At 37.6% G+C, this 60,948-nt stretch overlaps 3 protein-coding genes and 1 pseudogene across 6 annotated transcripts; 1 reads left to right on the top strand and 3 right to left on the bottom strand.

The window, feature by feature from the left end:
* Positions 1-2,838: 2,838 nt before the first annotated feature.
* LOC127797752 (protein DOUBLE-STRAND BREAK FORMATION) lies at positions 2,839-5,749 on the bottom strand. Its single transcript, XM_052330890.1, has 2 exons — positions 4,610-5,749; positions 2,839-3,096 (listed from the first exon to the last, which is right to left on the bottom strand). Exons 1-2 carry the CDS (start codon positions 4,706-4,708, stop codon positions 2,893-2,895), a joined length of 303 nt encoding a protein of 100 aa, XP_052186850.1. The 5' UTR covers positions 4,709-5,749; the 3' UTR covers positions 2,839-2,892.
* A 6,225-nt stretch (positions 5,750-11,974) lies between these two features.
* LOC127796350 (protein FLX-like 1) lies at positions 11,975-44,022 on the top strand. 2 transcript variants are annotated; one of them, XM_052328441.1, is made up of 4 exons: positions 11,975-12,651; positions 25,008-25,177; positions 25,305-25,363; positions 40,615-43,633. In XM_052328441.1, exons 1-4 carry the CDS (start codon positions 12,074-12,076, stop codon positions 40,660-40,662), a joined length of 855 nt encoding a protein of 284 aa, XP_052184401.1. In that variant the 5' UTR covers positions 11,975-12,073; the 3' UTR covers positions 40,663-43,633. The 2 variants fall into 2 exon arrangements, with proteins under 2 accessions (XP_052184401.1, XP_052184400.1); XM_052328440.1 differs by lacking the exon at positions 40,615-43,633 and adding an exon at positions 43,647-44,022 and having other exon boundaries at positions 11,976-12,651.
* Positions 44,023-45,982: 1,960 nt separating this feature from the next.
* Positions 45,983-52,805, bottom strand: LOC127796349 (transcription initiation factor TFIID subunit 15b). 3 transcript variants are annotated; one of them, XR_008021983.1, is made up of 7 exons: positions 52,412-52,805; positions 52,166-52,286; positions 51,109-51,745; positions 50,467-50,617; positions 50,306-50,387; positions 46,586-46,795; positions 45,983-46,470 (listed from the first exon to the last, which is right to left on the bottom strand). XR_008021983.1 is itself a non-coding variant. In XM_052328438.1 (6 exons), the coding sequence occupies exons 1-6, from the start codon at positions 52,716-52,718 to the stop codon at positions 46,678-46,680; spliced, it is 1,416 nt and encodes a 471-aa protein (XP_052184398.1). In that variant the 5' UTR covers positions 52,719-52,805; the 3' UTR covers positions 46,010-46,677. The 3 variants fall into 3 exon arrangements, 1 of the variants encoding a protein (XP_052184398.1); XR_008021984.1 differs by having other exon boundaries at positions 52,415-52,805; XM_052328438.1 differs by having other exon boundaries at positions 46,010-46,795.
* Positions 52,806-56,148: 3,343 nt separating this feature from the next.
* LOC127798487 (proline--tRNA ligase, cytoplasmic-like) overlaps positions 56,149-60,948 on the bottom strand; it is an 8,749-nt pseudogene continuing 3,949 nt past the window's right edge.

Here is a 60,948-nt window from a genome sequence, read left to right as displayed (position 1 = left end):
AGATGAGTGTGTACTCAAGCAAGGGCGATCCTCACAACTGCGTCCAAAATTATGGATCCCTCATTATACTACATGGATGGGAAGATGAAGTTATGTGCCGAGCCTTCCCTTTGACTCTGACGAATCATGCTTAAACATGGTATAACAGCTTGCCTGAAAACTCCATATCCACTTTAAAACAATTGAGATCTAAGTTTATTAAGGCATTCATCATCAATAGTCAAAGGAAAAATGATGCAACATATCTTCTTAGTATTAGACAAAGCAGTAAAGAAACATTGCGCCAATATGTTGACAAATTCTGCAATGCAACATTGGAGGTGCGAGATTTGCAAGTATGGGTAGTTGCTGTGGCTATGTTGCATGGAACCTGATCTACATCACTACAAAAATCCTTAGCTAAAGAGCCACCAATTACTCTAACAGATTTGTCCGTAAGGAATCAGAAGTAATGCAAATAGTAGGAAGAAACAAAGAAAAAGACCTAAAAAGAAAAGAAAAAGACTTCGACGGAGAGATAAACCAAAGGGAAGAGAAGGCTAAAAAACACAATGATACCCTTCAACTCCAATTCACAAAAACATACTTTGCTCACATAGTCATGCTCCCATATCCTAGCAGTCATTAAAGGAACGGGCCTTATTAATTTCCCCAATAAGGCTGACAAGCCTATGGGGAGAAAAAGGGATGCCTTCTGCCAATTTCACAATACTCAAGGCCACTCCACTGACAAAGGCCAAGACTTGAAGAATTAGATAAATGCACTAGTCAGGGACGGGGAACTAGTAGAATTTGTGGATAGAAGAGCCCAAAGGAAAGAACATATTGATTGTCATGAATGCTAGGGGCACAATTCAAGGTGAGGAAAGCATTGAAGGAACAAAAGGTTCTTTTAACAAAAACACGTTTTATCGCGTGAAGGCCAAAAGCTCGTAGAGGAATCCACATAACTCGCCTCAAGAAAGTATCATAGGCATGATTAAATATATGAACGTCATGCATGAATAAAATAAACTTTCATCTTGTGGCAATAACCTTTTTTGTTTATTTTTTCCTTCAAGACAATGAACGCATTGAAAAAGAGCAAAAACTTCAGTAGACAAACAAAGCCTAAAACCCAAAGCGCGAAGGCGTTAGAACGGTCTAAAAATCGAAGCATGAAAACATGAGAACAGTTTGAAAACCAAAGCGCAAAAGCGTAAGAACAGTCTGAAAATCGAAGCGCAAAAGCACAAGAACAATCCAAAACTCGAAACACAAAGATGTGAGAATGGTTTAAAAATTGAAGTGCGAAAGCACGAGAACAATCCAAAAATTAAAGCACAAAGGCGCGAGAACTATTCGAAAATCAAAGCATGAAGGCGCGATAACGGTCTAAAAATAGAAGCGCGAGAACGGTCCAAAACTCGAAACACAGAGGTGTGAGAATGGTTTAAAAATTGAAGTGCGAAAGCGTGAGAACAATCCAAAAATCAAAGCATAAAGGCGCGAGAACGATTCGAAAATCAAAGCATGAAGGCACGATAACGGTCTAAAAATATAAGTGCAAAAGCGCGAGAACGGTCCAAAAATTGAAGCGCAAAGGTGTGAGAATGGTCCAAAAACTGAAGGGCAAAGGCGTGAGAATGATCCAAAACTGAAGCATGAATTCTCAAGAACAATCTGAAACTGAGGCATGGAGGTGCGAGAACTAACCAAAAACAGAAGCATAACGACTATCCCACAATCATAAAGGACTAGGAAGAGGGAGCAACGCCTCCTCAAAGCCAAAAGACCAAGGAGCAACGATGCAATCTCCCTTGATGGAAAGCCTTATGATGAAATTGGTCGCTCATAACAGACTAGAGAGCCACATTACATAAGGCCCCTACTTCGTCCCAACCTTACCTATGCCATCACCTAAATGCAATGTGGCGATCTACCTAAGACTAAAAGTTGAGAGACGCTCTACCTAAGCTCCGTTCCTCTTTAACGATTTGGCCTTAAGAGCTCCTCCCTAAAAGTTCACAAGGGTAATTGGCTTCAATCAACTAAACTTGAATTCCACATGGTGGACAAGTTCAACACCAAAAACAGATAAAGGAAAACATGTGAAATGATCTATAAAGAAAAGCTACTCTTCTCCTTAGGAAATCTAGGTAAAAGAGTGAAGAGCAATTGATATGCCATAGTATAAAAAGGAAAAAAAAATAAATCAACCCAAATGGACAGAATGAGAAAAGGGCGCATGAAATCCTCGCAGCCCAAACAGCCCCCAAAGGACCACGATCGTGGAAAGTACATGGCCAGCAATTGTCGCCAAGGCCTGTGACCGTAAAAGACCCACAACGCTAGGGGTTTGCGGCCCCCCCGTCCATCGAGGTGCGTAGGAGATTCGATTCTCCGCAAAAATATTTCCCCGATTATGAGGACCTTACAACGTGTAAACTTGATAACTCAAACAGTTGAAAATCTTTCTAGGAAAAGGATAGAGATTATATACAAGGAATTTCATCCCCAAAAAGGACAAGATAAATATCACCTATAAAAGATAGATGTTATCCACAGCAATCCTAGTTCCAACCAAACTAGGAATAATTAAAATAAATATTATTTACAAGAATCTTAATCATGAAACACTTTGAATTACTCCATATTCTTCTATAAATAGACAAACACTCATTCTAAAAAAGGTACTTCTCTAATACTAGTGCAAATATTCTTCTCAAGCTTTTATCACTCTCAGTGTCTAATTTAAAGATCGGAGTGTTTGCGCAGGAACCCTCCCACGTCCTCTAACTATTTTCTTCCTTGTAGATTCAGGCAGCTTAACGACGATGTTTTCCGATAACTAAATTCATTGTTATATCTTGGTAGTAGTCAACATCCATATCTTACAATTATCAAAATGACTCACGGCTGGCCAGAGTTACCGTGTTTGACAAAATGAACAAATTTGAAAAGTTTATAGTCTAAACAATACTCGCCAGAATGTGAAGCAGACAATGCCGTAGCAACATCCTTGAGTCTTCTAATACTGTCGAGAACTTCAAGATCATCTGTATTAGTGTCAAGCATTCCATTGATCTGATAGCATGATAGTGCATTTTCACATGCCTACAAAATGTAGAAGTCACAATTTGAAAGCCAGGACTAGATCCACATACAACTACAACACCAGAATGGCTCCAAGAAGAAATTCCAAAGCCATGTATGCAATTGAAAGAATTGAAAATATGTTTATAGAACTGAAATTCAACAGATGCTTGGCATTCAATAGATGAAATCAACCAATAGAATCAAGCAAAAATTTAGCATTAAGTCACTAGTCACAACCAGTTTAAAGAAAGAGTCTGGCAATATTTTTCCTTCTGCTGAGGTCCACCAGCTATACATAAGTGAGGATAAAATACATGTTCTCTTCATTTAGTTCCCAACGCAAAACGATATTAGTTCATTCAAGATCCAACAAGGATACACCGTTACCTATTTCTTTCGGTAAGAAAAATTCCTGGAAACTAAAGCTACCAGGAAATGGAAATAGCTCCCCACATAAGCTATAAGGAAAAGAATTAAAACAATAAAATTCATGGAAACCACCAAACAATCAGCTTATGGATTTGTATATCAAAACCAGATCTGGTATCCATAAAAATAAAATTCAGATTCATATGAAATTTTAGTGGGAACAGAACCTCTAATTGCATCAATTCTCTGGAGACATAATTTAAAGTTTCCTTTGACTGTTTTATATCTCCTCGACAATTCCTATTGATGAGGGAATATTTATAGGGGGGCAATTTTACTGTGCTACCCCTAGAGGTTACTATTAACTTGGAGCCATGTGTGCTAGTAAAGGCCAATGGGCAATCGCCACGTGTCAAGACTTAGGAGCTCCGCTTATCTTTATAATCTTTATTATGATTTTGAACTGGAAAGAGATAAAGAGGAAGATTAAGTCAACCAATGATATCTTTAAATATCTCAAGAATTATCTCTATTAGGGAAGATTATCTTTTCTCCCCATGGAAAGGGGATCGACATCTCTTTTTGAAATATATCTTATCTCCTAAGGGAAAGGCTAACGGACATCTATAAATAGAGGACAACCTCTACAGGTATGGGATCTGATTCCTAAGGGACTCTTCTATTATCTTTCATTAATGTTATTATACTCCTCAAAAACCCTATGAACTGACTTAAGCGTCGGAGGGATCACGGGGAGCAAGTCCCCACCCTTTTTGCAGGTACTTGGTCCGAGACAGAAGAAGGTGATCGGCTCCGCATCATCACCTATCTATGATTTGATTCAATGGTTCTACCACCTGATCTCTCTCCAAACTTCCTAATTAAAAACAAAAGATCTCTTTATTCCTACAATGTAAACATACTTATAACATCAATGATGGAACCAAGTCCTTTCAGCTAAGCTAACCATGCGCAACAATTAGTGTGGAAGATGGCCGCTGACAAGTAATGTATTTGGTCATGAGAGTCAATATTAAGTATCAACCAGCAAAATGCATATTGTGATGAGAATCAAGTACAAAACTACTTTCCAAAAAAGGAGGTAAAGAGATAAAGAATCAATATAATACTGACTTAAAAGTACAAGATTGAAATCATTTACCTTTCTGGCATTGGAATGGAATCCATTATCAAGAGAATGCTTGGCAAAAGTCATCCATTCTCTGTATGAAACTTGCAGCCATTTGGTGCTTGCTGACATCAGTTCTCGCAGAACCAAAGCTTCATATCTCAATGCCAAGCAGCTCTGAAAGAATTGGATGTGTCCCAAGACACATTCAAATTTCAGTTCAGAGTTCTCGGTACTATTTTTTTACAGAAAAACTTGGGAAGAACCTTGTTATATCATACAAAACATGAATGTATCTCATTCCATGACACTACCATAAACACGTAGTGCAATAGCAATCTAAATTGAATCAACATTTTTTTGTTTGTAAGTTGGCATATATAAACATAAAAGTAAACTATAAATACTTCCAAGCTCGACGTCAACTTATTCATTTCAAATGTCAAGGTGTGCCGTGTGATGGTCACTTTACATGTTATTCCTAAACCAATGCAATAATTTGACGAAAAATATATTACTCTTGGCAAAGTTGAATCAACTAACATGTAAACTAGAAAATAAGCAAGGGCAATAAGAGCCTATTCATTTGAAGACACGAAGGCAACAAGGTATGACTAGAATTATTGTATATTGTGATGAGAGTAAATCAAGGAAATCAACAACTCCTATTATTGATCTTGAGTATGAACACGAATTATATGTAATAAGACGAAAAAAATTTCGAAGCTGTGCCTCAACATCGCCAGCAAGGGCGAAAGCTCGAACAAGAAAATCGAGTACGGAAAGCTTATGCTCAACAGATTTCCCCTCGATTTCGCGAATAATACGCAGAGATTCGCGCCTCATGAACTCCTTCAAGCTCAACCGGACTACGAGCAACGATTTGACATCTTTGGCGACCAGAATGGATTCGAGAACTCGTAGAGTTTCGTCCTCGAATCTGCATGTAGTCAAGAGGAGATCAGCAAGAATGGAGATTAAGAACAATAAATTCGAGTTAGAAGTATGGATACGAGACTCAACTTCTGTGTTCGATTTGGGAGCGAAAGATGGAAATTTGTTCTGCGTCTCTGTGCGGCATTTTAGATGAATTTGGCTGTCGATTGTAAAATTGGTCTGCTTTAAATAGGTATATTTGGCGCAGACGACACCCAATAGCGAGCACCCACCTCAGCACAGAATTGGCGGGCCTGAGGGATAATTAAAAGTTCAAAGTCTGTGCAATTATTTACCTTTAGGTATATGAAATTAATTGAGTAAATTAGTTTGTTAGTTGTTAAATTTTATGTAGCGTAATAAATTAAATTGTTATATTTTAATTTTTGTTATTATAATCATTAAAATTTCTTCAATCAGGCAATTATGTTGAACCATCAAATTTGGACAAACCTGAATATTGATAATCTTTTACAACACTAACTCATTCCTTCTTTTCTTATCTTTGATAGTGAAAAAACATATAGATATATAACTTTGACTAACACTCTTCGCTACTTTAGCAGCCTCAACAGCCCACGAGTTACCCTAATTCCAGTGACTCCTCTATTCTGCAAAGTCAAATTTCCAAATAACTACCAGTGACAGCAAGAATATTAAAGCATCAAAGATTATTTCTACAATAAACAAATCTTGAGAATGACCTAGAAGTTGAAAAAATCATGTATTTTATGAAACATAACATTATTTATAAAGTTGTTCATACTATTTTTAAATAGTCATGACTTTCCCAGGCAATCACAATATTAATTATTTAGAGTAATTCATTACTTGCCCATGTATCTTTTAATGAAAAGTTTTTACTAATGAGTGTTATTGGTGTTGTTGTCAAGAATATAACAATCAAAACTTATTTGTCATGGGAAAACTCATCAAGGATTGGCAAAATCCGGTAAAAAGATAGTGTTAAGATCTATGCTTGATCCAGTGTCTAGTAAAGTAAAGAAGCACATGGGACAATACTTGATTCGTTGTCTGAGAAAACGAGCAAAAAGCCCCATAAATCACCCGAATGGTGTCACCCAGAGAGTTTTCAAAATATGATAGAATTCAAGGGGTTTTTGGCACGACTTTTGGAGGTAGGGCTATGAGAGAGCTGGGAATGCCTCCAAGAATGGCTTTGAAGCTTCGAAAGGCCTTTTGAAAGTGTATTTGTTGTTTGAAATAGTTGATAGATGCTTAGAAGAGCTATTGGGTCTTTGGATCTATAAGACAAAAACAATCAAAATGCATATAAGAATCTCTCCCACACGGGTACTCTGATGCCCAAATCAAGAGTCATCATGATGCTGAAAGTAAGATGCAAATGAGGTATGATGTGTGCAAATAAAGGCTTCGAAAGAGAAGCGGACTTAGTGTGTATAGATCTAGTCTAGGTCTTCGGGGTTTTGATTCGAATTCTAAAAATGTGGGATTGAGGGGTATTTATAGTCGCCAAAGGACCAAAGCATGTGACATGTGTGTATAGAGACACGTAATAGGACCCTTTAGGTGAGAGGACACAAGTCTTTGGGTGTCTTAGGTTAGGATCAGAACCCCCATCCCCTCCAAGACTGGTCTTTGGAGGAAGGAAGCCCTAAAAGGTGCAGGCTAGGTTATTGGGGAATAGCCTGGTTCAGAATGTGGGAAAAAAGTCTCTCAAGAGCTTTTGGGAGATGTCTCAATCGAAAAAGTACTAAAGAACGTGGGCCAATCTTTCAAGCAAGCAAGTCCCAAAAGGGTCTTTGATTAGTTCTTTGGGGAAGCTAGTACTTGAAAACCGTTTCGCTGGATCACGCTCATAGGGAAGTCCCATCACTTCTAAGGAAGCTCCCCTTCCGAAAGGCATTGCCAAAGGCTATGTTATAACAACTGGACATTAGTTAAAGTGCACTTGATGTACCAACCATGACACATTTTAAGGAGAGTGTGTGATTAGGGAAATTCTATTCGCAATCCATGAAATTACACTTTACAGTTCATACCATGTAAAATACTTTACTAATTTTAAAATTTTCATTTTAACCCCAACTGTTGCAAAGAGAAGAGAGAGAGAGAAAATGGGTCGGTTTCATTTTAACCCCAACTGTTGCAAAGAGAAGAGAGAGAGAGAAAATGGGTCGGCTGTCATGGCCAATCCACACATACACGATTCCATAGCCACGACCATGAAAGTCGACCCACCTGGCGGCCGTCGCAGAGAGAGAAAAAGAGAAAGATAGTGGGTCAGCCATGGCTGACCCCCCCCCCCACACACATATATACTGTATACACACACATATATATATAGATACACATACTCACACACACACATATATACACACACACGCATGGCCGCGACCATGGAACCTAGACATGGCAGTAATCGGGGAACCCAGCATTCCCCGACTTGGGGTGATGGTGGTGGCATCGCAGCCGCTACCATCGCGGGTGACGAAGGCAACGATGCTGCCATCGTCACCGGGGTGGGGAGAGGTCGGGATGAGGTTTTAGAAACGTCTGCATCTCACGGTGCGGGGGTTTCAGCAACCCCCGCATCGCAAGATGATCCCCCGCACCTAGTGGTGCGGAGGTTTGAGAATCCTCCACACCGCGAGGTGTAGAGGTTTCTAATGCCCGCAGCTATGTTTTCGTGTGTGTGTGTGTGTATATATATATATATATATGTGTGTGTGCGCGCTAAGATGAGTTTTATGGCCGCGGCCATGCTATGTATATATATATATATGTGTGTGTGTGTGTATATATATATATGTGTGTGTGGGTCGACCATGGCAGCCGACCCACTCTCTTTCTCTTTGCTACGGCTCGCAGCCATTGTACATAAAGAGAGAGAGAGTGAGAATGTGTGGGGGGAGGGGTTAATGGCGATGGGTCGGTAGCCATGGCTATTGCTCGTGTGTATATATATATACATATGTGTTTGTGTGTGTATGTGTGTATATGATGCGGGAGAGAAAAAGAGAGAATTTTAGAATTAGTGAGGAATTTTACATGGTATAGGTTGTGAAGAGTAATTTCACAGGTTGCTAATAGAATTTCCCATGTGATTATTATAATAGTTATAATTTATAGAGAATAATCACCATGTTAAGATGAAATTAATTAACCAATATCTACCTATCTTTTTAAGATAGTGTTTGTTAACTAATATATAAACTAAAAAAAAGTGAGATATGAAAAACATTATAGATAAAAATATTTTTCATTATATTTGTTAAATTTATCTAGTAACTATTGAAAAAAAAAATCATGTAACTTTTTAATTGGAATTGTTCATATAAATTTATCTCACCCCCCAAAATAAATTTATCTTGAACCTCATAGATAAAAAAAAAAAAAATGATCTATATGTCCTCAAATACATTCAAAAAAATTTAACAACACAATTTGATAAAATTTTTGAAATGTTTCACAACTTTATCTTAATCATTTCATATCTTAGTTTGAAAAATATTTAAATCTTATATTGATATAATCTTATATTATCTTATTTTAATAAACACTACACAAATAAAGACTAAAAAAAAAAAAACCAGACCCAATCGGTCCTATGTTACATTGTTGTATATTTACATGGTGTTGTATATACTTACAGCACATAGACTGCTGTAAGTATACAACAATGTATTATTATTGTACATTTGTATAGCAATGTTACATATATATATATATATAGTAATTTATATAGCATTGAGTTTAAAATTGGGATTGGATTAAATCAAAAATCAATTTTAAATTTTTTTAAATAAAAATCCGACCAAACTTATTCAATATTTGATGAGACCAGATTTATGGTCTAAACCAAAATTTGAACACGTGGCCTTTAAAAATAGTTGTAACTATTTGAATAATTGATTAAGTATTTAGTATTTAATTGGCTGTCATTTGCACAATCTCATTTAAAAATGTAGACTTAATACATATAAAGCTTTTTTTTATAATTAAAAAATATAACATTTAATCCTTGTATAAAATATCAAAATTTTATATCTCAATTATTAAAAATTATTATTTTACATCTTTATCATGAGTAAGTATATGAACACATATTTTTATAAATGACACATCATATAGATGATCCGTTGACATTATAAAAGATGAATAGACTAATGATGACTTTTTAAATTGATTCTTATAAATATTGGAAATATTAAATGAAATCGAGGTTTAATGGTAAATAAGGTAAAAATGTAAGTAAGTCTCTAATGAGGCTCAATTAACTTATTTAAAATAAAAATTAGTACAAAAAAAAAAAGATATAGGTATAAGATTCATCTAAAAATGTATAAAAAATAAACATAAAAATTAGATCAGTTAGAGCCCCGTTTGCTTTCCTATAAATAGGTTAACAATAATATCATTAACCACCCAATAAAAACTCTCTTTGTGCTTGGACAGCCTTTTGAGTGTGAAAAATTAAAGTAAGATACTACTAAAGTTATCTCACCAAACTTAGCTTTATAAAAAAGATAAAAAATTTAAGCAAATATCGTATAGCGTTATAACATCCCTAGAGATAGAATTAACTCTAAAAATATTTTAAAGTTAATTTCTGTAAAATAGAGAAGCTGGTCCACTTAAAAAGCTGGCAAAATGCTTGTGGATGTGTTTGGGAGAGCGATGCAAAAGGAAACTAGATGAGATAGACGGAGATTTTTACTACTTGAGACGAACCAACAATGCAATAGATTTAGATTGCGTAAAAATTATTTTTACTTAATTAAATAAAATAGAAATAAGGACAAATTTTTATAATTGCATTTTAGATAGCATTAAGGTACGTCTAATAGAAAAAATCTATATACTTTATATATAGAGAGTAATAGAGAAAGAGGGAAAAATCTATTAAAAAGAAGAATAAATAACACGAAAATAGTTAATTGAAAAGTGAGAGTATTTTTGTCCAATTTACGTTCAAAAGTCTTACTTTTGTAAAAATTTTTAACGTGTCCTATTTTTGCAAAGTTTTTTATGGAGAGCCCTATTTTTGCAAATTTCCCTCAATCACCTCGCATCACGTTTATACCAAGCAGACTCTTAATATTATATATGAATAAAACCAATCTCAACATTTATTATAAAAGTATATTTGTCACTTATTATTTAATAATTTTTTATTTTTTTCATTTTCCTAACTCTCTCAAACAAAGAGATAATACACTAAGGGTGTGTTTGATTGCAAGTATGAAATTTGTATAGAAAAAAAATTATTTCTAAGTAATTGAATTGCCTATAATTAAATTTTAGGAAAAATGTTAATTGAAGGTGTTTGATTGACTTAATATTTTACCTATAAATTATTGCACTTTTCTAACTTTTGATATTTGATTATCATTATTTTTCATAAAAATAATCAAGTACACATACATAAATAATCAGTAATCAAATACACAAATTAATAATCAACTACATAAAATAATCAAATATACAGACACAAAATAATCTACTTACCCACAACTTCAGCCAAGGCAAGCAACTAAGAAAATCAATTGCTTCGTCTTGCACTGTTTGAAGAAAATCAGCTGCTTCAATTAGTTGCTTCGTCTCGCGCTATTTGAAGAAAATCAGCTGCTTCGTCGCACACTGTACTGTTTGCTTCAATCAACTGCTTCATCTCGCACTGTTTGAAGAAAATCAACTGCTTTGTCTCGCATTGTTTGAAGTCTCAATTTCTAGTTGATCTTCTTGGTTGTTTGCCTTGGCTGAAGTTGTTGTTCAAAGACTAGAAATCGAAAATCAAAGTCGAATCCAGCAAATGTGCGAGATGAAGCAGTTTTCAAGGGGCAAAGGAGAAGTAGATATATATATATATATATATACCAAAGAGTGATAAGTTTGGGATTCTCTGTAGACGACGTAGGAATGAGAGTCTCTGTAGGCGACGAATAATTGAACCACAATATCTATAAGGAAGGCAATCTTGCTGGCCGCGTAGAGGAGGAAAAGGTTCTCCGACAGGCCTCTAAAGAAGCCGAACTCCAATGACGTGAAGAAGGAATACACCGCCCATAGCATAATGAATTGCGTCTAGCGTGGGTTTCCATTTCCATGGAAAATCAAATCTAACCCCAACCCTAAGAAAATAAATTCTATCAAAAGTGAGAAAAGAGGGTAATGTGAGCCAAAGTGAGAAAATATTTTTCATAGAAAAATTGACTAATCAAACACTACAAAAGGTAGAATTTAGATGGAAATTGACTATTTTCCATAAAAAAATGTGCAATCAAACACAACTTAATATCTATTCCCGTAGGCACAAAAAGGGTAAAAAATATTCTCTATTCCAATTCATTTATTTTCATTCTATTCAATTTTATTTTATTTTCTGCGATTTAATTCCATTCTATTTATTTTTATACAATTGAAATTGCATTCCATAACTAAAATCTGTTCCAAACATAGCCTTGATTGCCAGCACCCCGAGTCAAGAAATAACCGAGAAAGGCCAGTGCGGAGATATACGTCAAGAGTGTTTGTGTGAGAGAGACAGAGACAGCGACAGAGGCAGAGAAATTGGCCATGGCCGGAAGGAACTATCTGCCACCGCATGCCTTAAACCCCCGGGACGGGTCATTGAAAAGGCATCCTCGCCCTCCGCATCCTGCCCTAATCGATGACCCTCGCCTCCACCACCGGCTTCCCGGCCCTCCGCCACCGCCCGCCTTCCTCCGCGCCCACCATGCCCTAGAAGACGACATAATCACCCGCCGCCGTGAGTTCCAAGCCCTCCTCCTCGAGAGACAACGCCTGGACGCAATTCACGTGGCGCTTGAGCAGGAGATCGCCGCCGCGCACCAGAAGCTCCGTGACCTAAAAGCCGTCGGCGTCGACATCAAGTCCGAAAAAGACGCTCAGGTGCGGGATGTCTACGAGCGAACGCTCAAGAAGCAGACCGAGGTCGACTTGATTGACGTTCTCGACGCGGAGCTCGCTCAGGTTAAGGACAATATTCAGAAACTGAAAGCTGAGAACGAAGAGCGCACTGCGAAGCTGAAGGCAATCCAGGATGATATTGCGAAGGCCCACCCGGAGTTGCAGCAATTACCTGCGATCAAAGCTGAGGTTGAGGCCGAGCACCAAGAAATTGAAAAAGGAAGGTAGTGTATACACATCTGTGTTCGTATGTATTCACACATTTTAGTTTAATGTCGAAAATAGTTGGGTATAATTCCGTGTTCTAATTCACGCCGTTTACTTTAATGTGATATTGCTTGAGAATGTTACTGATGGTGCCCTTGCAAGCATCCTTGAGAAACTAAGACCTGCGCCAATGGGGAGACACCTCATTGCCGATCAGGGTAGCCTGAGTGTTATTCTTCCAACTAGCAACCACAATGGAGCACTGTCCTGGGGTGTCCCGGGATGGCCCTCTTATGCCTAAGTTAGCCGATATGGAAGGAGATACCAGGATAAAAGGGAAAACTCAGGGAAGAGATAGCTCAAAAAGAAGAAGAAGAAGGTGAAGAAGATCCCTTTTACGAGAACTATCAGCTTATAGATGCGTGGAGCTTCATTCAATCTTTTGTTGTCATATATCTTGTGAATACGATTCCTGATTTCTTGAAGAGTGTAATGTACGCTAGGGTTTTGTTGAGATGGTCAATGACAGCATGACGAGTTGTTGCCCATACCTCCTTATGATATGTGTTGTGGGGTTACTAGCTTACGGGAGATAACCTATAAAGCATGGCAACTGCTAGCATGTTTGACGACGTATCAGAATGGTAGAACTACCTTGCCACGTGTTAATTCCCACGTGGATATCCGTATTAAGTACACATTCTTGGTGCCTGATTGCTCGGTATCTCTTGAGATGGATTTGGCTCCATCTAATAACTATTGCTTATGAATGCACAAAGAATGTAGTTAGTGGAGAAACATAGATTGTTCCCTTTCTTAGATAAAAATATGAGCTCTAGTATCATTTTCATTTTATGAAATTTTAACTATGAATAACTCTATTGTAACTATCATGATCCAATCCCATATTGGGGTAATTTATTGGAGACATCTAAGTCTCCCATGAATACTAGAGTCCCCTTAAATTATCATTTTTTGGGTGAAGATCCATGTTATTATGAGTGATATCAAAGCCAAATTGGGATGACTAGCGAGTGTGGGCCAAGAAAAGTGTTTTGGGTCTGGTTTGGACAGATTTCAATATTGATTTATGGTCTGATGAGGATGTTAGGAATTAAAGGGAGTTTGACATGATTCAATCCCACTTGGGTAGTCTACTAGAGAGGTCTTAGGTATATTACTTAGTTCCATGCAATGTAGTCAAAAGGTGAGTGCCTCCATTGCCAAGGCGCTTGGGTGCCTCAGGGATCCATGGAAGCGCCTCATTAACCTCTAGGCTAGGAGCTTCAATCAAGTGACGCCTAGGTGAGTCCCTCAGATGAGGTAGCATGCACCAACGACACTTGCCTTGGTATAAAAAAAAAAAAAGATAAAGAAGAAATGGCCTTAAAGATCAAAAAGAGACATTGACAAATTGAAAACTAGAAACATAGAAGCAAAAATGGGAAAGAAATGAGATCACTGTTGAGTTGTTACTGTTCATATAAGTTGGTGTCAGGTTCCTAGACCTGACCTAGGGTTTATGAGGTAATTAGGAAGAAATTGAGAGAGAGAGAATCCAGAAAGAGAGAGAACTCAAAAAGAACAGAGAGCAAGAGAGAAAGATGAGGGAGAAGACAAAAATAAATTAGGGAGAGAATTGAAGAGAGAGAAAAATTCAATCTGTTATTACTCAACATTCTCCCAAAACAGTCTTGAGTAGCTTATATAGCTACTCTTAAAGACAGTTCTTTCAGTTACGTATTGTAACTGAAAGTTTACAGCTGTCAATTAGCATAACAGAAATGTAACTGAAAGTTTCCAGCAATTACTGTATTGACCCTAGGGTCTTGAAAATCCCCCCTCCTTAAAAGATTTCTTGTCCCCAAAAAATCACATTAACTGGCCATTATTTCTGCGAGAACCATCCCAGTGATATTTCTTGTGTCTTTTATGCCTGCTTTCACTATCTGATTTATCCTTCTTAGACCGTTCCCTCACCTTCTCTTTTTCCTTCCTCTTTTCTTTTCCCTCTCTTTCTTTCTCCTTCTTGGCCTTTCCCTCTTCTCTCTTACGGTCTTTTTCTTTTGCCTTTTCCTGCAAATGTAAAATGTGGTCCTCAAAGATCTCCTTGGCAAAACTCTCTTCTCCAATTGATCTGTGTTGAGCTCTCTTCAAAAAACTGTTTGCTTTCCTCCCAACAGAAGTTCCAATGATTTCCTTGATGGTGCCTAAAAGATCAGCAAAGTCTTTTGCCAGATGTTAATGCTTTTTAGCTTCTTTTTCCTTTTGTTGTTGGGAAAATCGGGCTATTTTCCCCAAATTCAACTTTACCGTGAATAGTATCGTATAGATGAACAATAGCCGTATAGGTGAATATTGCGTGAACAATTGTACCAAAAATTGCACTAGGAAAAATCCCAGAAAATACTGGAAGGGTCACAAGTGATCTCACTTAAAACCTAGACTTCTTAGACAGATTTTTTCTAGACATACATACACTTAATAGCACAATATATCACTAACACTACTACAAATATACCCAACAAAAACTATTGAATATAGCAACAAATTGAACACTAGAATATAATGAGGTTCGGCTAAGTTAGCCTACGTCCTCGAACACCACCAAAATGCTTCACTAACTTTCAAAGAAAGAAATACAAAGAGAGAGGAGAAAATATACAATTTGTGGGATGGATTTTACAAAGAGGGGATGGCTTCTTTAATAGCAAAAAGAAAGCCTTCCCAATCCTTATCCTACCGATGGGAGATTGGGGAGAGCCACAAATCAACAAATCTCCCAACCAAATTCCTCAAAATTCTCTCTAAAGAAGCTATCATCAGTAGTTTCTTCAAATGCGCTTTGTAGTGCCAACTTCAAATACTAAGAATATTAATCAAGTCTAAATAATATTGAAAGTTGATTGCTGTCACTACCTTAGTCATCATATCAGCAGGATTTTCAGTGGTTTGGATCTTCTGAATTTGTATCTCTCATTCTTTCAGAATTTCCCGTACAAAGTGATATCTTATGTCGATATACTTCGTCCTTGCATGATAAACTTGGTTATTTGCTAAGTGATTGTCACAATGTACCTTGATGTACTTCTGACCAACTCCCAATTCATCAAGCAACCAATGAAACCAAATTACTTCCTTCACGGCCTCTACAACTGTCATGTACTCTGCTTCTGTTGTAGATAGAGCAACTGTAGATTGTAAGGTAGACTTCCAATTGATCAGTGCCTTTATTAAAGTGAACACACAACTAATCGTAGATCGACGTTTATCCAGGTCACCAACATAGTCGGAATCACAATAACCAACTGTGTATTTATCCACTTTCTCATCTCGCTCAAACGCTAGACCAACATCTATGGTGTTCAGAATATACCGTAGAATCCATTTCACAGTTTGCCAATGTTCTTTTCCAGAATCATGCATATACCTGCTCACAACTCCAATTGTCTGTGAAATATTGGACCTTATACACACCATAGCATACATCAAGTTACCAACAACATTTGCACACGAAACTTTTGACATATACTCTAATTTTGCAACACTCTTCGGAGATAAGGATGCACTAAGCTTGAAATGAGGAGCTAACGGGGTACTCACCGGTTTTGACTTTTCATTCGTGCCAAAACGTTGCGGTACTTTCTTTAGATATGTTCTCTGAGTCAAACAAAGGCTTTCTCTTTTCTTGTTTCTGATTATCTTCATGCCGAGAATGTTCTTGGCTTCACTCAAATCTTTCATTTCGAACTCTTGATTCAGCCGAGCCTTTAATTTTTCAATTTCTTCACTATTCATTGAAGCTATCGGCATATCATCAATATACAGGAGAAGATAGATGAAAGATCCATCTTGTAGTTTACGTAAATACACACCGTGATCATATTTGCTTCTTGTGTACCTTTGTCCCAACATAAACTTGTCAAATCACTTGTACCACTGCCTCGAAGATTGATTCTATTCGTATAATGATTTGTTTAGTGTATAAACCCAATTTTCTTTACCAGCAAGTCAGCAACTTTGAATCCTTCTAGTTGAGTCATATAGATTTCCTCTTCCAAATCATTGTGTAGAAACGCAGTTTTCATATCCATCTGAACTAGTTCCAAATCCAATTGTGCTACCAAAACCAACAAAATTCTAATGGAGGAATGTTTCACAACTGGAGAAAAAATTTCATTGTAATCAATGCCCTCTATCTGAGTGTTTCCTTTAGCCACTAACCTTGCCTTGTAGCGGACATCATTATTGTTAGGAAATCCTTCATTCTTTGCATATACCCATTTGTATCCAATTGCATTCTTTCCCTTCGATAAGCTGGTTAGCCTCCATGTCTCATTCTTTTGAATGGACTCCATTTCTTCATTCATGGCTTTCTTCCACTTCTCATTTTCTAAACTTTGGATAGCTTCATTATGAGTGGCAAGAATGTCATCATTTACAATTGGAGATGCATAGGCCACCATATCAACAAAACGAGCAGGTTTTTGAATTTCCCACTGTGGCCTTCCTATTGCAATTGATTCTTGTTGTTGTAGAGGTTCTTGGGTCAGAACCTCTTCTTCATCTGACAACTCCTCTGTTGCAGGAGTGTCTCTATCTAATTCATCATTCATTGCTAGGTTAATGATTCTTCTATCAAACTCCACTTGTTTTGGAGTATTCTCCACTTGCTGTGGAGCATCATCAATCTGCTGTACAACTTCATTTGTTACCTTATTCAACATGATAGATTCATCAAAGGTATCATCCTTACTAAAAATTATTTTCTTCGATTCTAGACACCAGAGCTGGTATTCAACATGACAGATTCATCAAAGGTATCATCCTTACTAAAAATTATCTTTTTCGATTCTAGACACCAGAGCTGGTATTCCTTTACTTCAGAAGTGATTTCCATGAACAATGCTTTCTTTGCTCTTGGATCCAACTTGGATTCCTTAACATGGTAGTATGCAATGGAACCGAACACATGTAAGGAATTGTAATCATTAGCAGGTTTTCCAAACCACACTTCAAAAAGTGTTTTTCCACAAATAGTAGTCGATGACAATCGATTAATGAGGTAACTCGCATATGCCACAACCTCAATCCAAAATTGTCTGCCCAACCTAGCATTAGATAACATACATTGAACTTTCTCCAGCAACGTTCGGTTCATGTGTTCTGCCACCCCATTCTATTGTGGTGTATCTCTTACTGTGAAATGTAGAGCAATACCTTCATCTTGGCAAACTTTGTTAAATGGATTATTTCTATAATCACCACCATTATTTGTTCTGAGTCGTTTGATCCTTCTGTTAGTTTGAATTTCCACCATGTTTTTGCATTTAAGGAAACATCCCAACACTTTATCCTTTTTCTTTAAAGTATACACCCATACTCTTCGGGAATAATCATCAACAAAGGTAATATAGTAGTGTTTGCCTCCCATAGATGTTGTCTTAGAAGGTTTCCACACATCTGAGTGAACATAATCCAGAACACCCTCGGTATCATGGATTGCAGTGCCAAATTTCACTCTCGTTTGCTTCCCCTTGACACAGTGCTCACAGAAGTCCAAGTTGCAGGTCTTGACACCTTCCAACAATCCTTTCTTGGATAAAATTTGCAAGGATTTTTCACCTACATGTCCTAAATGCATATGCCATAGTTTGGTTACTTTTGTATCCCTGTCATCATTGGAAGCTACTGCTGATGCTATTCCAATAACTGCATTACCCTGATAGTAATACAAGTTATTCTTCTTTCAAATACCTTTCATTAATACAAGTGCGCCAGAGATCACCTTCATAACTCCATTTTCTGTAGTTACTTTAAGTCCTTTGGATTCTAAAGTTCCCACATAAATGAGATTTTTTGTCAAACTCGACACATATCTCACATCTGTTAGTATTCTAGTTAATCCATCATGATTTCTCAAATGAATTGTGCCAACTTCGGTTGTTTCACAAGGTGTGTCATTTGTTGTGTAAACAACTCCTTCATCAAGTTCTTGAAAGTCAAAGAACCAATCCCGATTGGGACACATATGGTGGCTACAACCCAAATCCAAAAGCCAAGCACTAGAATAGCTTGTCAAAGATGTAAGAACCAGTGAAAGGTCTGAACATTCATTACCAAACTCAACTACATTTGAGACAACTCTCTCTTTGTCAGGTCTGCCTTTACTTTTTAACTTTGGGCAGTCCTTCTTCCAGTGGCCTTTCTCCCGACAAAAGGCACACTCATCTTTGTTCGATCTAAATCTTGAACTAGATTTCCCTCTCCTTCCTTTCTTCTGGCTTTGCGAACGGCCTTTTACAATCAATGCTTTTGCTGAGCCATGCGTTGTTTTTTTTTATCTTTCTTTCTCAACTCATAGCTATACAAAGTAGCACAAACTTCACTAAGAGACCTGAATCTTCCCGTGAAGTAGAGTAGTTTCAAGAAATTCAACAACAACATCAAAGTCAAATCCTCATCTTTGAATGTTTCATCCAAATTCATCAAATCATCTACCAATTGATTAAAGGAAAGTGATATGATCATTCATCGTGATACCAAAAACATAAGTAAAGCGGAATAATCTCTTTTTCATATAGAGCTTATTATGACCGCTTTTCTTAAAAAACTTTTCCTCCAATGCATTCTATAATGTACTTACAAAAGTTTCTTTCGAAAATCCATACTTCTGCTCTCTGGACAAGCATGATCGAATTGTTCCACACGCCAATCGATTGATAGTCTTCCATTCTCTTTTTTCAATATAAGCTGGTTTCTTTTCCTCAATGGTAATATCTAGACCTTGTTAAAAGAGAGCGTCTAGAACCTCACATTGCCATGTGTCGAAATGGCCCGAACCGTCAAACACCTCCATTGCAATTCTTGTATTTGCCAAATTTCTCGCCAAAGTGGACGAGTAAGAAGCTTCCGATGTGGATGGTTCTGAATTCTTTTCGTCTGCCATTTCTGCCATCTTTTATATTCAATAGTTATCAAAACAGAATATCAACAATCCAAGAAAATCTTTTTTGATGTGGAAGATCAGACGCAGTTGCAACCATAGAGCATATTAAGAAAAGCTTAACAAAAATGATATTTTCTGATGTGGAAGATCAAACACAGTTATAACCACAGAGCATACTAAGAAACCTTAGCTCTAATACCAATTATTGAGAAAATCAGGCTATTTTTCTCAAATTCAACTTCACTGTGAATAGTACCGTATAGATGAATAGTATCGTATAGGTGAATAGTGCGTGAACAGTTATATCAAAAATAGCATTAGGAAAAATCTCAGGAAAGACTGGAGGGGTCACATGCGGTTCCACTTAAAACCCATACTCTTTAGACAGATTTTTCCTAAACATGCACTTAATAGCACAATATATCACTAACACTACTACAAATATACCCGACAAAAACTATTGAATATAGCAACAAATAGAATACCAGAATATAACGAGGTTCGGCCAAGTTAGCCTACGTTCTCAGACACCACCAAAATACTTCACTAACTTTCAAAGAAAGAAATACAAAGAGGGAAGAAAATATACAATTTGTGGGATGGATTTTACAAAGAGGGGATGGCTTCTTTAATAGCAAAAAGAAAGCCTTCCCAATCCTTATTCTACCGATGTGGGATTGGAGAGAGCCACAAATCAACACTTCTCTCTGGCTCTCTCAAGTAGATCGTCAAATACTAGCTTTGCATTGACATCCTCAAATAAATCTTTTGGTGTAGAACCAGATGTATTCAGTGCAACAGCCTGATAAGGTGCAAAATCTTTGCTTTCTGCTTGCCAGCGTACACCAAATGTTCATCTTCAACAGATTTCTCCTCCAATAGTGTCACATTGACTCTTCCGGCAACAACCATTCCTTTCTTGGCATCCTAAATTGCCTGATCCAATACGAGTAATTCATTAGCTTCTTGGAAACCGGAGGTATTAGGTAGGATTCCAGCTCGTGCTAGAATTGGCTCTGCAGTAGATCTTGGAGGAAAATCCACTGGTAGACTGGCCTGAAGCATATTTGAAAACATATTAAAAAATCCGTCCAGCCTTTGGCCAAAATTAGCAAAATCTTCCTGATTTCTTCCTCCAATTTCTATACAATTTCTCTTGTTACAGCGTTTTCTGCTCGGCAGCGACTTACCTCCTCTTGAGTCTTCCGTAAGCCTAGTTCTTCCAATTGCTTCATGCGAATGCCTTCTGCCATCTCCATAGTTCAATTCTTCAAAATTTTGCCTCTGAAACAGTCTACAAGAATTGCCTGGATCTGAATTCAGCAACCATAGGATTTGGGATCGGCTGCTCTAATACCAAATGTCAGGTTCCTAGACCTGACCTAGGGCTTACGAGGTAATTAGGAAGAAATTGAGAGAGAGAGAGAGAGAGAGAGAGAGAATTTAATCTGATATTACTCAACATTCTCCCAAGACAGTTTATTTAGTTTTTATTGTAACTGAAAGTTTACAGCTGTCAATTAGCATAACAAAAATGTAACTGAAAGTTTACAGCAATTACTGTATTAACCCTAGGGTCTTGGCCGTTGGCTTCTCAATATCTCCCTGCTTCTCTCTCCTTTGTACTTGGAAATGTCTCAATGACACAGATCTCAAGAAGGCGAGTTGAAGAAGAGTCATTGAATGTTGCCTAGAGCTCTCATGCGATGAGGGGTTTCGGTGAGCTAAATCACTTGCCAATGAACCTATAGTGTGTGAAAAAATGTGGTTAACCTTCCAGGTTGGTGCTTTTTGTTAGCAAGCTTGCTGGTGGTTGGTGGTCCCTTTTATCTCATTCTTCCTTTGGCTTGGTATTTGTGGCTTAGTGACATGGCTGACATCCAATCTATATGCTTCTTCTCTCCAGAATTCAACGTGTTGCTTTCTTTGGGCTTATAATTAGGCTGTTGATGGTAATTTCTATTAATTCTTTATTTGCATTATAATGTATTACACTTTTAATTTTTTTTTAGTATTGTTACTATTGCTCAAACAAATAGCTTCCAGTGTTCTAAAATGCACTAGGCACTAATTGGGCGCCAGACGGGGGCCTAGTGCCTAGGGTGCCTAGGAAAAATGTTATTTTTTTTAAATAATTTTAGCAAGCGGCAAGATGGCTGGCTGCCAAGGAGCAAGGATGAAGATGGCGTAGCAAGGAGCAAGGAGGAAGATGGCCATATGTACCGGGGGAAGAAGAGCGAGAATTGGCAGGGAGAGAACAGCCCGATCGGCAACAAGAGAGAGAGAGAGAGAAACGACGAGATCGACAGTGAGAGAGAGAGAAACGACCAACGGCGGCGACAAGTCCGACGAGAGAGAGTGAACGGGAAAGCGGCAAGAGAGAGTAACGATGAGAGAGAGAGAGAGAATGATAATTGGCTTAGGCAGTGACCTAGGCAGCTAGGTGTTGATTGGGCCTGATTAATTGGGCTTAACGCCTAGGGGTGTCGATTTGGCTTGAATCACGACGGCCAAGGGCCACCTAGTGCCTAGGCTGCCTTTTAGAACATTGCTAGCTTCTGAATCTATTCCATTGATTGGAAGTGAGAAAAAAGACTAGTCTGGAAATTTAATTTTTTTGCAAGATCACAAAGTTATTTGTCTAAACGTTATTATAAAAGATCATATTTGAGAATATTAGTATTGCTAATTTTTTGTCAATTTAGCACATTGCTTTGCTTAGGCAAGTGCTTGTTTAGGTGCTAGTGCCTCAGGCAGTGTAATTTCAAAACACCTTAAGGGTGCCACTCCCTTTTGCCTTTGACTACTTTAGTTTGTGAATCCATAAGTGGTGATTGTTTGGTCTTCATCCAAAAGTATTAGTTAAAGGCGTGTTTGGTAGGGTGGGATGGAATGGAAAAGTATGGAGAGATGTTTGCCATGTTTGGAAAGCTTATTAGTGATGGAATGAAAGAGAATGGGATGAAACAGGGCTTCCATCCAATCTTCTCCGTCAACAATTTTTGTCTCCCCCAATTATGGAAAGATGTGTTATTATGAATGGACAAAACTATACACAATACCTTTATAAAAATTCTTTATATGTATTATGAGGGTATAATTGGCATTTGTTGAGTTGGAATATTCCATGAATTTCCATTGCTCTCCCAAACGAGGAGGAAGTATATCCATTACTTCTCATCCCCCCCCTCTCCCAAACAAGGATAATTTTTTTTTATTCCATTTTACTTATTTTCATTCCACTCATTCTTGTTCCATTTTATTCCATTCCATTAATAAAATTCTGTCAAACATAGCCTAAAAGTGACTGTTAGGTTTATTGGACCAAGTAATATATCCAAAACCTCCCAAATAGACCATAGATGTGGGATTGGGTTGTGATACTCTCTTCCTTAACTGTTAGCATCCTCACAGCCAGAAATCACATATATGAATCTGACCTAAGTCAGCCTCAAATCATTTTCCTGGCATGCACTCAACAATGGTCCTAGGTTGGTTCTAATATACCGAAGACCTCCTCAGTAGACACCTAATATGATATTGAATCATGACGGTAACCTTGAACACTAGAAGTATTTAGGGGCTTACTCCATCAACAAACAAAGTTTATTATTATTAACTTATTACTTTTAATTAATTAATTTCATGTAACCGGCCCCTGCATATGTCCCATTAGGATTGAGTTGCAAAAATGAGTTGAGGTGGGTTGGATAACATAAAATTGTTTGGTGTAAATTTATCAAGTTGAATTAAGGTCCACAGGCAGCCGTTGGAGGAAAAGAGACCTCTACTGTGTTGTACAGAGCTGTTGGCAGAGATAGAGACCCAACCACTGCCATAGAGAAGAAGCTTTCTTTTCATTGAAGACCAGTGACCAAAGCCTGAGAGAGAAGATAACCATCAACCTGTTGAAGGCCAGAGAGCCACTGCACACTGCCATTGAAGGATAGAGGAGTCACTTTTGCCTTGCCATGCTCCGCTCCCCACCTGCTGTAGAGAGCCTTATTGCTGCCTGTTGCTGGACAAATAGTTTAGCTTGTTCACAGCCCACCAACGAGATCCACACAACTGAACAAAGCCTCTGCCTTTCCACCTGTGAAAGAGACACAGCAGAGAGGAGTCCCCTGTGATTGTTGTTGGTGTTGGAGGTGGCGAAACTTAGCATTGGACATTTGGAGACCAGAGATGAGAAGGACTTGAGAAGAAGCTCACTGTTGGTTGATCCACCATTGCCAAAGCTTGCAGATGCTGCTGCCATTGGTGGAGGAAGAGAGCAGCGGCACCACCTTAGAGCCTAGATCAAAGACCTTCCAGCCAGAAAAAGAGATGATGGAGCTCTAGATCTGGTAGTCTCTGGCAACCTCGCTGGTCTGTTAGGGATTTAATAGGGGCATATGGGGAAGTAAAATTTCTGTCAGTTATTTAGAAAGGACAAAAGTGGAATATTGAAGTTAGAATGCTTCAACTCAGCCCAACATCATCAAATTCTACAGGTTGCATTAGAAGTCTTCAAACTCATCCTAACTTCACCAAGTTGATAATTTTGGATCAACACCAAACACTCTAACAACTGAGTTTAAACTTAAAACTCAACTCACCTTGGCTTCAAACTCACACAAACAGCCCCATAGTGGGATAACTGATTGATATGTTCTTGTTTGTTGTTAATTCTAATTAATACTGAAACTAGTTATCAAATATAATGACTAACGAGAACAAATGGGTTCTTCATTCTCTAACATTTATAAAGGTGAAAGTTGAGCCCCAAAAAGAAAGAAAGAATCTACCTTTTAAGTACACCAAAATTATAAGATAAAAATGGAACAAAATTTATTTGATGTGCATCTGTCTATCTTGAATTGTGCATATAGAGATGATAGAATTATTTTTAGTATGGACTTCTTACAGAAGATGGGCAAGAAATTAAAAAAGAGAGAATGCTTTTGTAGTAAGAATTGGTGCCTAATGAATTCAACAATTTTTAGTATAAGTGAAAGAAAAGGGTAGCAACACTGCAATGAGATCTTAATTTAAAAACAATGTGGTACGGACATTATTAGTTTGAACCTAAGTTAACAGCTAAGCTATGTGTTTTATCCCTTTTGATTTAGCAACAACTTTAAGCAAGGTAGAAAAACTATTAAGGGAAAGTTGAAAGTCATCAATTTTGTAGTTGTACCTACTATTATTATTTATTATATTGTATAAATACATGTTGCGTTAATTATAACTAAGATTCAATTCTGATTCATGTCTTGAAATGATTAATTTGTTTTATCACACTTCTCTGTCTCATCACATTTAATTGCTTTAGTCATTTTATACGTTTCATATATGAGTAGTAATTGCATGTGGTTACTTAGTATTTATAATTTATTTGAGTGGTGTCAATAGCTTAGTCGTGCCCATATTCTGATTGTACAGGGCAGCTGTTGAACATGAAAAAAAGGTGCAAGTGATTAATGATGAATATGGTCAGACAATGGAGAAAAATGTATTCTCCAAGGCTCGAGAAATTGAGAAACTACGTGCTGAACTTGCTCATGCAGAGAAGAGAGCAAGAGCAGCTGCTGCTGCTGCTGCCGCAACTCCAAGTAATTTGTCTCAGATGTTTAGTCCTTGTTTTCTAGCTGTACTTGTTTTTGTAGAACATGCCGCAGGAGAAGAATTCTACTGTATCAGCACTTCCAAAGTCTAAATTTGGGAATTGCTCATATGCAGGTCCTGGATACGTTGGTTATGGTGGAATCTCGTATCATGATACTTACAACATGCATCAGGTATACATATATCCTCACCCATGTTTTTCTAATTTTACCTGAATGTGGTGCTTATTATCAGTTGTGAATGTTGGTCTGAAGTAGGATAGATTAATAACTTGTAAAATTTATGCTGCTTGCTATTGGGTGTTAAGTTTTGCATTGAGTAATTTTTCTAGAAGGATAGAAGGAATCAGAAGAACCCTCGAGTGGTTGGAAGTGACAAAATAACTAAGTTAGGGAGAGGCTATCTTATGTTGTACTTATAAGGGGTAGTTTAGACTTTGTGTAGTATATATTTAACCCTTTGTAATATCCGCCCAAATCCTCTATAAATAGAAGGTTTAGGCGGGCAGTTGCATCCAACAGATTCATTCATTCACTGTAAACGAGTGCTGTAAAGGAGAGGAAAGTCTAGATTAGACAGCCTTTTGTAATCTCGTGATTGAAGTGCTTGTGTGAGAGGGAGTTCTTGTACTGATTCTTACATTGGATTTTTAGTGGATTGCTCTCGGACCAAGGTTGGATGTAGGATTGCTCACTGCAATCTGGACCAGGATAAACTTCTTGTCTCTTGTGTGGTTTGGTTGTCTCTTTGCCTAATTTCTTTACTGCTTTCAATTCCGTTTTATATTTCTGTTGTTGTGATTGAATTGGGCGAGAGTGTGTATGTGAATTGGCTGAGAATTGAGTTATCCTAAGAGCTCCTAATCCTAACATTGGGGTTTACATTTGGCCAAGTTTGTGAAAAGCTTGTATTTTAGTATTTTAAATACATATAAGAGTAGTTCAAGGGTTTATTTAAGGAAAATAATTGTTGGATTTTGATGTTCGACCTGCTGATATTTGAGAGAATTACTTGAAAATGAGATTTGCAAGTGATTATAGGGTGTTGGTGTAAACTGAGACTAAACTATTTGGAAAGGGGTATAGTTAGTTAGGTTGATGCTTCTGCCAACAGAACAACAGGCTAGGCTGGATAAAGGGGCTGTCCTAGGGCTGTGAATAATATTTGAATGAATAATAAACTTTTATTGTATTTTTGTTGGCTACTATTGATAGGGGTTGTGAAGAGAATTGTTGGTTAAATGATTGAATTTAAAAAGTCTGATTGCAGGTCAACATAGTGTAGGCAACCATAGATGAAGAGTGAGATTGTAGAAGTTTCTTCCAGAATGAGAAAGCTTGCAAATTCCAAAGGGGACTCGGGGTAGAGTAGCAACAAGCTCTCAGTGACTGGGACATTAAAACTTACTTAGAGATGGTCCCAAGGGCTATAACTACAGAGAGAAATTTGTCTATGTTACTGCTTGTCAAACCAAAGTCCATGGCATCAATAGAGAAAAAGTTAAGGCGGGAGGGCTTGAATGAGAAGTTTGGGCCAAAGAGTGCAAAATTCAAGAAGGGGAGACTATGCTGCAAATGTAAGAGGTATCACCGAGAAGAAGTACAAAACTAGTCAGCTAGGATGTTATGAGTGTTGGGAGCTAGGGCACCTTGCCAAAGATTGTCCAACAAGGAAAGAGACTAGTAAGGTAGTGGGTTGTCCAACAAAGAAAAAGTGCAAAGCTAATCAAGTGCGATGTTTTGGCTCTGGTGAACTAGGGCACCTTGCTAAAAATTGTCCAACAAAGAAAGAGTGTAAGGCAGTGGTTTGTCCAACAAAGAAAAAGTGCAAAGTTGGTCAACTTAAGATGTTTTGAGTGTGGGGAACGAGGACACCTTTTTAGAGATTGTCCAACAAATAAGGTGTGCAAAGCTAGGCAACTAGGATGTTTTGTGTATGGCGAACTAGGGAACCTTGCCAAAGATTGACCAACAAAGAAAGAGATTTGTAAGGTAGTGGGTTTTCCCAAGGATATCATCTGCTATGTGTGCAACTAGCTAGGACACATCTCAATGAACTACTACATGAAAAAGAAAGTGGAGAGACAACAAAGTCAAAGGGACAATGAACTGGGCAAATGTTTGCAATTACAAAGCAGGATGCTAAGGCATACCCTACGGTGATCATGGTATGCTTTTCATTTCTGACACCCTTGTGCATGCATTGGTTGATCTTGGGTCTACACATTCTTTCATGTCTCATGCATTAGTTAGTGGCTTGGGGATAGAGCTAGTTAGTTTGGGATACCTTATGATAATAATTACTTAGATGGGGAAAATCTTATGAGACCAAAACGGGGGTGCAAGGACTGTGGGATTACAGAGGGCAAGGAAAAGTTTTTGGCAAACCTAGTCTTGTTAGAGATTTAATATTTTAATATTATCCCAAGCATTCATTTATGTACAAGTACAATACGAAAGTAGATATTCACCAAAATTTGAGTTTGAAAGCAATTGATGGTGAGAAGGTAAAGTTTCAGGACCAAGGTCATGACGATGGTAAGAAGCTAATCTCAATAGTTAAAACAACCAAATTACTAGAGAAAGGAGCGTATGGGTATAGCTTATGATGTTGAGGTTAAGGAGAATACTAGGGGATTAGAAGATGTAAACATTGTTCAAGAGTATAAGGATATTCTCCTGAATGATCTACCTAGGTTATCACTCTGTTAAGTCATTTGTATTAGATTAGCTAGAGAGTCTCAGGAGGGCAGCTATGTCAGGGATACATTCGGTAGTTCATTTTTAGTTATAACAGCCAAGGTTGTTTGGTCGGTTATGTCTTGTTTGGTCCGCCCTTATGTTTTATAAATAAGGGATTGGGGGGTCATTAATTCTCATTCTGTTTTGATTCTATCTTGGGAAAATTGTGTGAGTATGTGCTGTGTGAGAGAAAAAATGGTGAGTGCTTTGTAATCTTGGGTTTAACTCTGTGTTGCTTGGGAATAGGGCTGTGAGAGAGTGTTCTACAATGCATGTAATCGTCCTTATGATAGTGGAGAAGAGGCCCAAGGCAGTCTAGATGTAGGTTTTCGCAAGGGAACTGAACCAGGATAATTTTGTGTCCTCTTATTGTTTCCATATTCTGTTTTCCTTTCTTTCATGTGTGGAGTGTTTACGATTATCTTGAGGGTTGAGTGTTTGGTTAAGTGAGGCGGAAGACTAGGACAATTACTTGGTATCAGAGCTTGGGCGTCTCTACCAATCAAGAAACTCAAGAGGAGGAGTCAAGTTCCAGAAGAAAGAAATGGCATCAACTTCATCAAGGTACAATGTAGAAAAATTTGACGATAACAATGACTTCTCCCTCTGGAAGATTAAGATGGAAGCCCTCCTCGGCAATCTTAGCCTTGAGGAAGCGTTGAAAGAGGAGAAGGAAATGTCAAAGACCCTCACGACAGAACAGAAGCAAGAAATCACCAAGAAGGCCTTCAACACTCTAATATTGAGTCTTGGTGACAAAGTTCTTCGGGAAGTATCCAAGATGAAGACGACAGAAGAGATATGGAAGAAATTAGACAATCTATACCTAAAGAAGACCCTATCCAGCTGTCTCTACCTTAAAGCCAGGTTCTTTACATTTAAAATGCAGGATCATCAAAAACTTCAAGATCACATAGATGAATTTAACAAACTTTGTCTAAATCTTGAGAATGTAGATATAAGATACGATGATGAGGATAAGGCACTAGTTTTACTTCACTCATTACTTAGGTCATACGAGACTTTTGTATACATTCTGAAACATGGCAGGGATAAGTTGTCCTTAGATGACGTAATAGGTGCCCTTAACTCAAAAGAATTGAGGTTTAAACTGGATGGAAAATCCACCACTGGAGATGTCCTATTAGTAAGGTCTAGAAGCATGAGAAGAGACCCTAGAGGTAGAGGAAAATCAAGGTCAAAGTCTAGGACAAGAAAGAATCTCATATGATGTTATTATTGTCATGAAGGAGGACACATTAAAAGACACTGCCCTAAGAAAAAGAAAAACCTATCTGGATAAGGAGAGTTTAGAAGGGGGGTGTGAATATGTGTGAACTAGGGTATGACAGTGCTGATGCACTAATAGTTTCTGAAAGAGTAGATAGTAATGAATGGGTCATGGATTTTGGCTGCTCATTCCATATGACCCCTAAGAAGCATTAGCTACAAAATTATTAAGAAATAAATGGGGGAAAGGTCTTGATAGGCAATGACCATGAGTGTAAGGTCCTAGGAGTGGGTGACGTAAGATTAAAAATGCATGATAGATCCTATAGAACCCTCACTACAGTAAGGTATGTTTTGGAACTCAAGAGAAATTTGATTTCTCTTGGTGAGTTGGATAGGAATGGCCTAAAATTTAAGGTTGAGGGTGGAGTCTTGAAAATATCTAAAGGATCATTATGCATGAAGGCAGTGCTGCAGAATGGTATATACCTTCTGCAAGCAACCACCTTAAGTGGTGAAACTGCAGTAGTAAACAACAATATCCAAAATCAGGCAAGGTTGTGGCATTTAAGAATGTCACGTATAAGTGAGCAAGGGCTCAAAGAACTTGCCAAACAAGGAATTTTGGGTCAGGGACAAGTCACTGAATTAAGTAAGTGTGAATCCTGTATTTATGGAAAAAGTTTCCAAAATAAAGTTAATAAAATAACCATACACTCATCCAAATCACCCCTAGACTATATTCACTCAGATTTGTGGGGGCCAGCACAAATCCTAACCCATGGAGGCTTTCGGTACTTCCTGTCAATTATTAATGATTTCTCTAGAATGCTATGGGTTTATGTCTTAAAATCTAAGGATAATACCTTTAAAGCTTTTAGGACATGGAAAATAATGTTAGAAAATCAAAAGGGTAGATCAGTTAAGGCAATAAGAACTGATAATGGGCTCAAATTTTGTAATAGGGAGTTCAACCAGGGATTATAAGACACTTGATTGTCCCAGGAAACCCTAAATAAAATGGGTTAGCCGAAATAATGAATAGGACCCTATTAGAAAGGGTCAGGTGCATGCTTTTCCATGCAAATTTACCAAAATTCTTTTGGGGAGAGGTAGTCTCAACGACTGCTCATGTGATAAATAAGTCTCCATCAGCAGCCATTGACTTTAAAACCCCCTCTATGAAATGTGGACAGGTCATAAATCAAGTTTAAATCACCTTAGAGTGTTTGGATGCTTAGCCTATGCTCGTGTGAAGCAAGGGAAGCTTGAACCTAGAGCCAAGAAATGCCTGTTCATTGGTTATCCCACTGGTGTAAACAGCTATAAGATGTGGAACCTTGAACCTGAATGGCCTAGAACAACAGTCACAAAAGATGTGACATTTGATGAATGTTCTACCATGAAATTAGGAAATAAGCAGCATGATTTAGAGGAAAAGGGAGAGATCATAGATGTGGAAATTTCTGGAATAGGGGCTGATAATTCCATAGAAACATCTGAAAATGATCAGGACCTAAATGAACAGGTCAAGGAAGGAGATCAGGACTAGGACTCAACTCAATATGAGGAGAGTGAAGGAGGAAGTGATGCAGACTCTAGCCTAGGGGACCAGCCAGACCCTTCTAGATATAGTGTAGCAAGGGATAGGCAACCTAGGACTCGAAGGCCTCCTTAATGATTTGGCTACTCAGATTTAGTAGCATATGCTCTTATTAGTGCATCAGAAAGTGTAGGAGATGAACCCCTCACCTATGAAGGGGCAGTGGCCTCTAGAGACTTTGGAAAATGGATAGAAGCCATGAATTCAAAAATTGCATCCCTTGGGAAGAACCAGACTTGGGATCTAGTTGATAGGCCTAAAGGATAGTGAATAGTGGGTTGTAAATGGCTGTATAAAATCAAGGAAGGTGCTGGAAACAACTCTAAACCTGGGTACAAGGCTAGGTTAGTTGCAAAGGGCTTTACCCAAGTATTAGAAATAAATTTCAATGAGGTTTTCTCACCTGTTGTGAGACATACCTCAATAAGAGTGTTGTTGGCCATCACTGCTCATTTAAAACTAAAATTGGAGCAAATGGATGTAACAACAGTTTTCCTTCATGGAGACTTAGATGAGAAAATTTTAATGGATCAACCTAAAGGCTTTGAGTCTAGAAGAGAGGTGGAGAAGGTGTGTTTGCTTAAGAAATTCCTTCATGGACTTGAGCAATCTCCAAAACAATGGTATAGGAAATTTGATACTGGTATGTTAAAGCAAGGGTATCTTAGAAGTTCCTATGATTGTTGTGTTTACTTTAAACATGTCTCACCTAACATCTCAATTTACTTGCTTCTCTATGTGGATGACATGCTCATAGCAAGTCAATCCAAGCAAGAGATTCAACAACTAAAGCTGAGACTAAAATCTGAATTTGAGATGAAGGAACTAGGTAAAGCAAAGAAAATTCTAGGGATAGAAATCTCTAGAAGTAAATATCCAAGGAAAATTTACCTATCTCAAAAATCCTATCTAGAAAAGATGATATCTAGGTTTGGAATGGCAAATGCTAAGGTTGTAAATGTGCCATTTTCCTCTCATTTTAAGTTGTCCTCGGATCAATCCCCAAAGGATGAGGAAAGTAGGAAGGAAATGGAAAATATTCCATACTCGAGTGCAGTGGGAACTTTAATGTATAGTATGGTATGTAGTCGACCCGAGTTAGCTCATGCAATGAGTGTAGTAAGTTGGTTTATGGCAAATCCAGGAAAATCCCACTGGAATGCAGTGAAGTGGGTATTTAGATACCTAAAGGAATCATCTAAGAATGTTTTATCTTATGGTGGAGCCAATATAGGAGATCAAGCTAGTATCCTAGGGTTCTCGGATGTAGATTATGTTGTCGATTTAAATAAAAGGAGATCAACATCAGGGTATGTGTTTAAGTTGTGGAACTCAACAATTAGTTGAAAGTTTAGTCTCTAACATGTGGTAGCATTATCTACCACCAAAGCTGAATATATAGTTATATTGGAAGCTATTAAGGAATCTATGTGGCTTAAGGGTCTAGTTAGTGAGCTCCTAGGGATAGATGTCAAGGCAACTTTGATGTGTGATAGTCAAAGTGCCATTCATTTGTCTAAAAAGCAGGCTCATCATGAAAGGACTAAGCATGTAGATGTTAGGCACCACTTCATTAAGGAAATAATTGAAAAACAAGATGTTACACTAATCAAAGTTTTAGGTGAAGAAAATGCGGCTGACATGTTTATTAAAGTTGTACCTATCGTGAAACTAAGGCATGGCATGAAGATATTGCAAGTTATTCCAGATGCTGATCAAAAGAAGTAGCATGGCAGCTAGGGAGGGTGCAAGTAGCAGTCCTAAGAAAGTCTGATCTAACTCAAATGGGTGGAGAATTTGTTAAATCATTTGTATTAGATTAACTAGAGAGTCTCGAGAGGGCAGTTATGTTAGGGATATATTCGGTAGTTCATTTTTCTTTAAGTTGGTTAGTTATAACAGTCGAGGTTGTTTGGTCGATTATTTCTTGTTTGATCCGCCCTTATGTTTTATAAATAAGGAATCGGGGGGTCATTAATTCTCATTCTGTTTTGATTTTATCTTGGGAAACCTGTGTATGTGTTGTGTGAGACAAAAACTGGTGAGTGCTTTGTAATCTTGGGTTTAACTCTATATTGCCTGGAAATAGGGTTGTGAGAGAGTGTTCTACAGTGCATGTAATCATCCTTGTGATTCAAGATAGTGGAGAAAAGGCCTAAGGTAGTCTGAATGTAGGTTTCCGCAAGGGAACTGAACTAGGATAAACTGTGTGTCCTCTTGTGTGTGCGTGTGTGTGTTCTTCTATTTTGTTATTTCCATATTTTGTTTTCCTTTCTTTCATGTGTGGAGTGTTTACGATTATCTTGAGGGCTGATGTTTGATTAAGTGAGGCGGAAGACTGGGACAGCACACTCCATCAGGAGATCAAGTTCTTGATTGAGTTATTGTTAGGGACGAGCCCTATATGCATCCCTCGTATAAGATGTGGCTTAAAGGAGTCACGAGAATTGAAAGCTCAGTTACAAGAATTGATAGACAAGTGGTTTATCAAGCCAAGTATGTTGCCTGGGGATGCACCAGTTTTGTTTATAAAGATGAAAGGTGTTAGTCTTAGAATGTGCTTTGATTTAAGGTAGTTAAAACGAGTCATAGTTAAGAACGAGTATCCTTTCTTGAGGATAAAAGAATTGTTTGACCAATTACAAGGAGTAAAGGTATTTCAAGGATGCATCTGAGGTCTGGTATTACTAGTTGGGAATTAAGCCTGAAGATGTACCCAAGACAACTTTCAAATCAAGGAATGGGCATTGCGAGAATCTAGTAATGCCTTTTGGATTAATGAATGCACCAACAATTGGAACAATTTATGGGTCTAATGAATAGTGTTCAAACCTTACTTAGATCAATTTATGGCTGTCTTCATTAACCGATATCTTGGTGTACTTGACTAGTGTGTAAAAGCACAAGCAACATTTAATAATAGTGCTACAAACCTTAAGAGAGAATAAATCATATACAAATTATCTAAAATATTAGTTTTGGCTCCATGGGGTGGCATTTTTATGTCATGTTATATTTGTTGAGGGATATTAGTTGATCTAGTTAAAATTCAGGCTATTAGAAATTGCCAATGGTTGAGGACGATAATAGAGGGTAAGAGCTTTTTGGGTCTATCAAGGTATTACAATAGATTTGTAGATGGGTTTTCATGAATAGCTGCACCCCTAACTAGATTGGCTAAGAAAGAGGTGAGATTTATATGGGATGAGAAGTGCGTTAAGAGTTTTCTTGAACTCAAGAATAGACTAACGACAACACTTGTATTGTTAATGCCTAAGGGATCAGGAGGATTTGTGGTTTATAGTGATGCTTTGAGGACAAGTATGGGATGTGTGTTGGTGCAAAATGGGGAAGTTATTGTCATGACCCCAAAGAACCCCAAGGATATATTAGTAATGCATGTCGTGTTTTCCTTATTAGTTGTATTTTCTGTTGTTGTTAGCATTTTCAATTGTAAGCCTATAAATTGGCTTGAACAGTTAGAGGAAGGAGCTTAATGAATGATTTGAATCTCAATTCCCTCTCTCCATACTCTCCCACGGTTACTCTCTCTCCCCCTCCATTCTGTTCTGTTCTTCCTTGCCTTCTTCTTTGCTCTACCTTCTTCCAACTCTTATCCAAATTCCTTCCTAGACCCTAGCTAAACCCTTGGGTCATGACCTTTGGTATCAGAGCCCCTGTTCCTCGGCGATGACTTTCTTTGTTGCTTCTCAGAATTAGAAGGCGACTTTAATAGCTAAAGTCAGCAACATAAGGCCACGGAATTGATCAAGCGATGACTTGTGTGATTCTGTGCAGCAAAGCCGATTTCGTGCAGCAAATTCCAAAGGTTGATTTTCGGAATTAGAAGGCTGTCGCGATCGGAAGCAAAGCCTTCAACGATTGAGATCACTGTTCCGAGGCAATTTTCGCAAGTGGCAATTTAAGCAATCTTGTCCAGAAGCGAATTCCACAAGCGGTATCAACAGAGCTCGACGAATCATAGAAGCAAGTTCCAAAGCTGACTTAGGAGATTTCCGAACGATTGGATTTCAATTATCGAAATCGATAGCGGTGAGTGTCAGCTTGGATCTGAAGGAGAAGTAGGCGGATTGGCTCGGTTAGGATTCTGGTGATTTTGTTCGGAATTGAGGACGAGCAACCCAGGCGATTCAAGGAGCAACGAATTTCGAAGAAGTGAAGCAAAGCATTGTGCGAATCAAGAATTGAGGAGAATTCCAATCAGAGGTCGGTGATTGGGTAAGTGGACGCAGGCTTGGGTGATTACAAGCGATTACCATAAGAATCCGCGATGCTGGAATCCACAACGAATCTGATATAGAACGGGTGGATCGTGATCTGCATGCGGCCATAGGCTACTGCTCTCAGTGACGAAATCAAATCAGGTAAGGAGTTAACGCAGCGGAAGTTGATTTCAAAAACAAGACGTTGGACGATGATTGGGTGCCGATTTCGCTGGGGCTAGCCTTAAATCAGTTTGATTCTAGCAAACTCGCTGCATGTGATTGAGGCAAAAGGCAATAGCGGTCGGGAGCGGAAATGCAGATCTTCGTTGCTGCTTGTGAGTTAAGCGAATTCGGATAGGGCTGATCGAGGCTGCTTCGTGAGGTTCTAGTGACGGAATTATGGTAAAGTTGGAAGCTACGAGTAGGCGAACTTGAAGGCCACACAAATTCGATCCTCGATTGTTGAAGTGAGGTTGAGGCGAGAAGGAAGCTGTGGTTGGCGAAACTGAGAGTCAACGGCTTGAATTTTGAACGCGAACTCAGAGGGAGGTCGATTGTTGGTTGGTTGGAACTCAGGCGGACATCGATTGAGACCAAAATTCTCAGGCGAACGGCAGAAGCCTGCCATTTCTTGAAAGCTAATCGAAGCTGTTTAGATCAGCGATTTTCGGAAGTAAGTGCGTAACATAAGTTTGGTTTCAGTGTTGCACTGCAAAAGTAATTGCGAAGGGGAAGTGTCAGGTTCGGAAGTTGCTTAGAATAGGTTGTCTGAAACTGTTCAGAGCTAGCAGATTGTTTGAGGTGGACTCATCAATTGTTTTGGAGGTTGTTCAACAACAACTGGACTTTGGAGGTTGTAACTAAATTAGAGATTAGGGAAGATTGTACAGAATAACAAGCTATGGAAGGTCGATTTTCAGAGGCTGTTGATCATTTTAAGAGACTGAATTTTGAAGCTAAAGAATCTAAGGTAATGTAGGAGGCCTGAAGGATAATACAGCCAGTAGAGAAAACATGAGGAAGGATCTAGCTGCCTCTCGAGAAAGAGTGCGGAGTGACTTGGAGAGGCATCGGGAGATGATGGAGCAACATGTCCAGTGGATCAACAACATGTTTAACAAGCTGACTTCGCTACCTCAATTCCGGCTATCACCAAATTTTCCTCCCCGAGCAATAGCTGATCCAATTTTGCCCAGTCAAGGCACCATTCCTATGACCTATGGCTTGCAAGAGGCCGAGGAACTACTGGCCTTGAAACCGAAAATTCAAGATGTTCATCTTCCCACACTGCTAATCATACTCCAATGTCTAGGGAAGGGGAGATCAGGTGGACTGATCTTGCTGGAAATTTATATGACTAATTTGGGATGAAAAAGAAAATGATTAAGGTGACTGAGGAGTTCAACAAATTAAGTCAGGAGGGATCGGTGACAGATTATTGGGATAGATTTGAGGAGTTAAGATCCCTATTGTGGAGTAATCAGCCAGCTTTGACGGAGCACTATTTTGTATCAAGATTTGTTAGTGGTTTGAAGGATAAACTGAGGTCAATGGTTAGGATGATGATGCCGACAATTGTGAAAGAGGCAGCCAAGAGAGCAAGGCTGCAGGAACTCGCATTGGAAGCCATTTTTAGAAAGCAAGAGTTGCAGCCTAACAATTATATTAAGGGCAGACAACTTGTTGAAGAAGCTTCTAAGGCTGCAAATCATGCCAAGCATGAATCGGAGGAAAAATTGGAGTTGGACCGGCCAATTGTAACTAAAGATTTCAGCAAGGAAGAGAGATTCGACAATGCTATCGGTGGGGATCACTGTTCATATCTGTTGGAGGTTGATATATCAGCACTAGAATGGAAGGATGGCGATGGTGATAGTGTCCTTGCAGCTGATGAAAAGTATAAGGCTAATAAAGACCTAAGGATAAGGACGGTAGCTGCAAAGGATGAGGAAAAACCTGAATTGGATCAGGCAATTTAGGTTGCCAAGGAAGTAATGGTAATTGTTGAAGAAGCTATCAAGGTTCCACTGACAGAAAAATTTGTTGGAAGTGGTAACTTCCCGAAAAATCTGTTGGAAGTTAAAGATACCCCAATTGAGAATACCTCTACTAAAGAGAAAGAAGACATTGGGAAGATGGTGGGGAAATTCTTTGTGGAAGGAAATGAAACTTTTGCTACTTTAATAGTTCTCATTTCCATTGGAAAGCAGCAGCATCGAACCAAATTTCGGCTTGCAAAGCAATTTGACTTACTCTCTACAGTTAGAGAGATTATGGTGGAAGGTGTGATAGGTCAAATGGAATTAATTTTGAGAGCAACAAGGAATGGGTGGATGGCTGGAACAGGTGTTGCAGCGAATCATGATATTGCTGTTTTCGGAGGAAAAGACATGGCAAGACAAAAGAAAAGAAAAGTGAGAGATAAGAACAAGAAAAGGTGAAGAAGAAAACAAATTATTAAGGCTGGAATTGGCTGAATAATAGGGGTAACAGCAGCCAATTCTTGGGGACAAGAATTGTTTGAAGGGGTGGGATTGTCATGACCCCAAGGAACCCCAAGGATATATTAGTAATACATGTCGTGTTTTCCTTATTAGTTGTATTTTCTGTTGTTGTTAGCATTTTCAATTGTAAGCCTATAAATTGGATTGAGTAGTTAGAGGAAGGAGCTTAATAAATTATTTGAATCTCAATTCCCTCTCTCAATACTCTCCCACGGCTTCTCTCTCTCCCCCTCCATTCTGTTTTGTTCTTCCTTGCCCTCTTCTTTGCTCTACCTTCTTCCAACTCTTATCCAAATTCCTTCCTAGACCCTAACTAAACCCTTGGGTCATGACAGTTATAACTTATGGGGCTCGATAGTCGAGACCCCATCAATAAAATTACCCTAACCAACGGTTTAGAGTTGGCCACGTTAGTTTATGCTTTTAAGTTATGGCACCATTACCTATATTGCGAGAGGTTTGAGATTTATATGATCATAAGAGCTTGATGTATATTTTCTCATTGAAAAAGTTGAACGTGAGACAATGGATATGGATGTAGTTCCTAAAGGATTATAGCTACACGATCTAGTATCACCTGGGGCAGGCCAATAGGGTGGCTTATACTTTGAGTAGAATAAAATGTAATATGTTAGTTGTGATGTTGGATAGCCAGTGGCATTTGATTGAGGCCTTTATCCTAATGATTGCGAACATCGTTCCTTGTTTGAGTAACTCCTATGTTGCTAGTTTGACTTTTCAGCTAGACGTAGTGGAACAAATCAGACAGACTCTGACCAATGATTCAAGGTTATGGTTGTGGTGGATGAGATAGTAAGGTCACATGGTGCACCAATAAGCATAATATCAGATAGAGATCTAAGGTTTACATCTAAATTTTGGAGTATAATGTAGAACTGTTTGGGTATAGATAGTTGACATTTAGCACCACTTACCATTCATAGATTGGTGGCCAGTCAGAGATGAGTACCCAAACCTTAGAAAATATGTTGTTGGCAATCTATGAGGCATTCTACAACAAGAAGTGTAGATCTCCTATTAGTTGGATAGAGATTGGGGAGTGAAAGTTGCTGGGACTCGAGTTAGTGCAAAAGACCACCAAGAAGATAAGGATCATACAAGAGAGGATCAAAGTCATATAAAGATAATTAGACCCCTAATGTGGAGTTTGAGGTTGGTGATCAAGTATATTTAAAGATTTCTCCTTTCTGCAAGGTTTTGAGTGGCAAAAAGAAAAGGAAAAGAAAACTTAGCCTGAGATACATCAAACCATTCCACATTGTGAGCATAGTTGGGCCATAGTAGCTTTTTTGTTGGCGTTATAGGCAAAATTGCCCAACCTACTCGATGCATTTCATGTATCTTACCCTAGGAAGTTTGTGCCCCATGCGGTTTCGATGATTTTAGATGATGCTATTGAGGTTTGGTGAGACTTCACATATCCTGAGCAAGTTAGTAGAGATTTTAGGTCAATGAGATCAAATTTTGAGAAATAAACTTATACCACTAGTCAAACTACTATGGTGGAACTAGTTATTAGAGGCAACCGAGGAATGAGAAGATGAGATGAAAAAGCATTATCCTCATTTATTTGATGTAATAGAGGAATAGTATAAGATGATGGGTGTAAGTAAAATTTTGAGGACAAAATTTAATTGGGGGTAGAATGTAATGTTATGGTCCACTGCAAGGTATGAGACTTGTCTCACATCGGAAGGTTAAGCTCTTGGTGTGGGGTTTATAACCTCTTGGGCACCCTCTCCTTGACAGCTAACTTTTGAGGGTGAATTCTATCCGAGGGTTGTAACAATAGTATCAGAGTCAACTTCATGTCTCCCAATTACAATCGCACGATGACGAGGTGACGGCAGCATTGCAGTGTTCGTCCGGGACTAGCCATGGATAGTGCACAACCTGTCGTTGTGGGTGTCGAATTGCGAAGTGCGATAGTATGTTATGGTCCACTAAAAGGTATGGGACTTGTGTCACATCAGAAGTTTAGGCTCTTGGTGTGGGGTTTATAAGCTCTTAGGCACCCTTCCCTTGACAGTTAGCTTTTGAGGGTGAGTTCTACTCAAGGGGTGTAATAGTGGTATCAGAGTCGGCCCCATGCCTCCCAGTTGTAATCGCGCAACGACGGAGGCAACGTCGACATTGTAGTGTTCATTCGAGACTAACTGTGGCCAATGCACAACCTACCATCGTGAGCACGAATCGTGGTAGTATGTTATGGTCCATTGCGAGGTCTAGAACTTGTCCCACATCAAAAGTTTTGGCTCTTGGTGTGGAGTTTATAATCTCTTTGGCACCCTTCCGTTGACAACTAACTTTTGAGGATGAGTTCTACCCGAGGGTTATAACATGTAACACCCTAGTTTCCTTGATTTTTGGAGATTATTTAATTGGGTATTATAACAGAAGTGCTTGGTTATGTTTGAGAAACTTTTGACAACGAGATGGAAATGATGCGTGGAGTATTTAAAAATACACTTTGAGGTGAGTATAAGGGTGTACTTGAGGTGAGTAAGATGGTTATATATATGGTGGTAGTGGATTTTGCATGGAAAATCCAATTAGTGTGATTGGTGGATTATTTGGTAGTGGACATTAATAATTAAGGTGTAAGTGATGTGACTTTTCTAAAGTGATTGGTTGCATGGGAGGTGGAGGGCCATCAAGACAAGTTTTGACCAATTTCATAAATTAAATTTAGAAAATATGATTGGTTGCATAGGAGGTAGAAGTGATTTGATATGAAGGAGAGAATTAGTGGTTAGGGAAAAGACCAATTTCCCTTAATCATTCTATCTCATATAGAAGGCCCAAACTTGCCATTTCTCATTTTTCTGCAAACAAGATGAAGAAAGAAAGTGAGATTTAGGGAGAGTGGGTAGAACCAAGCAAGAAGAAGAAAGAGCTTGAGGGAGGGGCCTTTTGGACGAGAGCCATTGAGGAAGAATGGAGAAAATTTTACAAGTCTTCTGTTATGCTTTTATTCCCTAAGGAGGAGGGAGGAAAGTAAACTCATAGTGTCACTTTTATCATGAGATTTATACATGCAAAATGTTTTTCTTAGCCTTTACTAAGTGTTAAAACTAATTAAGCACATTCGACGTGCAGAAGAAATATGATCCGAGGGTAAAGGAAAGGTGGATGGTTGAAGCGTAGAAGCTAGTTCTATTATTATTTGGGTAAACATAAGACTTGGTCTTGTAATGGTTACGATGGTTTGTAATTATGTATGGTACCTATGATTTTGTTTTTCGTGAGTATATGTCATGGTTATCTATATAATTGCAGGCAAAACAAGGAACATTTTGTAAAGTTATTACATGGCTAGGTTTATTGTTATTTATATTTGTGATGTTATGTTAAGTTGACGGAAGTAAGTGGTTTTCCATGTTCTATAATTGGGTTTCACGTTAACACTGCCATTTGATGAAACTTTTCTATATAAAGATGGTATTAGAACTTATCTCATCATTCCCTTAAGAGTTGCGTCAGGAAGAGCATCCAACTTAAAATTTTCACATTTTTCTTTTGCATAGATTTATGTTGTCAATGAGATTTTTTAGAAGTCAATTAATATTGTGAATGCTCTGCCCCCATTCCTAACTTGGTTGAGGTAAGGTGTTGATGATGATTATGACTATAAGTTGATTGAAGATACCTAGTGTTCTTGATGTTCTTTGGATTGGGAATGGGCACGAATCAATTCGCTTATGGTTTTTAAGATAATTGTAACTGCATGATTATGGATTTTTATAACTGCGTTTGTAATCAGCAAATTAATCATATCCGCTGTTGTTTCGTAACTGTTTTAACAAATTGCATAATTAAATATAATTTTCAATAAGAAACAAAATTCTTTATTAAATTAAAGAATAGGCAACCAACACACAAAAAATACATGAAATTGACAACTAAAATTGAAAATGAACATTTAAATTAGACTTAAACTAATGATTACACAAATTGGAATTGGCCTTAGGAAATCTAGCAACTGAAAGGAAAATCTTAAAATGATTACACATTTTATGGAAAATGATTTTGCTATTTTAAGGTAACAATTTATTTATTGAACATTGTTGCTAATAAATTACAACTTAAAGGATATTATGTAAAGGAATATATATTTAAATTACCAATTTATAAGCTAATATTGTATTATATATAAAAATTAATATTATATATAAAATTATTGGTTACGGTTACAATTACAGTTTTTTATACCATAACTGTGACCGCAGTCTTTCTATTTTTTTAATTGTAACCGTGTTTGTATGGTTTTACTTGATTTTTAACCATGTCCATTAGATGCGGTCAAGAATTAACCAATCCATGCCCCATGCCCATCTCTACCTTGGATGGAAGCTTCGGTTGACTGAGGACATGTACTGAAAGTGTACCTTGATTTGATCCTATACCACGCTTAGTTTAATTAATTCACTCTTAATAGACGCTAATAGTGGTAATAAATATAGGAGTGAATCCCACCCAGTTTGAGGATAGTCACTTCATCTAAGTAACTTAAGCATGGGTGGACATCTCTTGAGGTGCGGGTTAAGGAGTCTCTAGTTAAGTATAGCTGCTTGAAAAAAGAATGGCAAGATATCAAGTAGAAACAACTGATCCCTCGAGAAACAGTACGTCTACTTCAACAGATCTCCTAGGTACCATGTAACAACAACTGCTAGAAATAACTTGTTATCCCATGGAGTTATGCTGATTTATTGGCCAGTCTGCACCATTGTTGCATGGTACTTAGTGGCAGAAATTATTCAAATGAACTGATGATTTGTGTGTAGGCTTTCCTGAATTAGAACAAATTTTTTATCTTGGATTTTCTGTTTTCTAACTTATTGATGTTAAATGTATTGATCGTTAGTGAAGTTTTTCCATTATTTACAGTTTGAAACCCATCTGCTGGAGTCCGAATACTGTAATGGTCTGAACCCAGACTTTGTATGCTAGTTCCCTAAATGAAAATGAAATGGCTGTATCTGATGTTACTGTTGAGAGTTAAAATGAAAAATATAAAAGATAAAGTTAACTTTCTATTGAACAGTTTAAACTTTTAGATGAGATAATAGTTAATAATTTAACATTGTATTAGAGTAAGCAAAGGTGTTCTGAGCTCAAACCTCAATACTTACCAAATATTTAAATTGTTGCATTTGTATGAACCAATCATACACAAAAGATGAAATTAACACTTTATTTAATAACTTAAACTTTTAGATGAGATAATGATTAACAATTTAATATTTATTTCATGAACTGAAATGGAATTGAGCTAGGATTAGATTTACTACTGATTGAAAGCGAAGTGTATCATGAACTGCATTCTCATTTTTCACCCGCATATTTTTGCTTACCTGCTAAGTTGCACTTTTCAGTTTTCAGGATTTCTTTATCCTGTCGTTATGCTATTCGATCTGGTTGACATGCTTTACTTGTCTAGTTAGGCTTTTGAGAGTTCCCACAAATTTCACATGATCAGATCAGATGTGCATGGTAAACAGTTTAACACCATCATGATGATCACATATGCTGGTCTTTGGCATCTCAAGAAACCAATGACAGACTATGAATCATAAGTATATATACATGTAGGTATGTTTTGGGTGGGACGAGGATCTAGTCTCCTAAAGCAACAACCAAAAAGAAGTTTTTTGAAGCTAAAGAAACCCCTTTCACCTTGTGGTGCAGGGGCTGTGTGGTCCACTGCTGCATGAAACCAACATCAGCAGCAACAATGTAGGATCTACAATTTAAACCCTTCATTGCTAATCAGCTTAAACCCAAACTACAACCTCTAATAATCTTCCTCTCGATTTGTTTTCCACATTGGTCAATACCTCTGATTGTTTTTTCACGTTTCTACAAACTGAAATGTTTGGTCAAATAGCTTATTAGCGGAGAAAACTTTCACCAAATCGGTATCATTTCTAGTGTTTACTTAGTCGGCATTACATGAATGAAACTTCATCACTAAGTGAATAGCATGTGCAGTACTAGATGGAAGAATGAAACTGCTACTAATTGAGACAAACTCCAGGAGTAGATGGAGCACTTATGTGGGATCAACTTTGACCAATTATTTATAGAATAGATAGATTATCTCAGTATTATTTATTTCTCTATTGCAGATTAAAGGCAGTGCTGATGGTGGTTCTCAATATGGCTCCACAGCAATGCCTCGTAAGGACATGTAACAGGCCCATGTAAAAAGATAAGCTCTCATCTGGAATTATTGCAGTTTTTCCCAAAGTATATTTTCAATGGTTGGTGCCAAAAGAGCCCTTTTTAAAGCATGTCAGCCGGAATTGGAAATGCAAATATCCATCCATTTCCCAGTTTAGTTTGGTGGAAAGCCCATATTTAGAAAGGTTTATCTAAGTTGTTGATCAGTGCTAGTACCCAACTCCATTATACAAGCCTAGATTTAATTTAAGGTTTTTCTAATGAAAAATTACCTAAAATGCTGTGATGAAGCATCTATAAGAGAAGTTTTGTTTGTGGTTATGCAAAGATTAATGTTTACCAGAAGCAATGCGGAGGTGTCGTTCTCCATCAGGAATCCCCGCGTTCCGTAGACATCTAACCGTTATGAATCTGTATCGAGGCCGGGACTGCTTCATTTTCTGTTACATTCTCACCTGCTTCTGGATATTGTTTTCAGAGTGAATTTTCTTTACCGGAAGATAAGGAAAAGTCAATGCCATCAGTTTTAAGCACAGTTTGGTTCCATCTTAGGGAGGGGTTGCGAATTTAACAATTGGCCCATATATATGGGCCTCAATTTCCGGTTGAGTGGGTTAGAAATAAAGCTTACTCCCAATTCTGGGAGGGAACAGTCGGACCGAATCTTGGATCGCGATCGAGGGATCAGATTAATGTGCCTGGAATTTCAAGTCAAGAACTCACGGAATTAAGGTTGGGCCCAAACTTGTACGGGAGCAGTCCAGAAGTACTGGGGAGCACCCAACAGTACTAGCCTATGGGATTCCATATTCCAATTAGGAGGGCTTAAAAATCCAGGTTCTTCCCAACTTAGGCTGGATCATGCCGCTCGGTGGCCTGTAATTTCAATTGGGAGGGCCCTCGGAATTGACGTTATGATTAGCACTCACTAGACCGGAGGTCCGAGCCTGACCACCATGCCGGGAAACATGGGCTTGGAATTTTCCATCAATCTGGCCGCAAGCGTGGGGCAGTCCGTCCTGAAGGCGCCTCGACTTTTCATCTTGGACGTTGAACCATGATTAACTTCAACTGTCAACCCGCCTGTCCGGAAACATCAGGGCCGCAAGTCCGTTTACCCCCTTTTGTTTCCGTTCCCAAATTTAACTCTCATTTTTTTTGGATTTTTTTTTCTCACCCAACATTCTGTTGTTTTTGAGAGAACTTTTTAAAACCTGTTATCAAAATTGGAATTAAACTACATGGAAAAATTCAACACAAATACCGTCTTGAGAAAGCGACATGTTTGTGCAGCTCAGCAACAAAATTAATAAAATTAAGGAGGATAAACCCCTGTCCGAACGATAGCATACCATCACGATAAAGGACGTGAGAGCCCACATCAGAGTAACTACTTTATTGCCAATAATTGTCTTAGCTATAGTTCCAAAGCATAAAGAAAACCACAAGATTTTTCCTCATACAACACCACATGAAAACACGATACACCAGTTCACATGAAAGCGCATAATCACCACTTCCACCAAAAGGCAAAGACAGACCATCAGGGAACAATGCACGGCAATGTCCCAAGTAGTAGTACATTAATTTGTTGGCTAGCAGGTGGAGAGGTTACCCTTCTTTTCCCTCCCCCAAACTCGAAGGCTATCCAAATGCACCAGTGCAGGCATTTCACCCCTGTTTCCTCAAGTTCGTTCTGAGCCAAGCATCACTTGAAGCTCTCCTCCAATTGTTCCTTGATTTAAGGATGGTAGGCAATAGCCCAAATAACTAAATAAATGGTGATACCTCCGCAACCATGCAGGGCATCTCAGGTATACTTGCTGAGAACTTACCATCTCACTAGAGGTCCCCTCCTCACCCAACCTCTTTTGAGTTACCATTCCATTCTCATCCCTATAGAATGTTAAACTGTAATACCCCACCGACCAACAAATCACAATGGGGGCATACAACAGAGCTAGAGAGAGCAATCGGACCAGTACATAGACAATGATTAGAGAGAACAATCGCTAGAAATTGAGCACTCTTTTACTGGTTAACACAAGGGCTTACTGCCAAGTGCGGGTAACAGAATTACAATTTACAAACGTGCATACAAACATAAATGGTGACAACAAGTTCCCTTTTCAATAAAAGGTTTTAGATTAATTTTCTGGATTGTCATGTTTGCTTTCTTAGATAACAAGGAGTTTAGGGAGAAACATGAAATACCAAGAATTACTCTTCATGGCCTAAGCAGAACGGTAAATAAAATTTTGGGGTTACTCTTTCGGAACTAAAGAAACAACAGGGCAATTTTCTTCCATTGAACTAAAATAGGGTGATTAAAACCACAACACCTAACGTGTTAAGCCTACAACTGTTTTTTGTAAAAATTGAAGGTACAACAGATCTAACTAAACATTGCGCCTCAAGCTTCTAACATGTGGAGCAGGGGAGCGTAGACAAGGACAAGCACAAAGAACATTAAACCAGATAGCCTAAGGCTTGAATTGAGAATGACTGCTACAGCTCATAAATATTACCACTCTAAAAGTCGACAAATAATTACATTTAAGTGGTAAAAGGATGTAGCAAAGGCTATGGTGCCTAATTACACCGATTCCAAAACCACATGAAGCAACAAGCATGTGGCTGACGTGAAAGCAGCCTAGCAACCATGTCCCTCAAGTCCCAACCAAGCATAGATATGCAATTTAGATTTGAGCAACTCACCTGAAATCTCAACCTACCTTAGCAGCAAATTTGGAGAATATCCACTTGCCTCTATAAAAACATTCACATACTTCAAATCAATCCAAACTTGAATATAAAAAGCCCACCATCTAACAGAAGCCAGAAAAAAAAGGAGAAAAGGGGCATTGCTCATAGAACAACCTACCTCTTTGTCTCCAGAGTATGAGAACAACACCGCGAACAGAATAAAACTAAACAACTTCAACATTTTTTAGTACACAATTGCTCTTCCGGACTTCAGTACGGGCGAGAACGATTGCCACCATAATAATTTCGATCTGGACCAGAACCTCCACCATCTCTGTAATTGTCTCTGCGCCTGTCTCCACCGCCATATCCACCTCTACCTCCACCGCTGTTGTGTAAATAATGTCAATTATTTACAAAACAAAGGCAAGGAGAAAAAGAGTTTATTCAACTACAGCTTGTTTCAGTAACCTTTTTTCCTAACAGCTTTATTTTTGCTAAGATTGTTTCCAAAATCTATGTTATTCTTAGAATTTATGTAGCCAACCCCACATAGTGGGATAAAGGCTATGTTGTTATTGTTGTTTCCACAATCAATGGTGACATCTCATGCTCAAAGCAGTAAAATGACATATCGAGAAATGTTGGAGATTATTATTGCATCAATAGAGGGACAGAAAAAACATAAAAAGAGGCAACAGTGACCTAGTGAGTGATGAGTTATAGATTTTACCAAAATAGATTGTACTAGCTTTAGATGACAGGAAAGTAGCAGATATTCTCCAAAGTAAATTAACACCTAAAATAGTGCTAATGAGTAAATGAAGAGGTACAAGAACAACTCAAATCTAAGAGGGGCTTGCCACAAGACTTTTTCATAAATGCCATAATGTAGGAAAATCTAAAGAGGTATATTTTGGCCAAAAAATAAGCAAAGAAAGCAATTAGTGAAGCAAAACCAGAGGTTTATGAAAATTTATACCAACTTCTTACACAAAAGATGTGAAAAGAGACTAGCTAAGGCAAGCAAAAGAAAAACAAGGGATTTGGGACTTGAGACAAGTGAAATGCATAAAAGACAAAAATGAAAAATACTAGTAAATAAGGGAGAGATCAGAAAAGATAGAATAAGTATTTCTTAAAGCTATTCAATGGATGAGAAACAAGTATTATGTTGGAATATATTAGGGGCTGTTTAGTTTTGGAATTTTCCAGAAAATTAGAAAACTCGTTCAAATACAAAAAATTTCAAATGGAAAATGGAGTTTCAGAAAACACGTTTTCCAAAATTGAACTAATCTTGAAAAACTACTAAAATGAGTTTTCTAGGTTTTCCTTGTTAATTTGGAGATTTGAAAAGCGTGGTTTTCCAAAAAAATTCCACAATTCATCTTCATCTCATTCTAGCACAAGTTACATTGAAAAAAAAAACATTGCTCTTTTCTTTGAACATATGTTCTAATTTTCTAATTAGTTTCTGAAATTCTAACATTTGAACATGTTCTCCAAATTTTCTATAGAAAATGAAAAATATAGATTGTATTGAAAATTGGAGATAGAAAGCTGAAAATTATTTTCCACTACTACACAGCCCCTTAGTAACTCTAAAGAAGATAGGAATTACAGGTTTTATAGACACATATGTCCAAAAAAAAATAAACCATTTGGACAAAATAATGTCTTGATATAAGTATACAAATGCATGGGGAAGAAGGCATTTTTGGTGTAAAAAAAATATTTAATGCAATTCTCAAATAAAAATAGATGTCCAACGAGTGAAAAAAATAGCACTTTAATACTTATTTATAAGAATAAAAGAGATGTTCAAAGTTATGAAAATAATAGAAGAATCAAGCATATGACATTATAAAACTTTGGGATGTTAACAAAAGAAGCATGCCCAACGTTTTGTTGTAAGATTCCATTAAAAGCTAAAAAATTAATTTTATAAGACAGCTACAAAATCAACTTTGTAGTATGGGTAAAAAATGTTCCCCAATATCAATATGTGCAAAATATGAGTGTAGTGGAGATGAGGATGTTACAATAGATGTCCAACCATACAAGAAAACATAAAATTAAAAATGAGGTTATTCATAATAAGGTTGGAGTGGCTCCTACTAAAGACGGGATGTTTGAAACTTGATGAAGATAGTTTGATCATGTGAAAAAAATAGGCCAATAGAGGCCACATAGTGGATAGAATGGAACAAATGTTTAGCAAAAGTGGTTGAGGAAACAAAGAAAAATTTAGTGAGAAACTCTCATGTAAGATATTTGTTATAAAAACCTTACAAAAGATAAAGACCATACAAAAATGATTGGCAAGTTAGAATGTATGTAACCAATCATACAGTGGGACTAAAGCTTGATGTTATAATAATAGATTTACCAATAGGCATTAAAATAGCAACTGAGCAAAGCTATTGATTATAATTCTGATTTACCATTGTAACACTTTAGGATGGAAATTTCCATATGATAACAGCAAATAGTACCAGTACCATACTTTTTTTTTCCCAGTTTTCCATTTCAGAAAGCATCTTTACTAGCCACAGAATCCACAAATCTATTTCTTATAGGCAAATAGAAGTTTGACAAAACATAAAAATGAAATTGCTCAAATCCACTTCCATATACCATCTTCAAAGGAAAAGAGGTGAAGCAAAAATCGTAGGACACTGGTTTTGAATTCATAAAGAGATTTAACTGCTGTTAACAGCAAATATTTAACACACAACAAGATGATGAAAGTACAGCAATAAGAGCTGAAGAAATTTAATTGCAACAATATAAAAATGTACTAAACTACTTTTTCTGCACAATATTGCAGAATGAATCAACAAGGTTGTTCACAATGACAAACACTTGGCACTAATCAATTATGATGCATTCTCTATAATAATAACTATTATTTAGTTATTAATGAAGCAAGCAAGGGCTAGAGATTTTAATGCATGAACAAGATTAGCCAATGCCGACAAAAATTTTGTAGACACTAGGCCATTAGATTGGCACAAACTGTTTGCAAAACAATGGGGACAGGCTAGGTACAAAAAATGCCCTTTGCAAAGCAGGGAACCTTGTGCGCTGGGTACACCCTTCGGTCAATTAGATTTAAAGAAACAAAGATATAACAGCAAATCTGTGTCAGCCATAGCACTCAGCAAGGAGTACCTTGTAGCCACTTCGGCTGAGAATTAACAGAAGAATAAGGATGAAGGACAGATCGAGAATCAAGCTATAGTCGACTGGTGGTTGACTATCCCACCAAAGCATCCACAAATGGGGCAATTTTGCAAAAGTTCTCCCTATGAGATGGGGATGGAGTCGATGGACAGAAAAAAAACAAAAACCCAGTTCGGGGACACGTAAAGAGGTCTATGCATATAATTTCAAATAATTTTTATTTTTATTTTATTTACATATAATCTTGATTTCTTATCTACATACATTTTAACTATAAAAAATATATCTTTATATCTACTTTTGCTATTGCCAAATTTGAGTCTGATACTTTAAGAATTCTGCTTCATTTTAAAAAAAATAATTATTTTTTGGAATATTTTATTTTTATAATTTGAGATGTGGCACATCTCTATGGTGAGGAGAAAAAACACAGTTGAGACTGCAAAATAATTTTTTGAGACAATTTCTGGAACTTTTTATATAAATTCATTAGGGAGTGGTACCAGATGGATACATGTTACCTGATGGGAATACAATGAAGAATCAAACACATTATCCAATGAGAACAAGAACCAGGACAGAGAGGGAAGAAAAGGGGGTGCAAGTCCTCAGTTCAAAACCAGACCATTGCCATTCTTAATAGTACAAAGAACAAGGATCTAGCCAGAGAAATGAACATTGACAACATAGTGAAAATGAAAGGATTTACCCGCCACCAAATGAAGGAGGGGCCCGAGGAGCAGACCTCTCAGCCATAGCCACACTTATTTTATAACCCCTAATTTCATGACCTGAGAAAAGAGAACTTATTATTAGAATTTAACAAGACAGTAACAGAAACTAATTTTGAAACCCTAGTTCTGAGCATACCATTATAGAAGCCACCAGCACAATGCGCAGCGGATGGATCTTCATATGCCAAAGCTGCATCACCCTTGTTGTTTCCCTGCTCATCTGTGTAGATCTTAATATTCCAAGGCCATTGGTCTTTATAGCCTCGCTTTTGCTTGATTCTACCAACCTAAAATAGAAAAGATAAGCATCAGCATCTCAAGGTATACCACTGAAGCATTAACTGAATGCACCATGGCTACTCTTCATGTACTCTACTCTAAACAAAAACAGAATATCTACAAGCATCTCTCTATATGAATTGATTAGACCATGTGAAAACAGTATATTGAAGCACTTAGTCTTATCATCTAAATATGCACTAACAACATGATCTAAAAGGAACATCTAACTATGCTGACCCAAATTAAAAATATTGTCATGAGATGCAAACAAAGCCTGTAAGCAAGGACTCTGGGCACAGTAAAGTGTAAGGAAAAATCGGTGAAATGCTTCTTTAACTTGAAAGACATAAATCATTAGAAAATTCACATGGTGAAATGCCTACAAGACCATATGCATGGTTCTTTGGGACGACAAAAAATAAAATTCACGTCCACTGGTATTTCTTTTTAGATACATAAATATAAAAGGATAAAGAAAGAACACATTCAACATTACTTGTCCAATGCCCCCAAAAAGTTCTTGCAGTTCCTCAACAGTCACATCTGGAGGCAAATTTGAGATGTAAATTCTCGAGTTGTCACAAGTATCCCCACAATTCTCATCGCATTGCTTCACCTTTGCAGGAGCCTCAGCAGGAGCAGTACCATAGCCACCGCCAGAATTCCGAGGACCACCACCATATCCACCTGACCGGCCACCACGCCCACCATTACGAGCATCACCTCCAGCATCACTACCATAACTAGCAGGAGCACCATACGTTGGAGGATATGAATTAGGCCCGCCAGTATAGCTCGTAGGTGGAGGAACAGCATCAGTCCCATAACTAGGATTCCCACCATAATTATTCATAGGTGGTGGGTAACTGCCACCTGGCCCACCATAAGAAGGCGGTGCAACTGGAGGAACTTGACCATATCCAACATCATCTCTTCCTTGGCTACTGCCATAAGAACCTCCTCTACTACCTCCACCACTTCCACCATCATAATTACTGCCTCTACCACCTTGTCCACCACTTCCTCCCCTATAACCGCTACCAGCACTGCCCCCACGGTCTCCAGCACTGGTAGGAGCTGGTGCACCACATTTGTTACACTCTACTCTTCTAGCAAAGTTCAGATTCCCACAGCTACAAAAACATCATTAGATTCAATAAATCAGGATCAGAAGATCCACTCAGATTAAACCAAAGGGAAATCTAAAAAGGAATTAACTTTTTTTTATTTTGTAAAAGGATATCAAACTTGAAGGGATTCTGCTTGCCAAGAAGGAAAATATTACAAGGAAGCACTTTTGCAAGGAAGTATCCCTCCAATCAGGTTAAAAAGTATATCAAAAAGTTTCCAAGTGATTTGTAACAAATACACTTCTGGCCGGTTGAAGCAACAAATAGATGTAGAGAAAATCTATTGGTGAACTACTGATCAAGAAAAAATAGAATCTTGGACAAAGGAAGTGCTAATTGCAAATACTAACAATAGAAAGTAAGAAACACATAATTTCCACGGGAATTGCAGATCCAGAAATTCCAACAACAGTAGTTTAGTACCTAGGGTTGGGGCAACGCCAATCACCTTCCCTGCCGCTTCCACCACCGCGGCCTCCCCCTCTGTTGCCACCGCCTCCACCACGACCACCACGATCTCCTCCTTGATATCCTCCGCCAGCACCTGATCCGAAAGACATCAACGAAGGAATTACGAAGAGACACGCAGCATATGAATATATAACAAAACACTGAATCTATAAAATCTAAATCAACATAAACAATAAGAACCCCTAATCTGTGAATTACCACCGTATCCACCACCTCCTCCTCCTCTGCCACCTCGACCGCCCCCGCTTCCTCCACCAGAAACATAACCTCCACCACCGCTACCTCCGTAACCTCCTCCCCCACCGTTTCCGCCAAATCCTCCACCACCGCTGCCTCCATAACCTCCTCCTCCGCCGTATCCTCCACCACTGCTACCTCCGGCGCCGCCGCCATAGCCTCCGGCACCGCCATAGTTTCCCCCGCCGCTAGGCCCGCCACCTCCATAGCCTCCTCCGGGGGGCGGAGGAGCGGATCCGTCGCCTTCGTGACCGTACATACCAGACATGTTCAAGTTCTAGGGTTTCCTAGGGTTTTCTTTTCCCTATCCTCTTCCGCAGATAAATATCGAACTTAACCAAGCATCCTGGATGTGCTAAGTTATACATCTCTTCATATATATACGCATACGGCATACCACCGACCAGACCTCCTGTCCCGTGCCTTCCCCATCCCCAATATGAACCCAAAATTTAAAAAAATAAATATCCAATTACAAAATTACCCCTTATATGAAAACAATATCGTTTGGCCGAGAGGAGAAGCCTACTAGTTAGTACCCACAAAATAATGGAATCATTTTTAACGTAAAAAGATATACATAATGTATAAATTTCCATAGAGAAAGATGTTACAAAAATAGTCAACATAGTTTTTAAAGGTAAATAAAAGGGTTTGTAAAGTTGAAAGTTTAAAAAATTTATTTGAGGGTTTTGGTGTCTAAAATTGTCATTTACAATTGACTTCTTAACACTTAAAAAATTCTTTAACTAATTTTTGTATTTTTTTATTTTTAACTTTATTAACACTTTTAAGGTAAATTACACTACAAAGTCCTTAAACTTTGTAGTAACAAATCAGTCATTTTGTAATAATAATGTTATTTACGTAATATTTTTATTAACATTTGAGAAGTGTATAGACTATTTTTATAAAATTATTCCTTATGAAAATTTAGGTATTATGTAAATTCTATTAGGTTAAAAAAATCAAGTATATTTATATACAGTTAATAGTGATCTTTTAATTAAAAAAAGTATATATTATAACGAAGATTAAGTAAATTTCTATAATTATCCCTCAAAAAAAAAAAAAGCATAGCTAATAGGTTTGACTCTACTAATTACAAAGATTCATATTTACCCATCCCTTTAGAGGTTTTTACAAACAGACTATTTTGGGATATTGACCCATAACCTCCCTCTACTAGGTGTTATTTTATGCAATTAATTCCATAGGAAAGGCAAACAATGCTCCCTCAACTTCTAATTCATTATAATTCAAGGGGATAGCTTTGTAATATTTTTCGACACGTGTGAAATGAAGCAAAATCACAATTACGAGGGTTTTTCATAATCAAGAGGAGCAACCAATATTTGCTCCAGATCATGTACCATGCAGCAAGTACTGATCATACCAAATGGGCATTGAGAAGTGAAGTCATACCCACTACCATCATAAATCAAACGCTCATTTTCATCTCTGTCAAGTGGAGGATTTTTAGGCTAGGAATGGTGGGGTTTTCGTCCAAACCCCTATGATTACAGGCAAAGACAGCCCTAGTTCGAGTGGTTCTTTACTCCTACAACTGCATTTAGCACAAGCTTGAGATAAATAATTGAGAATGAGCAATAAGGGGTAAGAGATAAGAATTGAGACAACAATCACATAAGCAGGTCCGACCTAGTCAGGGTTCAATAGTTCACATAATTGTATCAAAAAACCGTTGATTCCATTCAACTTGACCACCCCTAGTAAGCTTTGATAAACCAGACATGGAGAAAAATTATAGTTCCTATGTGTCGTGAAGGGGCTCACACTACGAAAATAAATATCGAAGTTGTCATATAAATGAGGTAATGACACACCGAGACAATAAGGACTACTTTAATTGTTGTTCAGTAACTTCGTCCCCAGTAGGTCCACTTCTTCGCAGGCTTACCTGAGACAAAGCACAACGTGCCTGCAAAAAATAGCAGAAAAAAGGTCTCATTAAGCATTGTTCAAATTAAACATGCAACCAATTTTCAATATGTTCTCACCTAATGGTAATTTTCTTCCTACATTTGACAATTGGATTTGATATGCCACTGGATTTGCCCTATTTCACTAATAAAGTGGGGAATTTGTGCCAGTCTATGCTAAAACTATACCCTAGAAAATCTAATACCCTTCACACCATGTGACAGTCCAATGCAGCCCTAGAAAATCTATAAAACTATACACTTCACACCGTCCACAAGTTTTTATCCATTTAATAAGAGACCAAATAGGGATTGTTATGATTTTGGATTGAAAATAAACTATCAACCACACAAACGAACACAAAATTTAACTGAAAAACTTAAATCAAAAAAAATATGAAAAATAAAATAAAATATTACTGTGATAATATTGATACAATAATAATAATATACATGCAATAATTTTAAAATGTTGGATACTTATTTATAGATCTACTACTCATCTATAGATATATAAAAATAAATAAATAAATTTATATTCTAATCAAAAGATGAACCACAAAGAAGATAAATCTTCAATTGTAAATATAACACAATCACAGTCAAATTTGACAATCTTATCACAATAAAATTTGAATTATAGGTCACAATTATAACAAGAATGCCAAACAATTTTTGTGCAATTGCTCCATTTGGATATTGTGAACCAAAAGAAATAGTAAACGAGAGACTTTCTCCTTCCCCAAGACAGGCAGGACCAGACTGCTGCCCCTAAGAAAGCAGACCCAATGTATGAGGCTTCCCGTTTTACAGAGGTTGAGGAAGACTTTATTTTATACGAAACTTTGCCCTTATTTTGCAAAAGATTGTTTCCACAACTCAAGACTCATCACCTTTCAATTATGAAAGAGCAGCCTCATCGCTTCTATCAATAATCACAATCAACTAGACTGCTGGCACCTGCCTTGGGTAAAATGCTCGATTGTGTCAAGACACAAGATTGCGCATGCATGACAAAAGAAAGTGAAAAAGCTGGGAGTCCATGTTTACAAGTTCATTTAATGGCAGTGACGGTCAGGCAGGCTGCTCAAATAGAGAACAGATGATTTAGCGCTGCTCCCATCTCCCCTTTTGATCGAGGCTTTCACATCTTTCTCCACCTCCTAGAGCATCAGAAACACAAACAGCCTAAGAAACTTCCAGATAGAAATGGATATACAATAATCTACCAGCTTAACAGAAAATGAAAGTAGAAAATGAAAGCAATGGAAGCAATGAGGTTATATATGAATATTCACCAACAATCTCCTCTATTTATTATTTCTTGTTTAGGGGATGGGTTATCTCTCAGGAGTTTCATTACCAAGATGAAATCAGTACAGAAGGGTATAGATTCCATAGACTACCACATCGAATAATATCAACAGATTGTACCTCTTCATCACACCAAGAGAGCCAAGATCATTTTTTTATGGCTGAGTGCTTCCATGAATTCATCCCAAGTTTTTACATTCTAAATGCATGCATCTCTTTTTTTGTTTTGCAACATCAAACAGGTTTTGCTGAATATTATAGCAAGGATCTCTTCTACCTGTACAACCAAATTGACCATTGGAATGTCAGTTTTATCAGGGCTAACAGCCCGTACCTATTCAGGGAACCATCATCGAAATCATAGAAATGGATTTTTTTTTTGTCATTGAAAAAGTTGTAAATGAATAAAGAAGTACAAACAAGAATTACTTTATGTGTTGATTTGCAAGATCTTGAGGTCCTATTCCAATCCTTAAAGGAACACCTTTCAATTCCCAATGAGAATATTTCCAACCAGGTGAATGGTTTTTCCTGAAGTCCACTTTGGCAAAAAAACCTGATTTAGTTAATGTTTCCACAGTGGCCCACAGGCTTTAGTGATCCCATTAGTACCAGCATCCTTGTAAGGTACAGGAATCACAATAACTTGGACAGCTGCTACTTTTGGAGGAAGCACCAAGCCCTTATCATTCCCCATGAACCATCACCATTACTCCAATCTGCCAATTTAGTATGGAGAAAAGGAAGAGAGGATGAGAATAGAAAGATTGTAATTGCAACCCAACCTGGGAGAACTTAAGTTTTCTCTGTAAAATAATTCCTGAAAATATTTTCCACGACATCCAACTTCCAATGTTTGGTCATGCACATGGCATAAAAACTTTGAGTGAAATAAATAAAAATAATTAAATGGAAACCAACTTATCAACTTGACTTCAGTAAATCATTTCATGTCATAAGTTGCAACTGACTTACAAAAGTGCACCAAGTTTGTTATTAATTTGCATGCTCAATAAATGCTTTACCCTGGACTTTGGATTGAATACATTGGTGAAACCTAATTGGATGCCATCAAGCGAACTCTAATAGTAGCATTAATGTGTCAAGAAATTTTTATGAATACCAAGGACCTTTTCAACAAGTTCCAGATTTACACAAGGTCAAAATCTAACTAAAAAGCACAGGAGTGAATGGTGCTTTCCTAATAAGTAGAAAGAGTGGATTAAATTACATCAAGGCAGAGGAAGTTCAGGGCAAGTTCTTTTAACTGCAAATTATAAAGAAACTCATCCTTCCAAATAATCTATGAAACCATCAGACTACCACATTCTTGAGGAATTATTGGACTGGGTGAAAAATTATAAGTGTCCCTAGTGCACAAGACTTGCGCTTTGCGAAAATTGAGGGAGGGTCATTTTTACAACCAACCTTCCCCTAGTTTTTTTTTTTTTTCCTTTTCTGCAAAGAAGTTGATTCCACAACTCGCACCCATGACCTTTTGGTAACAAAGGCACAACCTTATTGTTACTAAGTGAAAAATTATATAAAAGCAAATTACTAGTAACAAATCAGAATAGAGCCAAAGAAAGGTAGCAAGTAAAATTACATAAGAGGTACCAGTACACCTCCAAGAACCAAGACATTCAATCTTCAACAGCATATATGAAATATCATACAGCTAAACTAGATTAATAGTTGATTGTTACATGGTAACAACAGTTATTCATGCTTAACATTGTCTTCATATTCTTAAGCAAACAATAAAGAACAGTCAACTATGTAACATGGTGTATATCAACACATGATAGTACTTCATAAATAGAATAATGTGTTACCCACACTAGGGAGAAAGTTCACTTCAGTTATATAACAACAAACTGTCTTCAAACAAACAAGTATGCTTATTTTACTGTTCAAGCACTGTATGCCCAGGAATTTTGCCAGACCATAGCCTTTTCACCCTTCTCATTTTCAAAGTTTATATCAAACATTTTTGCAAAATTTTGACCCAGACATTGTGACGTTGCACCTTGAATACCATGGCCAGCCTGTGGAATAAAAGCCTGGCACTAGAACAAGTATCGGTCAATAATACAACCTATTTAAATGAAAGCACAAGAAGATAAGAAGTTCAATTGCCTATATTAGGCAAATTTAAATACCTACACACTGGGGGTATAAAATCCACCAGCAAAATTTCATGTTCACCTTTTTTCCCTTTATAACAGGAATAGCCAAGTATTCTTCATATATGCACCTATACAATTCTCGTATTTCAAGAACCTGTAGCAAATAATAGAAGTCAGAAAACGCAGCTTAAAAACAAAGATAAATGAGCCCTCTTTTTTAATTATAAATATCTGGAAAATACAATCAAGTGATTGTTCTAAGAGAAAATGGAAGGAAACAATAATATCAAGTAATTAGTCCAGTGTCACAACCCCAAACTTCAATCTGCTTATTCAAGGTTATGCTTAATATGGGCTAGAGACCACACTCCTTTCATAAAAACTTAGCTGTCTCCTGTTAAATAAAAGGTTTCCACTTCAAAGTGAGTCCAATATGATACGAGCATCATCATTATTAAGAAGAAAAAATGTTCTATAGGTATGGGCACAAGGAGCATTCTCCAACTCCAATGCAATAAAAGATCACATCATCATAAATGTTGTGCCAAAACAACCTAACAACAGATCATTTCAAAACTAAGGTTTTCAATTCTGAACAAAAGTTCCAATATATAAACCCTAAATCAGGGCAGATCTAGGTGTTTATTGAGCTGTGTATTCCCCGCCTGCATCCTACCCTACTACTTTTAATTGGGGTTAGGTTCAAATTTGTAATTCTAAACCATGGCCCATTTGGAACCCACCCATTTGCCACCTGAATATATTGTATATAAAAGTATAATCCTAAAATTACAGAATATCAATTAAATTGATTTCCAGATGATGCTTACCCCAAAAAATATATATTTGGGGGGGCAGGGGGTGTTTGCTGAGATTTTTTATTTTTCTGTATCCAAGTATATTAGGGCTTTGTTTTGATCCCCTTCCCTTTCAGACAGGCAGCCTCTTGCAGCCTTGCTAACTTGTGAAATGTGACTGTTTACCTTTTAGCTAAAAACACAGCACAATTCTGACTGATAAGCTAGGAGAGCAAACAAGTACACAAAGTTACTTTTCAGGGGTTTCAAACTAATACTGCAGAATATTGATATAAAACAAGCAATTAATCCAAAAACATAGTCTGAATGCCCAAAGACAAAAAATCACAAACTTTGATACCTCTTTATCAGCCTCCTCCTTGTGGCAAAAGCTGTATGCCCCTCTTGCCAAAGAAACTCACAGTTACTACAACCACAAAAGAAATAATTCACTGATATATTACAAGGAATTGGCTTATAAGAAGTCTCAAACTTGGATAGATTAGTAGTGAAGTTTTCTAATGGCCTGTTCAGTATCATTTTCATTACTTTCATCTTTTTACTTTTGATCCCTTTATTGTCTTTCTGGGAATACAAAGGAGAAACTAAAAAAATGCATAAATTTCCTTTCATTTTAGGCTTTTAAGTGCTCAACTTTTTGATTGAGAACTAGGCTATGTTTGGATTGAAGGGATGGGCAGGGAGGGAAGGGTTTTAAGAGGGAGGGGGGAACAATCCCCTTGTTTGGAATATATTTTAAGAGAAGAGGGAAGGGGATTGGAGGAGACCCAACCCCCCTACTTCCTCTAAAATCTCATTTCTCCCCAAATTGGAGGATATGGGAGGGGATGTGGGTTCTATTTTTAATTAAAATTATTTTCTTTTGCAGTGTTGCTTTTTGCGCTATGCATTGGAATATAAAAAAAAAAAAGGCTATATTGGAAATTTAATATTATAACCCTTCCCTTCCCTTCATTCTCACTAACTCCCAAACAAGGGAAACTGAGTTCCCTTGCTTTTTTTCATTAAACATCCAAACAAGAGTAAAGTAACTCCCCCTCCTTTCCTCTTCTTACCTTCCCTTCCGTTTCTTTTATAAACCCTTCATTCCCCTCCGCCTCCAAAACTCCCAAACATAGCTTTAAGGGCCTGTGCAGTTGTACAAAACATTTTCTATTTTTCAACTCCAATTTCTGTTGAATAATTGAATCTCCCATTAGTCATTAGAAAATACAAAATTCAGTTTTCTAATATTTTAACTTTATTCTGTGGATTAGAAAACATCCCTTTTTATGCTTTCTAAATTCTTTGAAAATTAATGCTATAACTTTTTGAAATACAAAATGTTAGGACGTCTTTAGTTATAAAATTGGTGTTGAAAAGTGGAAAATGTTTTCTGAAACTGAATGGGGTCCAAATTTCCTAGAATGGCTGTTTTTATACTTGTTTAGGAAACATTCTTCAGAGGCCACCATTTTCTAGACACTTCCTATGTAATTTATTTTCTTCTATTTCTAAGAACGAAAATTTGTCAAGTGTCAACCATGTATAATCTGCTGAAGCAAATGAGAAACCATAACCCATTCAGATGGTGGGTATGAAAATGGAAATATTGTAGAATAACAAAGAAAACAATAAAAAAGACAATAAAAGAGAAATGAAAGAGAGAAAATAAATAAATAAGAGCTCCTATGCTGAAACATTGAGTAATGTAGTAAAACATTGCAGTCAAGATGACCAGCTTTCAAATTACCCAATTTTTTTATCTAGAGTCTAAAGTTTTAAAGACTTTCATAACAGCTAGAGAAACCAAAATGTCTCATAAACAGGACAAATAACCAACTGAACAGCAGAAGAACCACCAAAATAACTACTGGATAAATGGAGTAGGATTGCTGAACTCACATTGAACAACATTGCACCATTGATTAAGTTTCAAAGGCAAGTCCCTGTGTCCTCTTATCCACGTAGAATAGTATGGATGCATGACAGTTTCACTTTTAGGGCGAATTGCAATAGGCACTTCCAAATCAGATTGTCCTGATTTTGTGACCCAAGCAACCTGAAAAGTCAATTTACATAAATATTAAAGAAATAACTTCCTAGAAGGGGAAGAACAGTTCAAAAGAATCCACAAAAATCAACCATTGAGTATCAACACAAACAAAACTGCTGCATACTAACTTGAACAGATTGCCAGAGCAGGACTCCTAAAATCAAATATATACAAGAAAAAAGAAAAAGAAAAAAAGAAAAACCTACAAATAGAGCACTTCATAATAATTAACATAAAAACCTTAATGAACAATAACTAT

The sequence above is a fragment of the Diospyros lotus genome, chromosome 3 (assembly GCF_014633365.1).
Source record: "Diospyros lotus cultivar Yz01 chromosome 3, ASM1463336v1, whole genome shotgun sequence".
In the NCBI taxonomy this organism is placed as follows: domain Eukaryota; kingdom Viridiplantae; phylum Streptophyta; class Magnoliopsida; order Ericales; family Ebenaceae; genus Diospyros; species Diospyros lotus.
Note: the sequence above shows the minus strand (reverse complement) of the source record. Positions and strands in the feature narration are given on the sequence as shown.

Bases quoted from the DNA above. Each gene is read 5' to 3' on its own strand.
- LOC127797752 (XM_052330890.1), bottom strand. From the start codon at position 4,708: ATGTCAGCAAGCACCAAATGGCTGCAAGTTTCATACAGAGAATGGATG. The intron at 3,097-4,609 runs GTAAATGATTTC...TACATTTTGTAG, and splicing joins TCCATTCCAATGCCAGAAAG to GCATGTGAAAATGCACTATC.
- LOC127796349 (XM_052328438.1), bottom strand. From the start codon at position 52,718: ATGTCTGGTATGTACGGTCACGAAGGCGACGGATCCGCTCCTCCGCCC. The intron at 50,618-51,108 runs GTAATGTTGAAT...TTTCTATTTTAG, and splicing joins TTTTTGGGGGCATTGGACAA to GTTGGTAGAATCAAGCAAAA. The intron at 46,796-50,305 runs GTAAATCCTTTC...TTTACACAACAG, and splicing joins CCTCCTTCATTTGGTGGCGG to CGGTGGAGGTAGAGGTGGAT.
- LOC127796350 (XM_052328440.1), top strand. From the start codon at position 12,074: ATGGCCGGAAGGAACTATCTGCCACCGCATGCCTTAAACCCCCGGGAC. The intron at 12,652-25,007 runs GTAGTGTATACA...CTGATTGTACAG, and splicing joins CAAGAAATTGAAAAAGGAAG to GGCAGCTGTTGAACATGAAA. The intron at 25,364-43,646 runs GTATACATATAT...TCTCTATTGCAG, and splicing joins ATACTTACAACATGCATCAG to ATTAAAGGCAGTGCTGATGG.